General features: G+C 39.8%; 1 protein-coding gene across 1 annotated transcript; it reads right to left on the bottom strand.

The window, feature by feature from the left end:
- Positions 1–24351: 24351 nt before the first annotated feature.
- Positions 24352–52236, bottom strand: LOC102234802 (fidgetin-like). Its single transcript, XM_023329177.1, has 2 exons — positions 52173–52236; positions 24352–30861 (listed from the first exon to the last, which is right to left on the bottom strand). The coding sequence occupies exon 2, from the start codon at positions 30851–30853 to the stop codon at positions 28583–28585; it is 2271 nt and encodes a 756-aa protein (XP_023184945.1). The 5' UTR covers positions 30854–30861; positions 52173–52236; the 3' UTR covers positions 24352–28582.
- Between the last annotated feature and the right edge of the window lie 19853 nt (positions 52237–72089).

The following is a 72089-nucleotide window of genomic DNA, read 5'->3' as shown; positions in this document are numbered from 1 at the left end:
AAGTCAATTTGGAAGTATAAAACATTAGCCATGTATATATTTGAATCTAGCTTGTGAAAGCCATGTTCAATAGTGGACAAATTCTAGCATTTAAACTGAAATTCAACAAAATTTGTTGGTATCATTAAGGGTTAGTTATTCTCTTATGTTTGTGGTGTCTACCAGAGAACAGTAAGATTAATACATTTACATGCAATGTATTTTGCATGAATATATTTATTAAAAGTTAAGAACTACTATGAGGCTTGTGGTTGTGAAAGAGTCTGCGTTGGAAGAAACATTTTTGAGAAGTCCAGCTTTAGCTAGGTTAGCTACAGCGCTAATGCTAAGGTACAGTTACTAGCGAGAAAGGCTTCTACTTAACCTTGAGGTAGTTGTTGCTAATAAACAGAGGACCTTACATTTGAGCTTGACCCCGGATCTTATATTGTCCAACACATAGATCTAATTTGTTGTCTTTTTGGATGCTTTTCCTCATCACTTGACCGGTTTCATCTGCTCCACTAAGGGCTTAAAGGAAAGACCGATCGTAAACAGGAATACCCGTTCAGAAAGAAATTGTACTACTAGTGAGATTAACTATTCAAACTATTCAAAATCAAGAACAGGCTTTGACACAGTCTTACTTTAGCTGAAGACGTTTACGATCACTTTATATCTTCTTCTGTATTGGTTATTACAGCTGCATCTGTGGTTCTTTATTTTCCTAAATAGTTGGTCACATGACCTCTGTCTTTGCTGATTCAGCATCAGAGATAATCTAAACTATTTGCAATATTGTCTCTCTAAGTTGCATCATCTCTTTTTTTGCTCTTGCCTCCATCTCCGTTTTTGGATAGTTTTCATTTCTACAAAACTCAGTTTTTAGAAGGTCCTTTGTGCTATAGAGGACTAATCTTGCCAAAATTGGAAAAACAGAGAAATAAATAAATGGCTTGGTAAATTTTCCAACTTAGAGTTTCGATTTGATGCTGACTGAAATCCTGTGGCCCCCTTTGTCACCTTACCTCCTACAAAGAGTGAGAAGGAACAACACTACCTTAAAAAAGAATGGAATGGATGTGTTTCATTTAGGTTTCACACATTCAATATTTATACATTCTTGGCTCTAAAATACAGTATATCACCTTTAAATTCTACTCAAACCAAAATAAATTCATATGGTTAAGCCTATTATCTTGGTTAAATTGTACCATTTTATCAGTGAAACATTCTTGGACTTAACCTTTGGTTGTTAACAGAAATGTTAGAAAGTTCATGGTTAAAGCTAAAAGGAGAAAGACTACCACTTGTCTAATGCAATATTGCATCTAATGGGTCCAAGTTGTGGCTGCTAAAGCTGTCTCGTTGCATTTGAGGTGTTGCAGCATCCCTTGTCCTGACACATGCTATAACAACTAATTAAATGTGATGGCTGATATTATTCAATTCGGAAACAGTCGTACCTCAAAGAGCAAAGAAAATTACAAAATTGATTTGATGACAGCTAAATTGCAAGAGAAGGCCTTGATTTAACCAGCCAATGTAAATGAGTCCAATTTAGAATCGTGTAATGCGGGCCGGGAGAACGCGGCGGAAAATGATCAGGCCGGGCCAGTCACAGATATTAAAATGAATTATATCTAATCGGAATTTTAGTCACGCTACATTAACTAATAGAAAGTTATTAACATTTCAAGAGCGCATGGAAGCGAGGGGGGGAAAAAAAAGCTTTTGCCTGCAAAATTAACAGTGGCTGGGCTGACCCACGGGCCTGTAGATGTGAACACTGTAATGACAGCATAATGACATATTTACATTTAAAACCTCACTGACTAATATTCAGATCCAGAATTAGACATTAAGTCAAGGAATATTTGGTTTACCCCCTCAGCCTCACTGTCTAACTTCAATCGTACAAACTTTTAATCCTCTGAAAAAACAAACTGTTATAATTTAACCGAACGTAACCGTTTGGATCCATTTGCTGAGGATGTTAAACTATTTATAGAGAACTATTTTAGTTCTTACTCCAAAAGCATAATTGAATTTGCTCTACTCAAAACGTGACAAAATCCAACTAATCCATTTGCTCATAAGGTATGTCCTCCCACATTGAAAAGCAAAAAAATAAACAATAGTAAATGTGTAATAGAGATTAACCAGGTTTAGAATCAACTCCATGATCACCAACAGTTAAAAAAAAAAAAAAAAAACACACTAGCTAAAAAATTGAACTAAATAATCAACATAAAGCCCTGATACCAATTACTCCAAATAGTTGTTCTAAAAAGGGACATAAATATCTAAATTGTTAATACCTAATAATTTTTAAGTGATTGTTTGATTTTCTGAAACTTGAAGGAAGGGTTTAATGCTTAGTTTTAGTTTCATTATTTAACTTCAAGACTAAATATTAAGATTTTTTTTTTTTTTTTACAAAATTGGACAAAAGTCTGGTGCTGACTCAACCAGAAATGTTGACGTGGGTCTGCTTGGTCAATCCATCCAAGGGTTTGGAAGATCCATTTGATAGTTTGGTTTGGATTCAAAGGATTTTCTGAATGGTCCTCATCAAGTAAGGAACTAAACCTCTTTCTCACATGAAAGTGATGGACTAACCTATTCTAACAAGAAGACATGCAGACCTTTTCCCTGACAGCCACATCTACAATGTGTGGTACATTGACACAAGCTACCTCATGGTTAAAAAGCGAGTTTAACCTTAGCAGTAGTGCTATCATGAAATTAGCCAAAACTCTACACAAATTCTTTACGTTTATTTTCACAAATACTTTGTTGTTTAACTATTAAGTTTCGTTCTATGACATTGTCTCAGGCTTAAGAAGCTAAGCGTGCTAGCAAATTTGACTTAGGGCTGTCACTAAACTAGCTAGGAAAAGATCACGGCCCTGACTCCAACGTCTCCCTGCCCAGTTTTCTAACCTCACGGCCAGACAAAGATTTAAAGAGGAGCAACAAAAACACATTAACAGTGCCCGCTAACAACTGACAGTGTCATCCAGAACATTGTTACTGTGAATTATCATCTCTACTGTCTGGATATTTAACTGTTCATGTCATGAGACTGTCATACAGCAACAGTGTCTTCTTTATAGAGAGTTATAGCGACATTTAATTTCCTTTTCTTGAATTGAACTGAACTGCCTCAAGTCTTGTAGCAGTATATATAATCATTAAAAACAACTCAGGTAAGCATATCGGCTTAACTGTTCTCTACTGGACCAATGAGAGCAACAGCTGACTGAACAAACACACCCAACTAAATTTGAATTAAAAATGTTTAAGCTAAATTGTCTACAAAAAAAGTAGTCAAATGATGATGAAATTTAACCGTGACAGAATATCGCGAAGTAACTATTCAGATGTAAAATAATTTTATTGACTAATATTTAATTCCTTTTTACAGTGTTTCATTCACTATATCTACTTCATCCCTTTGTTTCAGTGCTCCCGCCACTTGTCTCTGCTGTCTTGGGTTTAGTTATACTACATCTTTTATCTACTGTGTTACGGTAGAGTACCATCTCTCTCTTGTTGTCTTTCATCCTCTTATAAAGTGCATCTATAGAAATATTTGCCATCTTTGTGGTTTTCTCTCTTGCAATGAGCCCAGCCTGTCATTAGGCTACAGGGCCATCCCTGACAGCTTTCTGTACCCCTGGCAACTGAGTTTTGTATTTTAAGCGTTTTACTTTTATATTAATTTACTTTTCTCATCAATATCACTTAAGCGTCTTGTAAGTCTTCAGTCTGCAGGGGGTGTTTTTATGTTCAAGGGCTACAAAGAACACAGGCGAGTGCTTAAAGACACAGCTTTTGAGGCTGTTGATACCTGGCAGGTTTTACTAATTTTCAAAGCAAAGCGAATCTCCATAATGGAGCGGCACCCACCAGTCAGCCAAGGACAACGCAGGCATTCAAAGGCGTTTCATCACTTATCACACACACTGCCCACCAAGCCATTAGTATTCACAACACATAAGAAGTTTCATGGACATCACACGAGACAGCTCAGAAGAACTCAAAGAGTAGTGGGTCTTTAATAAAGGCATCAAAATCTCTCAGTGTTCATAAAGTTTGTTTTTTATGACCAGGGGAGGTGGGGGGGGGTATTTAAATCCCAGTGTTTTTCAATGAAATTTACAGGCACACATGTAGTATACGTTTGTGTGAGTGTGTGTTATTGTTTCTAGGTTTCACCCGACTTGGGCTGACCTCTGGCTCAACACGTTCAACGCCAGACATCAGCGCTCCCCTGCTCTCCTCATTTCCACTCCTCCGCTTGTCTGCAGCCGCTCTGTTCAGCCACAGCGAGAGATGAAATTTTTACGCTGGGCAGACTGCCTTTTTTTTATAATTTAAAGCACAGCGTGAGGAGGAATGGGAGAGCTGAAAGGTGTAGAGCTGTGTGGTGTGGTGGTGGTTGGTGTATGCTTAATGTTTGATTTATAAAACAAATAAAAAACAGAATTACGAGTTAGGTTTTTTTTCTTATTTCGTCGCCGCATTTTGGAAAAGTAAGGGTTCTGCTGTGTGCGTGTGTGTTTGCACCGCAGGGAGACGTACAAGGAGAGACAACATCCGAGGTTTCTGAGCTTTAGGGTCGGACTATGAAATGTTCCCTTTGCAAAATGTACAATGGTATTTGAGAAAAACGTGAAGCCTTGCTTCACCGTGTCCTTTTCAGTTGACACTTTTAGCTTTTGACATTCATGTGCTCCGCCTGTGTGTGTGTGTGTGTGTGTGTGTGCGGGTGTGTGTGTGTGTGTGTGTGTGTGTTTAGTTTGTGCAAGTGGTGGTCTGATGAATTAAAAAAGAAAAAGCAACAAAGAGTGTCTTGGCTCTGACGTCCAGCCAGCAGACCTTCTCCTCAGCCCACCATCTGCTCCCCGGGTCAACAGACTCCCCCTCCCAGCCGGTATACTGCCAGAAAGCCTGGTAGCTGCCTTCAATATGCCTGAAGACAAAAACCAGGCCTGGATTTTCTGACAACAGCAGCTTCCTCTGACAGTCTTTACTCTCTCATCCTAATATAGAGTCATAAACTGGAAGAGAATGGATGACTTTAGGAAATCTGACAAATAAAAATGTTGGGTTGTATCAAGAGATGGCTTCATAGTGCCGGCTGTGACAGAAAATATTGATAAAACCCATTAACAAATTGCAAAAATATTAAACGGCTGACTAGTCATTCGATGGCTACTTCTTAAGATTAAATGTTGAACATCTTTTTGCATTGATGTAATTAGGTAGAATATTCAGATAAAACTACTTTGATTTAATAGATGAAATGCTATCTATATGGACTTAAAAAAATGTAGCAATATTTTTTGTTAAGACTTAGAACGGTCAACATTATAATGAAAAACTATTACTTACTCTTTAGGTCCCTATATGGCTGTGACTGTATGACAGCATTCACACCATCACAAACAAATACTGTTCTTGAAAAATATTCCCTTTTCAAACAGGCTTCCTCAGGACGCCACTTATATAAGAAGTGAGATTTATATCACTAAGTTGCACATAGCAACTGTTAGAGGTTATAGGACAATTGAGACTGGGTCAGAGGTTCTATTGCAGCATAACGACCCAAAACACACAGACAGAGAAAGTTTATATCACACCTTAATAATGTTTTGAATGGACCAATCAAAGTCCAGACCTGAATTTGACTGAAAATCTGCAGGATAATATAAAAATTCATTTTCAGAGACGCTTTACATTATTTTGTAAGCTGGGCAAAAACGTCAGCGTCTAGATATGGAAAGATGGAAGAGACAAACCTCTAAAAAAAAAACTGGATGGTTGGGGCTGAATACAAATGCATGCCACACTTTTCAGATTTTTTATTTGTTAAAATCTAAGAAATCATGCAATATGATTGTGCTAATCTTCATGTTAAATCCCAATAACATGCATTGATGTTCACGGTTAACCTAATTCTTAATGCTAAAACAATACAAGTGTGTTTCCAGGCCAAACAACATGAAATAAATTGAACAAATACATGTTGTGGTAAAATCAGTGTTAGTGTGACTTCATTTGTGGGCAAAAAAAGGTCAAAGCAGCACAAGGCCTGAGGTGGCTGTATTTATAGAGTGAGAAACAAAGAACCCAGATGCTCAAAGTCACCCCAACTTGCCCAGCCAATTTGAAGCCATAAGAACACAAGGGCAGAAAAACTGAGCTGCATATGGCACCTATAGACCATCACCTGAAGAGACATTACATGTGGACTTTTTAATATTCAGAAAAAAAGTAGAAACAAAACTTTAAATTTAAGCTAGTAATTATTCGGTTTGATGTTCTGAGCTAAACTGTGGTAAATCTGTTGTCTCCATTCTGCTTTCTTCCATATTTTAACTTCTATATGCGTATTTTATTCTCTAACATATACTGTATGTAAATAAGAACACATTCTCTATAACCGTGCGCTCTCACTTTATTGAAAAAAGACACAAAAAAAGTTGAAATTGAGATCAAAAATCAGATTTGAATCACAATACTCAACCAGAAGCCTATCGTGAATAATAAGTTTGATTCTCTATTCACCGATGCAAATCAAAGACAAGATATGCGCTGCTAGCTTAATGAAGTATTTATTTATGACTGTTTTGCTGTAGATGTTCTGTAAACTGTGAGCTGCTGCAAGGATTATCTTGCAAAAGAGATTATTAATAAAAACAAAAATAATAACCATTTAATATCCTATTAAACTGAATGGACTTTGCTTCATAATCCTCTGAGAGCTGCTGTTATCCCTCTTGTTTCACCATTCTTTCTCACTGGTTTTTCCTTCCACTCAACCTTCCTCTAACATGTTGGGAAGCAGCATTCAGTGAATGGTCAGCTTTTTACCAGTGATATATTGCTGGACAACTGTCAAGTCCACAGTCTTCCCATGAATGAATGCCACAATTTACTGTAATCTTTTTCCGAGAGGCTGAATTGTTTTTTGTTTTTATTTGCTGTTCAACAGAATCATCAAGTAGAAACAAACACTTGAAATATGCCAGTCTGTTTGCAATGGCAATGTATGTACTCAATTATGAGATAAATGACGTTTTCAGTGATTTTCTAAATGAATGTAGATGCTGGGTAGCAGAAAATGTCGGTTTCAGGCAGAAATAAAATATTCTTCTTATAATAAAATATCAAGTGTGACTAAACCAACAGACAGCTTAGAGTTACTTAAAGTAAATAAGCTTTGGGAGATTGGTGCATCCTCATTCTCTAAGGCACCACCAGCTCTTTAATGCTCATTTTCCTGATACTCACTCATTCTGCCTGCAATGTGGACTTTACATACTAATAATTTTCTTTTACTGCCTTGCAGAGCTCGTTTGACGTACGCAGCGTGCCGGATTGTGGGTACTCCACGTAATTAAACTCTCTGGAGGAGAAAGAGAAAAAAAGAAAGAAAGAAAAAAAAACAGGTACATTCCCATCACCAAGGTGAGAGTGAGAGCATTTATGCCGTGTGTTTTCGTGAGAGAGCAAAAAGGTGTCTGCATCCAGGCCCGTTAGCACCCCGTGGAAAATAAATAAATAAATAAATAAAAACGTTTTTCTCCCCTTACCACTTTACAAATGAAATCAGCGCTGTGAGGCGGTGGATTAATATCATAAGGAAGGCCAGAGTGGGCCATTAGAGCGGTGTAATGTTGCTCCGGGGCCTTGTGATGGATGGCCGTCGGCGCTGCGGCCCTATTTGCACACAGTCACCTCTGTGGTGGCCGCCATTAGCAGGACATGGGAGGTAAGGGCTGAGGGATGGCGTTGATGCGGCTGGACCGCGGTTTTATTACCACTGAGGTGTGTTTGTATCTCCCCGTATATGCTGGCTTTAGTATTCGTGTGTTTTTTCATTACTGTGTTACTGTTATGAAGGCGTGTGTGTGTGTGTGTCTCCTCAGCAGACAGATGTTACGCTCCCCGCCCTCCACTCTATCTAACGTGTCTGTCTGTCTCAATGGACGGCGGTAGCAGGCAGCAAGCACACTCAGTGTAATTAAGACAAATTAGCCTGGATGGCAGCTTGCAATAACAGCAGCATATGTTGGGAGGCTGGAGTACAGAAGCAAACAATCAAAATCATCATTAGCAAATTACTTATTGTAAACAGAAGGACGTTTTCCACCTTGGAGCGCTCGGAGATGAAAACGACGACTGGATTGGTTTGGAATGGATTTATCTGAAGCCGTTTATTTTCCCTACCCACTTGAAACGAATTAGCATTTTTGAATCTTTAAACTCACTCCTCTAAAAGTGCCTTTTTTCACTTATATTCAAGCTAAATCTCATGCGTCTCGACAAGTGATGACATTTCTTGCCAAAAGATCTCAGGATATTATAACGGCAATTTATTTATTGTGAATTTTTTTTTTAAGAAGTCTGTTAAACTTTGCCACCATATTGTGTCTATGTTTTAGACTCTTAATTTAAAATAAAAAGGGAGTTTTGAGTTGCTTCATTGCATTAACTGAGTCAAAATGTTAGGGTTTTCTGTCATACCACTCAAAAAGCATCAGAATGAAAGTGGCGATTTCTCCAGTTGTGTGTAATAAAACCAAAACAACAACAAAAAAATCATTGCCCCTCCATATTCTATTGCTGCAAACTCTTGGTATGCTAGAAAAATTTCCAGCCAGAAAACATGAGAATAATGTGGAAACGAAGACCAAGTTGGTTGTGAATAACTTTTTCCCCTTAATAAATAAAAGCATTTTTTATTTACACTTTCCTTCTTTAGAAATGTGGGCTGTGCAAGTCAATATTAGCATTTGGGACATATGTGCTGCTGCTACACGTTTAGCATTGAGAAGCTATGTTAGGCTTGCATAGCTTCCGTTATATGCTAACTTCTTTTAGCATAACAAATATCTTTTCCAGCATCCAATCAAACAAAAGTTCACCCCCACTGGGCCAAATGAAGCTGCTTTGTCGTCCATCAATGTGTGCAGATGTCGCTTGTCCGTCACATTTACCGGTAGCACCAGAAACGTGCAAATAGAAAAGGTTCCGGCGGGAAGCTTTGTATGCAAAAAAAAAAAAAAAAAAATTGTAATTACTAATTGCATTAAAATTTAGACAATTAATCATTTGAAATGAATATTTGAAATGGCCTGATGAAATCTTTGCTGTGCGTACAGGCAGCTGTAATGTTTTACTTTGGAATTTAAGGATGTATTTATTGTTTTACACCCATCGATCCCCCTCCCTTCTCCTTCTCCTCGCCTCCCCGGCGCCTGTTGTATCCTCTCCTTTCTTCACCACGTCTTTGTCTTGCTCTATCGCTCTCCGTGTCACTCCTCTTCTCCACACTTCACTCTCCACCTCCCTCAGCATTTCAAAAGAAGGAATTACTTTTTGGGGGCTGTCATTTGGCCCTGGCCAAAAATTCATTTCTGTGGGTCAAGTGTTTCAAACTGTCATTTTTGACAGGAACCATCTCATACAATAACTATATGGAGGGACCTTGACTTGGGAGTGCTTTAGTTTTTTCTTTTCTTGCTTTCTCCACTTCTTTTTTTTCCCTCTCTCCTCTCTTCATATGCATGCTAAAAAGATTTCAGCTACTGTAGGCACGGATGGAAGAAGATGGAGGCAGAGATCAATACTCGATTAAGAGAATAAACTCGACCACGCACAAAGTTATGTGACGGATAAAAAAAAGAAACAAGATGTTCAGCAAAGAAACCGTCCAGCTGGACTACAAAGGCAGCTAGCCGGCTTTGCAGAAAGCGAGACTCTGCATGTGTGGAATAAAAGTGAGGAGAATATAAACCTCTGCATGTGTTTGCTGGGGACAACCGCTTTCTGTGGCATTGGACTTGAGCAGACAATCTATTTACAGTGAGCTCAGGGGAGCCTATAAACAAATGTTGAGTAATTTCAGCCAGGAGTAATTACCCTTGCCGCTGACAAGGAGAGTGTGTTAGCGCTCCCCTTCACCCTCGGCCCTGTCCAGAAGGCTTCGAGCTGCTGCGCGAATGCTCCAACACCCGCCCGGACATGCACAGATGTACATTCACACAGGAGGAACTCCTCGCATACACATGGCGTCAGTCCAGCTGTCGATAGTGCCGACTCCGACCGAGGCTCTGACGAAACTCACTCGCCTGCTATCGCCTGTTATCTTCCCCCGCTGTGAAAGGCCTGGATATTTCAAGGCGAGGAACTTTCCTCCTCCTCCTCTCCTCCCCCCCATTTTTGGAGCTTTATCAGGGTTAGGCTTAAAAACAAGTGCGTGCAGCTCTGGCTGCTTTCAGTGACCTTCAAGTCATGGATTCACAAGGAGGAGCTGCTTCTCATCTGCTGAGAAGTAAACTCACATTCAAATGATTTTTTTCTGGTTTCTCTAAAATACTAAGAGTTCCTACTGTAAAACTTCATGATGGCAGCATCATGCTGTGGGGTATTTTCTTTCTAGGAGCTCAAACGTGACTCCAGGATGACAACCCAGAACAAACGCAAGCTTTTCAAAGACATAAATTCAATTGAAAGTCTGCGACAAGAGGCAGATTTTCTGGAGTTATTTTGCACAGAAAACTGGGCATAAATGTGCATTGTTTCAATTCATTACAAAAATAAAATACATTTTTTTTCCCAATTGATAATTATGCATTAACCTCTGTTGACAATGACATAAAACCCCAATAAAAACACGGACATTTCCAGTTGTAAAGACAGAAAAAAAGAAAAAGATCAAGGTCTGTGCACACTTTAGTAAGGCACAGCAAATTAGGTACCCAGCATAAAAAGGAAATACTATCAGAAATTTAATTATAAATGATGATCATGAATTTTTGCAAAAACAAAATTTACTAGATTTCTAAAAAAGACAAAACAGTGACTCCAGGAGAAAAAGAAAACAACATTTCAAGTGAAACAGATAAAATCGACATGCGAAATTTGAATAAAAAGCGGTTCTATTAAACAATTAAGTTAGCATCTTACCTGCACAAGACAACTCTCATGATGTCTTCAACAGATTAGTTGAACCCCGATGTCATGAGATGCTGCTGTGTCTGAGCTAAACACAAACAGGTGGATGAAGAAGGAATGACTTATCACAAGCAAATACAGGGAAAAACAAGAGGGTAGTTTAGCACATGAGTGACTATAAATACAAGACCATACGTGACTCAGGTGTAACGAGGAAACAAATGGAGCAAAGAACATAACCACAGTCAACGCATGAGCCAAAAACTAAAACCAAAAGTCCTACAGGATCATGACAATGGAGGATGAAGCTGACTTGGAATGTCTTATGCTCACTTTAAACATTGAAAACAACATTCAATTTGGATTTGATGGTTATTTTCACAAAGGGAATGATTACTCGCACCATTACGAAAGTAGTTTTGGCCTCGGCTTCTCTTTTTAAGTTGCTTTTTAAGATTTTAATGGAACCTTAGTTCAGGAAGTATAAAATATCCATTAAATGCACTTTTTATTTTATTTTAACATCGTTAAGAACCTCAAAATCCAGCAACAAAAAATGTTACTTAGCTAGTCTTGATTTTTTAAGTAAGATTCTGCTAAAAAGTTAGCAGAAAATTTGTTACCTGCAGTAAATAAAGTTCTTGGCATTTCCACTTGGAGTATGCTATGCCAATGTAAGCATAATTAATATTATGGAAAGACAGTCACAAAATATGATAGCGCTTATCATACATTGTGACCACACTGTAACTTGCAGTAAAATACTAAATATTTTAAACAAGCTGTTTCTGCTGATTCTCTCCTTCCTTTCTGACCGCTAATATTATGGCTGTTATAGGTGTATAAACAGTGACAATGTATGATAAGCATTATCATGCTTTCCATGACCGGCTATATTTCCATAAAATTAATTAAGCTTATGGTTTTGGGGTGGCATATTCTTCTTAAAGGCCAAGGTACATGGGAAAGTATGGTCTAAAAATGTAACCGTGCCTCGTACGTCACGGAAAAAGATGTAACACCTGCCCTGACGTCACCGCTTCAGCACACCTGGCTCCAATGTCGGTTCATTAGCAGAGCTGGACTGCATAGTAGTGAAGTTTAGCCACTTAATTTAAGTGTGTAGAAGCAGGGAAATGTCTAAAAGTTTCATGACATTTTCTCTCAAGTATTAGAGTTTGAAACCACTGCACATAAGTCGCAGGTTTTTATCGAATGACAATTAAAAGAAAGGCGAAATGGAGCTACAGCCTGCAGCATGTTTTACTGTGAAAGGATGCGCGTGATTATTATTTCCAAAGTGGAATATAGGATGTTAATGGCTCATAACAAAGTGTTAATGTTAGATTTAGCTTTATAATAATGACCATATGAATGACCGACTGAATATTGTATTCAATTATTTAGGGTAATTTCGGTTCAACCAAAAAAACGTAACGTACCTCTGTTATTCTCTCTCTGCTGAGCTAGCTGCGTTGTTTCAAAACCACTTCTGGATACAGCAAGCATATCAAAATAAAAGCACTTCCTGTTCTGTTCCGAATATTCTCATTTGCTACCACATTTTGTTACTTTAATTTTAGTTTATGCAGTATATTTTAAATGTGTATCTAGAAAATCGTTTTCGATTTGTAATTACAAAAAAAGAGACAACATTAAGTTAATTTGACAAAGACACCGTTTAATTCATTCAAAGATTAGAATTGAACAAGTCCAATAGGGTAATTTTTACATTTTATCAAGATGACAAAATCAGCCTTTAGCAGAACTTTACATACTGAATTACTTCATATGACTGACTTTAAAAATGAGTTGTCTGCGTCCAGGTAAGACAGGTATCCTTCTGCTGAACGTAATTACAAAAATTCAGATGTATCCCATTAAACTTCATTCAAACAAATTTGCTTGAATGGATAAAAGTACTGAAACCAAGCCAGACAGCTGGAGAAGCTGAAAGTTACTTTTAATTAGCATTCTGGACGTACAGTCATCAAGCTAACAAATCATGTTATTGAGTAAAAACAAAACAAACGAAAAGCATGCAATCAAAGTCACATTGAGTGCGCCATTGTTTTACATTTTAATCATTTGGAAGACTTAATTACAGGATTGAAACGAACGTAGCAAACAAGCAAATTAATTTTCACCTTAACCTCCGAGAGCCGAGCAGCCAAGATACAGACTTTATCCCATCGGATCGATTATGATCTCCCCGCTTGAATGGAATGGATTCCCATGCAAATTTGGCCCGATCGATGGGCGTTCCTGTGGAATCAATGTGGCAGCTTTTCTAGGGCTGCTAGATACCACTGTATGAGGAGAGGATGAGAAAATAACAACACACTACTATCATACTGAATAAAACGTCAAAATATAATCTCTGTAAAAACAAAACAAAACAAAAAAACTGTATCTATAATCAGTTTTGGGCATAGCGCTGGAGAGTTATAAAAGAACAAGCATTTTACAATACAAAGCTACAGAGATAGCCTTTTCTTACCCCAACCCACTATCTCTTCTGATGTAGCTTTGAATACTGAGCAGGGGAGAGATGTGGCTGCTTAGCCTTATAGTTTCTGGTCACAACTGGGAGTCACTCATATTCTGCTGCTTGAACTACTGAACAGCAGGTGAGAAGGATGTGAAAAGGATGAGCAAAGTTCCAGTTGGTAACAGAGGTTTCAAACTTTAAAGTATCGCTACAGCAGTCACGTTGATCTTTGGATCATTTCAAACTGTTTTGTAGCCAAATTATTAAGACAGCTGAATGGAAAGGTACATTCATGGTAAGAGTTTTTAGATATTTTTGGCATCCATGTGTAGTTTTTCCACACACACACACACACAACCTCAGTATTTTGGCTACATCTCTGTTTCATAAACAAGTGTGAGGAAAGTTAAATAATTGTAGGATGGATTACAACTTTGATCGTTTATGTTTTGGGAGATTGAGACACTTCTTACCGGTTGAGTATTTCCAAAAAGCCAAAAGAAATGTGAAAGAGGTCAAAGTGCATGGATACATTTGTCAGAAATGGACCACAAAAGAAAAGCGTTAGTGGAACTTTATGTACACAATCATCTAAATGAGTGTAATTTCACATTTTATATTTGCTAGAATGAGTTTGACAATGTTCTCCAATAAAAAGCTAATCAGCTGGGAATAAACTAAGCTTACTGAAGGTAAAGGCACAGTTTCACACCACACTTTACAGTTTCAATGTCACATCTCTGCTGTGTGGTCCATATTACATCACATCTTTCACTGTCCACTTAGGAGGCACAGCATTAGCATTTTAGCGCCGCTCACACACTGAGCAGGAATGAGTGTGTGTTTCCTCCAGTAGCCTGTCCATTTCTGTGACCCACACTGAGATTTCCATTGAATTTCATTCAGAAACTACAAAAAGCTCAGATTTATATCCCCTGATCATAATTTTATTAATGAAACCAAATATTTAATTATAGTTTGTGCACAATCAAAAGGGGAACATTAGTTTTAGGGTCTCAGACTAGTTTAGATAAGGTGAGAATTTTGATTTCCACCACAATGACCTTTACATTCAATGGTGTCATAAAATCAATAGATGTTTTAATTTAATCTAAGGTTTAAAATATAGCATACACAGTATAGATTAGTGCGGAGGCCGCTCCACAAGCAGGAAGTGGACTGTAGTGCAGGGCATTCTGGGTAAAAGCAACCAAAACAAATGCGCTAGTCTAGCGCTATAAAGATAAATGGCTCGAGGTCTTTTTCTCTTTTGTCCAAAGACAAAAGAGAAACCCTACAGCGGCTAAAACCTGACACCATTCCATTTTTGCTTACGTTTTGTGAAGAAGGAAGTTGCGCTCATGTCTTATTCTGAGATTATTATTTTTTTGTCGTTTCCTTCAGTGGTTCTTGGTGCAGCGCCCCCACAGTCGAGGGAGTAAACAGGATTTTCTAAAGGTTTGGACTGTTTGACAGAATGCAGTGTGAAAGGAAACCGCAGCAGCTAAAAATGTAAATGTAACAAATGTTGCAAGTTTGGTCCTCAGGTGTGAAACTAAGACACTAGAACACCTCTAGTGTCTTAAAATCAGACTGAAACAATGGCACCAAAAGAAAAAGTCTCAGGAGGACAGAAGGTTCCCTGCAGGCGAAGAGGATCCAAGATCCTGTTACTAATTGAAATTATTTCAATTAACAGAGCTAATCAAGGCCATCTATGAAGCATCATGGCGGGGTCACGCAGTCGCAGTGTTCCATGTTCTCCCGGTCTTCTGTTTTTGACCCCACACCTCAGAGTTTTGACAGTCTTGACCTCTTCAATACACAAAGCAACAATTCATCCTGAGGAGAAGAACAAGTAGAAGGGGTGGGGGGGGAGGGTAAAAAAAAAAAGAAGAAGAAGCTTAGAGCGGGGCCGATCGATAAACAGAGTCGGAGCTGTGATTTATTTACCGCTGTGTGTTATGTAGAGGCGAGAGCAGGGAGAAGAAAAGCCTTCTGATATGGCCACAGGCAGCCGACATAATGGGGCCCTCTCAATCTTCTGTGAGTGGCTTGTTGGATTGTCAGGCGGGTTTCCGCCAGTGTTCAGAAGCGCTAGCCGATCAAGCCCCTGAGACGCGGGCGACCAGACAGATGATTACTCACTGTAAACGATCCAGGAGGGGGGGAAAAGGAGAAATAACTACAGCGGATATTGATGACTCAATAGACTCTGTGACAGAGGATTCCATTTGTGTCTAGATAAAGTGTTGACTGTCTTGGATCAATCATAATACAGACCCCTTATTGAGCATAAAAACCATGTTTAATCTCATTAAACCCAGATCAAGCTCCTATCTCTCCTCCTCTTGTCTCTTTCCTAGGAGCTTACACATACCTGGCAGTCTGTCCTTCACTGTACAGCCATGTGAGCATGAGGCAAAAAGACAGTGGGGGATGGGTGGGGATATTAGTTGTGTTGGTGGTGGTGAAGGGGTGGAGGGCGAGGGGTGCAAGAGGAGGAAAGGCATGGGTGAACAAGAGAAGATGGGGAAGGATAAAGAAACCTGTGAGGCAATCATTTCTGGCAGAGTGGTGGCAGTCAGTTCAGGCGGTTGTGTGTGTGTTTTTTTATTTTTATTTTTTTTGTAATTTCAGACAGTTTGGACGCAGACGAAGCTCAGCTTTGGCCAATGACAGTTTACGGACTGCTGATGTCATCACATTTTGACAAACTTCTCAATCCGCAGTGACCTTGGTGGTGTGCAAACACACTCGCCCATCTCTCCGCACATCTACTCTGCTCTGCTCTGCCCGTCACTGAGCAGAAGTCAACAGCAGTGGGAGCCGGTTAAGTTTTACTGTGGGATGGCAGGAGCTGTAAGACAGAGTTTGGCTCATAAAAATGGTTATGGGGCTGACATTTTAAACCGTGTTTTAGCATCTTCATTTTACAGTTAGCATGGTTAGCATAGCTAGCCAAGCCAAAACCACAGTTAACATGTGATTGGCCTAAAGAATATACACATTTACCTTGACAGTTTGTTCAATAATAAGTGGAGGATGAAACTAACTTAGCTATTTTCTGTTCAGCCTTCCTGTTATCTGGTTGAGTCTGCTCTCTCTCTCACTTTCTAGGTGCAAATGTCTAGATTTCATGAATTATGGTGGTTCATAGTCATAAAAAACAACTCTGTTATATGTTTTAGTTGTTTTGCTGCTGATACACACCCAACTTAAATGAATGGATGATTAAGAGGTTTCTCAGGTATTTGTTGACAGTGCAGAGGTAATGCAAAGGTAACAAAATGGCCTTGCATTGGCACAAAATGAGGGGACAATCTGGTAAAGAGGCAAAGTGGCCAGCAGTCACCACTATGCTTACAGTAAGACAACTATTAAGATGAAATGTTTGATGGTAGTGTTAGCTTCATAGTAAAACATTATGCTAATGGTAAGAGAACCTCAAGACCTCAAATATGGAACTCATCACAAAATATAAACTGAGGTTACAGTATAGGACTAGGTTAAAAATAACATTTGATTAGCCAATTTTGCATGAAATGGCAATTTTGTTTCAAAATGTTAAAAACTTTTTTACATTGTTGTCTCATTTTAAGAGCTATACATCTCAATTTATATCAAAAACACAAACGTCTATGTAGAATGAAAAACTATTTTAAATCGAAATTCAGGGTTATGAATAATTTTAGCCTTAATCATATGTCTGGTGCTGGTCGTCAAATTGACTTTGAGTGATGAGAGGGAAAAAAAAGATCAATCACAGGTTTTCAAAGGGTTGAACAAAGATCAGATTTGGATCCAAATAGAGATTTTGAATTTTAGAATAATCAGTGAAACAAGTTATTTAAAGCATTTAAAGTTTGAAATGTAGGCGAGCGTCAGTAGCCTGAATGATCCGGGGAGATGAGGCTGTGGTGGAACTCAGCTGACACTCACCTCATCAGTCAGGCCTCTCCTCCCCCCAACCTCGCTCCGTGCTGGAGGCCTTGGCCCTGAAACCCAGCTGACTGACAGCTGTTGATTTGGATCTCTCCATCACACGCCAGATAAAAGAGAGATTCAGGACTCACCCCTTTCCCTCCCCTCCAGCCCTTCTTGAAGCCCCCTCCCGCAAACGCAATTCCCAGGCACCAGACTTTCCACAGGCCCTCCTAATGAAGTCATTCTCAGTACACATGATCGAGGAAAATTGCCACAGCACCAACACCAGTGCTTCAGCATCTCCCCCCACCCACCACCACCACCCATCACCTCTCAGTGTACTCATGTGGAAACAGCAAGTGGCTGTGTGCGTTTCCTGCGTGCGTCCCTTCCCTCCCCGGACGTGAACGCGGGTGTGTAGGTGTGTGTTTTCTAACACTGACTGCTACTAATTGGATGTCTCCATCCGCAGTTATACACGATGTGGCTTCATGGAGGAGAGAGAAATCACTCCAACACTGTGGAGGAAACACGGTGTTGATGGAATCTGCTGGCAGTAAAGGAAATGATCAGATCATGAGGTTTGATAACACAAAAAAAAACAGTCAGAAGACAGAGACAGAGTGATTTGTACCTCTGGATACACAGTAGCCTTTGATGGGTTATGAAGCTAATGAATCTCTGAAGACATCACACAGTGAAAAATATGCGCGTGGAGGTCCGATGCACCGCCTAATGCGCATCAGAGTCCCTGATAGTTCACTAAGCGACACGTACTCTGGAGAAATCCTCCAGAGAGGCTGTCAGTCGGTCCGTCTGCCACTCACCAACAACACGACAGCCAGTCCCCGAGTGGCTGCAAACACTCTGCAAGCTTCGCCGATCTGACAACGACAACAACAAAAAGTGGGGGAGGAAAAGTGTTACCGAAGGTACCATCAAGTGACATCCAAAAAGACTCTTTTTACGGTTTTATTCGTCTGCAAGGGGGAGGTGGGCAGTGGAGGGAGGGTAAGTCATGTCAGTAGAGGGGTTGAGTGATCAAATAGACCCGATTCGATCTGAATGGTGACTCAGAAGCTAACAGATTCTGTGCTTTTTTCTCTAATACCCCCTAAAAAATGAAATTCAACTACCTTTAGAAAGTTGCAGAGGTTTGGTGGAGAACATTAGTGGATAAACAACCTCATGAAGAACAAAGGAGACAGCAGACAGGAAAGAGATGACTGAGTTGTTTGGAAGGTGTGGTGGAGCTAATTACAAGTCAATTTGAGGTTCACCTTCCAGTAGGATTATGACTCTGAACATACAGCCAGAGATACAATAAAATAATTTAGATCCAAGCATATTCATGTATGGGTAAGGCCCAATCAAAGTCCAGACCTAAATCCAAATGAGAATCTGTGGCAAGACATGGAAACTGATCTTTACAAATGCTCTCCTGTCTACCTTGAAGTTTGTTTTTCATGTGAAGAGGTTCAAGGAGTTGGAATACTCTGTAACTGTAAAGCTTAAAGAACATCTGAGGTCTTGAATCAACAGCACCATTAGATTAAGAAAGCCAGGTCAACATAAAAGATTTCATAAAATCTGAATGAACATTAGCATTTCATTTAAAAGACGCAGCCCACTGATACTTTCCTCCTGAATTAAAACTCATTTCTTTTTCTGATTCCAACTGTTGTTTATTAAACTTCTAATTTGTGATTTCCATAACAATAAATGCAAAGTATTATCAATACGCCAACACCATGCATTATTAAAGGTGAACGCCATTAGCATAATAATAAATTAGCATAATCAAGACCACTATTTGCAAGGGAGATGTTGCGGTAAGCCATGCAGGATATCCATACTTCAGCAGAAGGTGAACCGGTTTTACTTTTTTCCTTCAGAAGGTTTTCAGAAACCTCAAACTCATCAACAGTCTTCATCAAATATGATGCATCTCATCAGATTGTGTGACCCCATCGGCTGTTTTAGTGGGCTGTATAGAAACCTACCAGCCTTCAGTTCCCCACTCATCAGTAAGTGGTGCATTGAGTCATGCCGGTTTTCTTCAGGCTAGGTTGGCTAGATTAGCCATTTTGGAGGCATGAGTGATTGATTCGAATTTGCGTAAGTCAATCAGATGCAGCATAAAGGGTTAGGGTTGGTTGTTTAGTCAAAAGATTTGACCTCAAGCGAAAAGTTACCTTGTTGGTTTGCTTCCTTTAAGTAGAATATTTGAAGATAGAAGTATTTAAATGTAGGCATGTGTTTGTGGGAACCAAACATGCAGTCTAATGTGTCTATAAGGGATCCTCTATGTCTGGCACTGTTGTAGTCAAGACTACCTAATCTGACACCGAGTCAAAGCAAGACTTCTTGGATTGTTTCTGTGACGAACAATTTTAAGATCTACAGTTTCTGAATAAAGTTTTGGTGGACTTTCACTTGGGCATTCGAACAAAGGAATAAATATGTTTTGATTAAAGCATTGCATAGCAACTCTGGCTGTAGGTTTAGGGTTTGTTTTCTGGCTGGAAAGTAAATCTCTACCATAGTCTAGAGTCTTTTGCGACCTATGACGTAGTTTCTTCAAATCCACTCAAATCAGCTTTCCAGTTCCCACTGCAGAAAAACATCCCTACAACATGACGCCGCCACCACCATGCTGTAATATAAGGATGGAGTGAGTACAGGCCAGAAAGTTGAATTTTGGTCTCATCTGCCCACACAGATGACTTCTGAACACAGTTGTATCCTTTAGGTGAAATGGGTCTAAATATAAATGCATGGCAAGTTGTTCAGATTTACATTTATAGAATATGAAACAAACTATCCTTCTATTTCCCTTGGTCTAAGGGTCTATTTTGTATGTTTCCTTCCTAATACACACTAAAATATGCAATATCTCTCTGGTAATCATTAAATTATGCTATGAGTTCTTGAGGTATAGCCAAAGTGAGGCAGCTTGCCCCTGATAAAACAAAGCAAAGGCACTTAGCATGCTTTGTCCTAGTTAAGATTCCCTCTCTCCAGTAATACCATGTTTCCAAGTGTCTGCTGGAAAACAAGTGGAAGGTCAAGATCACGAACAATAGATGTTGATTCCAATTATGTGTAAAGCATTGAACAAGATGCGCTAATGATGGCGTTGTCTAGAGAAAAAAGGTGTTTATGTGCTAGTCTTCCAAAGCCTGTGAAACAGTTTATTAAGCAAGGGCTTTATTTCCATAAAGGCTGATAAGACTTCAAATGATTCACTGAAAAACAGTCCTGGCATCGGCACAGCAGAGCAGCGTGTGTATTTATCTTTCTCGACGCTGCGAGACAATCAAGACAAAGATGATAGCATGGTTTGAAATGCAGCACAGCGGCGTAATGAGATTGCAGCTACTTCAGGAACAAAACCAGACAAAATGCTTTTTTCTCCTAAATGGCTCCTTGTTTTATTCACACGCACCAAAAAAAGGCCATCGTTTTCAATTAATGAAGCAGGGAATTGAGTCTGAGGTCCGGCGGGATATGGATTAACCATGATGGCTTGAGGGCCCAATCTCACACCGAGTCTCTGCTGCAGTCTGCATGGAGGAATTTCTCATTCAAGGCCTTGGCTGCCTTCAACAGCCCCCTCCCTCCTTCCCGCTGCCTCCTACCTCCAGCTCATCCACCCATTCCTCATGCTAAGGTGAGCTGCTTCAGTGCAGACCGCTATTAGTGGCGGGGGGAGATAAAACTGTAAGTGTTGCTCCCAATTAGTGCATCAGTGACCGCTCCGTGCCTCCTCCACGGCGAGGCCTGCGAGGTATGGGAAAAGGATGGGAAATGAGGGGAGGATGGGCAGCGGAGAGATGTGAGGGAAGTGGCGGCGGGAAGAAGAGTGAACGGCGCGAAGATGGTGGCATGAAAGACGGGAGTGGGTGAGAAAGGCAGCGAGATAAAGAGGGGGCAGGAGATGAAGCAGAATCGGGGGGTGGGGGTGAAGTGAATGGTGTAGAGGCGGTGGGAAGGGTGGGGGGAGCAGCAGAGTGACTAAAAAATGGCTTAAGCATTCGTTTTGAGTGGCGAGACAGGTCCTATTAACATTTAACAGCATTTGCGCAACTTGGTGTGGAGGTTAGGATGCAAATGAGGAGGAATTAAAACTGGCCAGGGGTTTGTCATTGATGGATTGCAGTCTGGTGCTTCTCGCCACTTCCTAGTGTCCATCACGGACGATTACTGTATAATTAAACCTTATTTCTGGACTCTCCGTCTGCATAATTACTTGTGTGGGAATGTAACCATCATCTAAAAGCTCCGGCAAAATGCTTTAGCATTTAGTCTGGCGGGCTGCAGTCATTTCACCAAGCCGCTAGACAGATAGAGCCGTCTGATGGTTGGGAAAAGAACAGTCACTTTTAATAAGAGGTAGGGGAAAAAATATTAGGCGACAGTCTGCTGATTATAGGAAAATTAGGCTTTCAAGTGGTAAAGCCCTTTGTGTTATTTGCATAATTTATTCCAGCTTTACCCCCTGTTTTACCACCTCTGTATTTTTTTTCTTCTTCTCGAGCTGTGGGCAATTTCCTCTCATATTTGAATGGATTGCACATTTAAGACTACTTAAGGAAAACGATCACTTAGCATATTTTAATTGTTGTGCAAAAGAGCAGAGGGTGCGAGGCGAAGCTTTCGACGTGTGGACCCTTTAAGGCGAAGAGGATGCAACGGTGTCTGGAAGATAACCTGAAAACTGAGGGGGAAAAAATATGAAAGATTTAAGATGAAAGTGGGACTGTTGCATGACACTTTGGGGGTAAACTTCTAGGGATTGTTGGATGATGATGTCATTTCCCCTGCTGGGGTAAGCCGAGACTTCCATCCACCTATTGTCTTCAGCTTATTCGAGATTGTTCTACAGAGATAACAGGTTCAGGCAAAGAAGCCTAGCATCTGTCTCATCAGAGACACTCTCCAGTTCAGTCTGGTGAATAGCCCAGAAGGAACATTTAGGCTGGTACTCTTGAACATGTTGGTGCGATGTTACTTGACACCCAATTTACTGGCATTCCCAAGGAGCAACATTAATTTTCCTTCGTATGATTGGCTGTACCCCAAGAGCCAAGATAAGGAAGATCATGGTTGTTAACTTCTGTGGTAGTGTCAGAAATGCTGCATGACTTAAAAGCACATATAACGTATATTATGTGTTAGCAGCCGTAGGGGAAGTCTTGAGTATTTGTGGATTTTAGCTACAGTTCTTAACCCCTGCTAAATAATAGGGATCTACTGTGCAGAGGAAGTTCGTTTCAGCAGCTTGAATTTGGGATCTCGTATTTTGAGCCAAAACGTTGGTCACTTCTCATGACCGTTTGGATGCTGATGTAGACAGAGAAGTAAATCAAGAAGTAACCCTTACTCAACAGTCTCCTTTTGGAGCAGCAGCTCTAGTCTGAGTCCCCTTGAAGGAAGACACTGCTTCTTAACTCTTCCTAAGGCAGAACCCTGGAACCCTACGGAGGGAGATCAGTTCAGCTGTCTGTATTTTTCAGCTTGCAGTTTTGGTCATGAGCGAGGAGGATCAGAAGATAGATGGGCAAATCAAGAAGTCCAAGCTCCCACTCGATGACGGAACCTCTTCCCTCATCTTCAAGATCAGTTACCCAATGATGAAGACTCATTTCAGTCAATGGTATTCAGGATATCTAACTTCCTGCCATAATTTGTTATACCAAGGTGAGGGTTTGGCAAAGAATATAGATAGATCTTTAATTTAAAAACCTTACTTTTAGGTTGAGTTTCTTCTTTTCTGTGACAGACAAACTCAACAAACTTAAATTTAGATGAAACTGGAAATCGTCTATTATTCTGATCAGTCCTTCCATCATTTGTAAAAAAGACCCAAAATACTTGAACTCCTTTGTTTGAGAAAGCCGGTAAACCAGTCAATTTGAAAACCTTGCCTCTTGGATGTGAAAACAACTTGGAGCAACTCTTTCTTCACTGCAGACAAAAACTCAAATAAGTCCATCTTCTGCTACATCTTGCATTCACTCGTGAACGAGATACCAAGACACTTCAGCTCCTTTGCTCAAAAAAGTAGATAAAGCAGGAAACTGAGATCTTTGCCCTTTGGCTAATCTAACTTACTATGACAGACTTGCACTTCCTCACTTCAGACAAAACCCCAGTTGGTTTCCACATCATCCTGCCAATGGTTTTTCTAGAAAAACACCAAGATATAAAGACTCTCTCACAACTTAAAATGAGCATTTCTCCTCTTCCCCATTTTAGAACCATTGTCTCTTAAGTCTTAAAAATGCAAGTCCATGTTATTAGCCCCCTTAAGAGTTTGGTGCGATAAGAAATATACAAATGACCTTTTGGGTGTTCCCAGTCTGGCTTATTTTCTTTGCAGAAAATGATCTTTATTTTTGCCATGGATATGGGAAACAAAGAGTTTGATTTCTGATGGCTATAGCATATTTCTAAGTGGGAAACTAAAGAAAACAGCAGCTCTTGGTGAACTTTAACCTCTTGTGAAGCATTTGGAGTTTTCACAGATAATTACAGAGGCTATACAGCAGCTTCCCACACCTCACCGGCAGCTATATAATGATACATTGGAAATGGAGCGGGCAAATGCACATCATTTTCATTAAGAGCGCTTGCATAATCCAAATTCGTCGTGTGCGAGAAATATAATTAATGCTTTAATGTTTTGGTCTTGCCACTCTTAGCACGGCGAGAGAAATGAATTGTTACATTTTAATGAGAGAAGCGACAGCGCCGGCTTCCTGCGCAACACGGATGGGTTTCTAATTGCACACAAGGGTGACTAACTCAAGGCTCATTAAGGCGATTTATCAGCTTGGCTATTTTTTTGGCAGGACAATACATTTATTTATCCACTGTACTGATAAATACATTCTGTTATTAATCTTCCTTACCCCGGTTCATCCCTTAGAGTATCATTGTTACGGAGAAAAAGAAAACAAGATACAATCTCCCAAGAAAACGTCTTTAATGAATCGTTTGTTGCTGTTTGTACCTCAGATTACATGAAAATACATTTAAGTTGACTGCAAGTATGGCAACATATTCACACATATAAACAAGTGGTGCATTTGTATTGTATGTATAGGTATGTACAACAGAAACACGTTACACTCTGTTTTAAAGTTGTGCAAGTGTGTTATATATACTAACGATTTATAAAATTCCACACACTAAATGAAAATTTTTTAAAAAAGGAGTGTGCCTACGTATATACACATTCACACGCGCACAACCACAGTAGTTCACAAAGGATTAAAGCAAATGTATTGGATTATACATTTCCAGGTCACCTTTAAGTTGACCCCCAACTCCTCACAAATTGCTTGCGAGGTTATTTTTTCCATTTTTTTTTTCACGTCTGCATCGTCTTGAGAGCGTGTGTGTGTGTGTGTGTGTGTGTGTGTGTGTGTGTGTGCTGCAAATAGCTCGGATGGGACAAACGGTGACACACATACGTGCGTACAGTCTAGGCTATGCTGCAGCCTGCGGTTGCACCATCAGCTAAATGTTTTTTTTTAAGTACAGTCATCTGAGGTAGACTGCGCAAACTTTACGGTGGTACTCTCTCCTGTTCTCCGTCTGTTTTTTGTTTTTTTTGTCGTTTTCTCTGAAATGTCGACGTTTGGAAACACGCAGATCAAAAAGCACAAGTGTTCTGCAGCTATGAGGTAGAAACGCTTAAAGTAACAATTTAAAAGGCAGGAGGAGAAAAAAAACACACACAACAACCTAGGTTTGCACGGCGTGGAGGGAAAATAAGACTAAAAGCGAGAAGGATCACAGCGCGTGTTAGAAGCGAAGCGTAGCATTGACCGCCGCGTTTCAAGTCGTTTGTTGGTCTGCTGTAGAGAACAAGGGGAGAAAGGGAACGCCTGCGCTGCTGTTGTGCGCTCTGAAGTGCATTAGTGGGTTTTTTTTTCCTGTCCAAAGAGACTCTTTCTCCAGAGGATTTGCTGACAGAAGGAATTCTCGCACAGATTGTTTTGAGGGTGGTTTTTCTGACGGACTACTTTGCTTTCCCCCTTGTGCTGCTGCCACGCCGCCTGCCTATCTCTCTCCTCGCCGTTGGTTTTGCTGATGCTCAGCAGAACTCTCCTACCCTCTACGTCAGGTGCTGCACCGGCGGTGCTCGTGAAAGCGGGGCCGATCATACACTACAGATAACGGCGATTCAGTAAATGTTTGGTTAAACTTAAAAAAAAAAAGGAAAAATGACGTCAGGATAACTGCACACAAAAATACGGTCTCCCAGTGGAGTTGGCAAGGAGAGGACACACACTCCTAATGGAATACAGTGAATAACGGAGGACTCACTGTTGTAAAGGACCTTGAAGATTTGTGCTAGTTTCTCTTTGTCTTCATCTGAAAAATATGAACAAATCCAACTGACAATGCAGCTATGCAGAAAGAAAAAAGTGACAGCGTCTTGCGTGAACTTCCTCATATTTAGTCAAATTTCGGTGTTTTTTTGTTGGGATTGTATGTGATGGACCAACACAAAGTAGTGCAAAGTTGGGAATTGTAAGTCTAGATGTATTTAAATTTTATTTTGTAAATATAAATCTAAAAAGTGTGACATACAGTTGAAGTCAGCCTCTTGTGAGTCAATGTATGAAAAAGCTTAAAGTCCTTTTATTGTAGCCGCAGATGGAAACCATTCCCACAGAATGATGCTGCCACCCCCATGTTTCACTGTTTGTATGGCGGGTTTAATTTTGGATCCCATTTAATGCTTTGCATGCGAACCAAATAGGTGAATTTCCATCTAATACAACAAGATGACCAGTTTACCTGTTTGAATTGTCTCCCAAATAACTTCGTAAGGATGTCATAAAGAACCAAACTGCAGTAATCAGGACTGTCGCTTTTCAGATGCTTGTTTGTAAAAACATTCTGGAAACATGGACATTTTCTTCCACTTCACAAGTACTAGTTGCACTACTTTTGTGTTGTTCCATCACATGAAAAAAGCTCAAGAAGTATGAAAATTTTTAGGAAGACAGTAACTTAAAAACCGGGGTAATTTATTTGTGGTGGTCAAACATTTGTGAGTATAAGATTGTTTATTATACATACAACCTAAATAATCTTCCATAAGACTTGGTCAAAATGGGTTTAATGGCATATTGGAACTTCAAACAGACCCACATTATGGTTTTCTTACAGTCCTACATGAAAATAATCCTGTTTTAGTTTAAGAACAGAAAGCCAAACTTATGGACAACTTTTGTTTCCTCACTGTACTCCTTTTTCTACTGTTGGTATTGTTTAAAATTATTTACCCACGGCAAAACAAGTCAACCTAACCAGCTAATACAATTTAGTTGACCTTTTTATGGGCATAAATGAGCAGGTGTTTTAACGTTACTGTTTTAAAATTCAGTAACATTTCCAGAGAAAAGATTAGAAACAGCGAATCAGCTGCCGAATATCAACTTCCTGGATGATAACAGATGAGGTCAAAAACCCATACAGGGAGTCATTTTTGATATTGTAATGATAGTAACTTTCCACTTTAAGACATGAACAGTGTCTTGCGAAAAAAAATGCTCAACTATAGAACTCATTAAAGTTTGTTGTGTAACGTATTTCACTGAAATAGACTGACAAAGAATAGCGCATAAATGGGAGATGGGTGGAAAAATGTTTTCAAATGTTTTACATGTAAAATTCTAAAAAGTGCAGCGTCCATTTATATCTTCCCCACGCTTTGAATGGTATCTCTTTGCATGTAAACATGCTACCTCCATTCTCTATCAGATCAGGGTAGTTTCCCTGTCCTTCCTGAAGACCTGGCTCTCTACAGCATGATACTGCCACCACTGTGTTTCACAGAACAGCTGCACTTACAATGGGATTAAATGGGTTTAATGACGTATTGGAAAACTCTTTAATGATTCTAAAATAAAATCAACCTTCAAAAGTCACCTAAAGAGTTGTGAAATACAAATGCACGCCATACTTTTCAGTTTTTTGGGGTGTTTTTTGGTCAAAAGTATTTATTATAATGTGACAAATTGTGAAAAAGTTCATATACTTTAGAAAGATTGTGGAATTAATTTTATATTAAAAATTGGGTGATAAGATCTCATATATGGCTGTAGTTAGCCATTAAGCTAACATGTATATTTTCTAATTGAAATTTTTCATAATGCTTTTCTACAATCTTACAAGTAGAATCACAAAAACAAAACAGAGAAATAAATAAATGCCTGATAAACTGATGGAGCTTCCAAGCAGCATGATCAAACAGCCTAGAGTGTGTTATATGAACAATGGTGATGTACAACACCTACCAGCCTCAACACACCTGCCTGTTTTTAAAGTCTCAAACTCAGCTAGGCAGCAGAACAGTGTTTGTAGAATGAAGGAAATACATTTCAGGATTGGTCAAGAAGATGCAGGCAACTAAAGAGACTGCTCTGATGGGAAAATAAAGACGCAATGCTTTACTCTCAATGTAGATCATGTTCCACCAATCAGAACACATCTAATACATTCATTGTCACCACTTTGTGATTTTTATCCCAGCCCCTTGAGGTCCACCTAAATGTGAAAGATTCTCTTCTCAAATCTTAGTGCTTTTTTGTCGAGATTTCCAGAGGTACTGTACAATTTACAAATGCTTTCCTGAGTGTTATTTGCTTGTTTCTTACGTTTGTTTGTTTTGCAGACACGCGTCGTAGGGCCCAGACGTCCGCCACCGAAATGGATTGCCGCAACAAAAGACTATAAAGGATGAATAACCACCCCCGCCGCTAACTGTCAATCTGTTTTTCAGACTCTCTGCTGAAGGCTTAAAGCTCTAATAATCATCAGCTCATGCCATGAATTTCGATTGTGAGGCAAATTAAGAGAACTCAGAAAGCACCACTTCAGGCACTTGGAAAGCCAACTAAATCTGAAGAAACAACGACATACAATATATGTACACGGACACCAGGGCGTCTCACACAAAGCTGACTTGTTTGAAATGTGTAAACGGCGCCTGGCTTGTCAAGCGTTTGGATTGAAAATTGTCTCATTAACAGCAAAACTGCTTGTTGTTGAATCAAACCAGGTCTCTGTGAGGACACCGCGGGCTCGCGTCGGCCTTCTGTCGGCTTTTCCCTCTAGCACAACGCTTAAGCCCTGAGGGGAGGAATTGTGGAAGCCTCTTTTTCTCAAGGGCAGTGCCTATTTTGATCACTGGCTGCAGCCGAACATTTTGTTCCATTCGGTGTAAGTGTCGATCTCTTTCTGCGATATACTTGCTTGGAATTTACAACAGACACCTTCAATGTCCTGGTAGGTGAGGGGCCTGATCTGCCCCCGGGGCATCATGCCCGTCATGTCCATGCCTTGTGCTGAGACATGTAAGAGACCTACAAGGGCCTCCTGGCAGAGTCTGGCCAAGTCCAGTCCAGAGAAACCCTCGGTGTGCTGCACCAGCAGTGCCAGCTCCTCCTCGCTTAAGCAGAACTTGTGCTGGGATTGGGCCAGAACCTGGTTCATAATCTGGTGTCGGGCTGCGCTGTCCGGTAGGGGCACTAGTACCCTCCGAGTAAAGTACCTCCGGAGGCCTTCATCCATATCTTGAGGTCTGCTTGTGGAGCAAATGACTAGGACTTGGTTGCCTCCGTCTTCACCTGAGCTCATAAGGAGAGAGTCAAGCTGGGTGAGTAGTTCCCCCTTCAGTCGGGTGATTGGACTCTCTTCACTGACGTGAGCTGACAGGAGCATGTCCACCTCGCTAATGAAGAGCACCGATGGCTGTCGGCAACGGGCCACCAGGAATGACGCACGGATAATTTCCTCTCCATCCGCCAGCCACTTGGTGGCCAGAGTAGAGCCGCTGAGCTGCAGAAATGTCGCTCCCAGCTGACTGGCAAGGCAGCGGCCTAGCAACGTCCTGCCGCTGCCCCTCGGGCCAAACAGCAACATGCAGCGAGGTGCCGGCCCTAAACTACTGAACATGTCTGGACGCAGAATGGGCCACAGGACCTCTTCCTTCAACATAACTTTGGCCAGTTCTAGACCTGCGATGTCACTCCAGTCCACAGGAGGGCCCTGCTGAATGATTTCTGAGGTCACAAGGTCCAGGAGGTGAGGGTCGCAGGTTTTTAATTGCTCCTCGGCAGGGCGGGATGAAGCGGAAGAGGAGGAGGAGGTAGGCCCTGGTGCTGAGTGGGAAAGGTGGAGGCGGTGATCATCAGCACCTTGCTCACTAAGGGAGGGGGAGGTGAAGCTGGCAAGAGAGTCTGCTGACCGTGAGCCCCCCAGGCTTGAGGAGACGTAGGCTGGTGGGGTAAGTGGCCCACCTGTTGCCTGGCTGCCGTACTTTCTCTGCTGCTGCTCTGATGGCATTGCGGACTGTTTCTGAGGATTAAATGGCAAGGATGACTTCTCCGGATTCCTGTCGAAGCCACCCCCGCCCCCACTGTTAGAGCCCCCGTTTGCACTGCTGCTGTCTGCCACCCTGTACATGGGACTCTCTGTTGAGCTCCGTGCCTGGGGATACCCAAAATTCCCGTAAGACGTGTCCATCTCTCCTTGGCCTGTCATATAGAAGGCCTTCCTTTTCAACGTGTTGGAGGAACTGCTGTTGAGGGGAGTGGGGGCAATTGGGGTCAGATTGTGGCTCTGGTATGGGTATCCAGGTAAAGCAGAAGAAGGGGGGAGAGGAGTAGGGGCGGCGATGCCTGAGGGGAGGTACGAGGAAGGAGGGGGTGCTCCTCCAGGGCTGTATCCCGGTCCAACTGGGCTCTGAGCTGGGTAGCCAGCTGGGGGGTAATTATAACTAGACAAGTTGGGGGAGCCTCCATTGTAAGCTGGAACAATGGTGGGGTGGGAAGGAGGTGGAGGGGGCTGTAAAAGCCCAGAGTTGTGCAGTGGGGAGGGAAGGGCAGCGGCGGGGGCGGACTGGGAGCTGTAACTACTGTGCAGGTAGGAGCCGCTGTACGTGGCGCCGTATTCCTGAGACGTCATGGAGGAGGAGTGGAGCGCCGTGGCTGAGTGGCTCCCACAGCTGCTGCTGGAGTAGCTGGGCTCGCTGAGGGTGCTGGAAGCCAGGCCTGGGGAGCTGCAGATCCCAGAGACCACTTCAGACGCAGCGGCAACACCTCCCTTTCTGACAGAAACTCCCTCTGGGATACAGCTCATGGGGTAGACGCCATCTTGCCAGGGCTCTGACTCGCCTTTCCGGCCATTCATCACCCCAGGGACCCCAGGCACCTCAGAGTAAGAGGCGGGCATCTCAAGGATCCCAGAGTACTTTTCAGCATACTTCTTGAGCAGGTTGGAGGCAGTGAGGGCAGAAATGTCGTCGTTGGCCCAGGCGTACTGGTAGGTGGCGGACCGTTGCAGATGGCCTGACACCGCCCTGTAGGCCTCAGCCTTGTGGGCTGGGGAGCGGGTGGTAGAGGAGATGTCGAAATGCTGTTCGGCCCACTGGCTGTGCTCGGGGGTCCACTGCATCTTCAAGCCTGAAAAAGGAAACAGAGATATTACCACACAGTCATAACAAGACAATGTGGAAATCAATTAAAAACACCATCCACTTGTCTGAAACAAATCAGAAATCCTACATTGAAGTGGAGACTGTACTCCTCACTAATTTACCTCTTTTCCTATTTTGTCCCTTTACAACCACAATCTAATCTATATTATTTGGATTTTACGCTGTAGACCCACACAATGTAGGATATAAATGTGAAGTGAAAGAAAAAAAGAGTTATTATTTTGTAAATATAAATTTTTAGTCTTTTCGACCGTCTTTGACTACAATTGCAGCTGCCAGTCTTGGGAGCATGTCTAAACTCCAAAGACTTGTTCCCATTTTTCTTTGCAAAGTAGCTGATGCTCTCTCCTAGATTTATGTCTGGACTTTGACTGGGCCACTATTAACAAGGCTGGTAACTATGAACATACAAATCCACAGTTAATCAAATCTGCCATCATAAAAATTTATGATTTGGCTTATTACAAAATAATGCAAATAATGGTTTGAGCAAAATTAAGTTTACTGCCAGTTGGAGTGCAAAGATTTTTAACATTATATGAATCTAAATATGATTTGCGGTGTGTTTGTAGACTTACAAAACAACAAACTAAAGAAAGAGAGAAAAAGGTGTTGGAAGTAAATTTCCCAGTCCCTGAAGAAAAGCTTGTCCTCAGCATGATGCTGCCATCACCAACTTCAAGCTAGATTACTTGTAACTTTCGCTCAGCAATGCATTTCCTCACCACTTCTCCATAAACGTCAGATTTGCAGAGTGAGTAACTGTTTTTATTGCTTATGACAGAATACCTTAAAGCTTGAAGTTGTAGCATGGCAGAATATGGGAAAGTTCACAGGGTGTGAATACTTTTGCAGGGCTCAGTGTATTGCGGCAGGGAAGGACAGTGGGATGGCTGCTACTGGCAGCCTAATGCACCACAGCCAGACCAATAAGACAGAGGCATTGAGGGTCACTCTATAATCCCCAGCTCATCTGAGGTGGCTGGAGATGGGTTTGAAAATGTGCCTCGCACTACAACTACACAACACACACAGACACACACACACCCCCGCACGCCCACACACCGATTTGCTCATAGTGCTTTCATTCAACACACACAAACCTGTGCTCATACACACTGACACTTAAAAAAAAGCCCTATGCCTTCACTCGAGCGTGCAGTGGTGCACACACACACGCGCACGCACGCATGCATCCACTGACCCAGACGGACAAACACAGGCACGCACACAGCAGCTGTGGCGAGCTATGAATTACAACACATTGTGTCTCAAGCTTAGTTCCTGTCTGCACGGCTCCACCTTGACCTCCTCTTCTCCGTCTACCTCTCTTCTTCGTACCTCCCCGTTGCCTTGTCTTCCCTCACTCCTGCTTCCATCTTTGCTTTTTTCCTTCTCTCCCCACCACTCTCTTTATTTCTCTTCACCTTCTTTTATTCTGACTCAATCTATTTCGATATATATCTCCCTGCTTTCATTCCCTTTTCTGTGCATCCGCCCCTCCTCTTATTTACTCCGCCTGTGCTCGCGTCGCTGCCCTCCCTTCCTCTCTGCCTCCCCTCCTTCCTTGCTCCATCTCATCTCAGACACGCTCACCTGGCTCTCCCCTTTATTGCCTCGGGAGGCTGGAGAGCCACTGTTTCCTTTAATCCTAGCCAATGCCATCTGCAAACACTGACAGTCACACAGCGACTCCATCGTTGTCTCGCTATCAAAGCCTTGATGCTATCAAAGGCTGGACGGGGCGTAATCACAGCAGCCGCGCGGCAGATTGAACCCTGTTTGATTTGACTTAGTGCACACAAATAAAGGATAATATCGGTGTCATTTAGGCTGCTTCCTGCGACTTATTGACTGGCGGCAGTTGCATGCGGAGAGACCCACAGCTGGGGGTCCGCTGAGCAATGCCCGGCTCTGGAATTGGTTTGCCATGCGTCTATTTGCGAGAGTAAATCAGGCACGCCAAATAAAATCTATTCCCTTCCTGCCATCCGTTTATGCTTCTGCAGACACAGACATGGGAGGAAAAGCCGACACATTAACACTCTTTTGCTGCCTTCTCCGAGGCTCTGTGTTTGTTTGGTAACAATGCGGGCAGGGAGTGAATAAGGGGGGATCCCGTCCCCAGACTCTTATTTCCTCTCTCATTCTCCTCTCTTAACCATCCCTCTGCAGACGCCAGCGGCTAATTAGCAGAATGGCGATCTGCTAATTGTGTTAATTTACAACATTTTAGCCGAGGGGAGTCTTACGGGGGGGGGCTAGCGAGCCCATCACCCTCTCAGAGTAGCAAGGAAGCAAGAGCAGATCCGAAGTTTTCTATTAGCTGCTGAGCTTCTTTATTACTTTATTAAGGGGCAGCATTTCAGGAGTGTTTACATTTATTAACAGGAAACCCCCCCCCCGAAAAAGATTGCTTCAATCTTAATAGAATTAAAATTTCACCATCAGGATTTGATTTTAAGTTAAACTATTCATCAGTTATATTTTTGCTAACTGCAGACTTGAAATAAATTATCTTGGCTGCGGCATATTCTTTTAATAGCAGGTATGTTGCCATGGTGAACTTATGTAAAACAGCAAAAAAAGTCTTCCAAGGGGTTAATAGCCTGGAATGCTTTGAAGCATATATTCAACATGCTTAATTTAAAAAGGAAGTATTATGTAAAATTGATGTTTTTGAGCTTTAAATGATGTTATAATGTTATTCCCTCATCAGAAACATACCCGGAGTGTTGCCTTGATTCGTTCATAAATGTTGGAGAAATACATTACTCTCTTGTAAAACATTTAGCCATTGGGGTGCCTAAATGTTTGGAGCTGCACTTTCCAGCCGAGATTCTGCCTCACAAAGTGCCCCTCGCCCGCACAGTTCCTACAGACTAGCGGCAGCAGCAATTAGCAACTATGAGTCTGCTGGGCTTATCATAGGAACTATTTCTCAGTCCGATGCTACAAAGAACATTTGTAAACAGCTTAACTGAAAAACGACATTATCTTGTCGTTTTTAAGCAGCAGACCATTTCGTTTTCTGTTTGTTTACAGAAAACATATTGATAGAAACTCAAATTATTTAGACGTGAGGAAGTGTCAGAGAGAGTAGGAGTTTCTTAAAGAGACAGAGGTCAATTTCAAGCCGTCAAATTGTGAAGTCAATTTTCTTTTATGTTTGATATACACAGAAATTGAAGGTAATGTAGTTACTTGATTGCGCTATAAAATGGTACTATGTAACCCAGTAAAGGGGTCTGAACACAAATGTATGCTACACTTCTCAAATGTATATTTGCAAGAGCATTTGAGAAACCGCGTAATAACTTTTGTTCCACTTCATAATTTAGGTTTGCGTCACATTTTTCATTACAGTTGCTATTTTTTCAAATATCCACATGAAATAATTGACATTAAAGTCCACTGAGCTGTTTCTAAATGAATACTTTCACATTAAATTAGGGGAAAAAAAGCATTTGTGGTCAAACACTAAGCTATTTTTCTGGGAATTAGCTGAAAAGTCCTAAAAGTGTATTCTTTCAATGGGGTTTTCATTTAGGCAGATTTAAGTTTTAACTTACTTTCACGTATGATCTTAAAGTAAACACTGGCATTTCTCATAGGGTAGATTTTTTTAGAGTAGCCATGTATGTTTTAAAGGCCAGTAATTTATTCACACAGAGCATGAACAGCGAGGTTTTATTAAACCTCACCGAGTGGTTTAATAAAAAATAAAAAACACACACACAAAAGTAGACTTAATTTTCCAATGAGACAATAATTTCGGCCAAATGATACAACTCCTCTGTGAGCAAGTGATTTAAAGTTGTTTTCTGTGTTCTCGTACCGTCTGATCTGTAGCCAAAAGCTACATGTGGGTTTGGCTGCAACTCTCTGTAACTTTCACATTACCTTTTCAGCACCACTAAATAATATATAGCTGTAGATAGCAAGGATAACATTCATGAGGTAATGCTCTCGGCAAGTTTCAGCCTCGTCCTCTGCATCAGTAAACACACACGCTCTCTAACAAACTAAGTGTGTATTCCCCGTCTGGCTCAGGAGCTTTAATAACCGCATGTGTTCTCACAGCAGCTCTCCTCTCTGCAGATAAACAGGCCGGCTATGAAGCGCCTTCCCTTGATTCCATGTCAATCTGCAGTAATGCTTCTGCAGAAACATCCATCTTTATGTCATTTTACGCTAGCAAAAATCTGGATATTGGCCCCAGATTGATCAGGGAATCATGCACTTTACCTCTGCCTATAAAATACTTCAGTAAGTTTTTATGGAGCAGTTTTTACGTCAACACAAATGTTTATTTCATGTTTTAAGATGTTACATTTTTCTAATTTTTCCTTAAATGTACAGGTCAAAGAGTGAATTATAGCTATATGTATATTCAAATATCTACTTTTAAATATATCTTAAGCAGCAGACCATTACGTTTTCTGTTTGCTGTAAACAAACAGAAAACGTAATGATAGAAGCTCAAATTATTTCGTTTTTTCTCAGTTTAGTTTCCTCAGTGTCCAACTTTACACACAATAGGGTGACGATAACATCTGATCGCACAACAGGAAGTTACAGCATCTGGAAACAGTTTACTGTATGCAGCACCAGAAACAGAATAATCAGAAAAGGTCAACAACAAATCCAAATTACAATCCAATAATTATGAATCAGAAAGAGATTATCTGAGGTAAAATCTTCTTTTAGCTATTAATCATAGAGCCAATGCATCTCTCACATCGCTTTGAAGGAGTTTTGACTCACTCTTCTTTCCAGGATTGTTTACTTCAGCCATATTGAAGAGTTTTCACATCAATACATCTGTTATTAAATTTCTTTAGATCGGTGGAATTGTGTGCTGCTTTTTGAGATCTTTTGGCCTACTTTCATGTTGTTAGTCAGGTCCTATTGAAACATTTCTTGATTTTACAGGTTTGGCAGTTAAATTGATATCAGCTTTGAAAAAAGATGTGGTTATTCACATGTTATCTTGGTCTGTTATTGTATTATCTAAAACATTTAAGAAATGAAAAAAAAAAACAGGAGAAATCTGTAAAAAGACACAATTTGGTATGGAACTTGTTGCTGAGGAAAGAACACAGGATTTCCAGATTCTTTGTGATGAAGCAATTAAAAAAGGAAACTATTTTCTCCAGAGTTAGGTCAGCTGTACATTAACATTGCTGCTAGAATATGAAGAATTATGCTACTTCATCATGTTACCCCTTTGGTAGTTTGTTTTCTATTGTGATGAAGTCGTCTAACACAGGACATCAATCTGTAGCCACCAAAGGGGAATTTTGTGGAATTGCAGAAAACTTGAATCAACCAGAAACCGACTTCCAGGAAGGCAAAATAAAGCAAAATAAAGCACAATTACAGTACTTTATTATGCTGTAATGCAATGCTACTGTATTGTTAAAACTAATGTAAGATGCCTGAGCACAGGCATCTTACATTAGTATCTATATCATTATAACTTTGCTTTTATATTAGTAAACTCTGTAATTTAGAGTTGTAAAAGTGCTAACCTTCCTTTAGCTAGCTAGGTAGTAAAAATGACCAGCACATTTTGATCTGTTGAGACAAATTTCTATCACTTTTGAAGAACTACAGTTCAAAATATTAACTAGCCTTACAGCAAAATGTGGCTTTTATAAAATTCTGAAATGAGGCGTTTACACTCTAAACTGTTTAGCATCTTACATTTGTAATTAGCATCGTTAGCATTACTGAAACAAAACTTGGTATTTTACTTGGTGAATAAACATTCTTATGTTAGCATAGTCGACATTTCCAAATCCAGCATGTTCTACAACAAAGGCTGAAAATAAAAACAAACAACTTTGAAATACTCCATTCAGCCTTCCTGTTATCTCCTTTACATTTCCCTTTACCTTACTGTCTTGCAGCCTCAGTAAATTGCAGTCGTCCTAACACGTTGTGAAAAATAGCTTTACAACTTCTATAATCTGCACACTTCCTTTTAATTCTGTTTAATTAGCTAATTTATACTGAAAAAAGGAAACCAAGTTGTCTTTTCTCAGTAACAACTTCCACAATGAAGAGTGTTGTTTCCAGAATGATTGGGTAGCCCAGTCTGCCACGTTGACTAATCAGAAACACATTTTTTTATTTCAGTCCAGGCACCAGTACGACATAGTCAAGCTGAAAACTGTTCAGCTTAAGTCAGTAGATAATTTCTCAGAGCATCTATATTCAGACAAGAAGGAAATAAGAGAAGCAAAGTCTAAATAAGATGAAGGAAGTGTCACAATCACAAGGAAGAACCAGAAACACAAGCTGTCCAAGTCTTTTGTCTGCTCAGTGCGACAAGAAAAACTCAATTTCCAGCATATTTCAAGAAACTCGGATGTTTCTAATACCGTCATTAATAAAGATAATGTATATAAAAGAGTGTCAGGCTCCATCAAGGCTTTCATCTCGTCTTTAATGAGGTTAATGCAGAGACGCTGTGATTACCCCAGCAATGCAAATGAAGGCCAAATGATAACTTGCACTATTTAAATAAGGTAATAGCGATTACTCTACGTTATTCAAATGAGGACAGGCGCTTTGAACGGAGCCACTTTGAACTCGCTGCTCCTTCTCCAAAACATATGGCAGAGAGGATTGACTTAGGGATCGTTCAGGGGTTCAACCTCTAATTTAATGTGATGTAAACCAGGGGCAACGAGCGAGCAATGTCACTTATTGTGACCGTGAAGGCTTGGGTGTGGGGACTTACTGCACCCCTTTACTTTCCTTCTGCATCCTTGAAAGTCGCTGAAAAAGAAAAAAAAAAAAGGCTTGAATTCAATGTCAAAAGATTCAAAGACATGGAACAAAAATCAGCCTCTAGGAAGGAATGTTTTTTTTTATGTTATTATTTCTGAAACTATAAAGGCCCTGGGCTTATTTAAAAAAAGAAAAAACACTATGAAATTTGTTACTTTTGGAGCAAATCTGGGTTTTATTAACAATTATTGCCTTCCATGCAGATAAGAATTTAGAGATGTCATTCCAGTCGTCATATTTATTTTCTGATTACTCCTTGAAAAGTAAGAGGTCCCGGTGGGTAATTTCAATGCGTTTGCATTTAATAATTTCCCTTTTCTTCAAAGCGACTTTACAAGTGGACACATGCAGAAACGTGTGTGTGTGTGTGTGTGCCTCCAGAAAAAAAAAAAAAAAAAGCACAGCATCAGTGTGCTGCAGAGAAAAGGAGGAGAAAAAGGGGGAGGGAGTGAGATGGTGCACTCAGCTGAAACAACATCCAACAGAAAAATCTTTTCCACCTTCTGAAGCCTGCCAGCGTTTTTCTCATCCTCCTCCAGGCCTCCGCATAGAGAAGCCTAATCATTCTCATTATGCTCGGCGTCCATCTGCATCAACAGAGCTGCCCATTACTGTGCGTGTGTGTATATGCAGTAAACAGCTCTTTAGAGAGAGCTAATGAGCTCTTTTAAGTCTGTCTGCTGTGTGATTCTGCAAGCGGGGTGTCGGAGCAAACTGCCCATTTTGGTAACGTCATAATTAAGCCGTATGTGTTAGGAGGAAGAAACGCACGCGCGCACACCCATACATGGAGAGATAAATGTGTGCCCTTCTTTGTCTTTTTAACATAAACACACACAGGAGACCTTGAAAAACAAATTATCATGTAGGACTTTTTATTTATTTATTTGTACGTGGGGCCGTTGGAGGAGGAGGAGCTGCGTGACAAGCGATAACTTCATCAAGACAGACCCGCTTTCACACACCACCTGGGAAATCTAAGCAGCCAGTTATTCAAATCTTTATCAAATACACCAGAGGGCATCTTTTAACCTCTCAATCACTACACCTCAACACGCGCCGTACAGTACGCGGCTTTTGTTTAATGACTTGTTCGTACGTATGTGTGTTCAACAACCTTGTTAATGAGTCCGGTACACTGTGACTAAGCTACAGGCAACACGGTGCTGGAACACAACCTGCCGTAGTGAGTCAAATAATGTGATTAGGTCCTCCAAAAGGCAATTAATTATCAAATTAGTCATGAGCTTATGTGACTCGCTTGACACACACAAGAATCCGAACTGGGTTCATCCGTCCCCTCAGAATCACCACTAATAAGCTTTGTTTGTTATGAGCACAACAAATACAATTATGCTTCCTTTCTTAGTGGCAGCCAACAAACAGCAAACTGATTAAAACCGTGTTGTTTTTTTTTTTGGGGGGGGGGGGGGGGGGGGGGGGGGGTGAGGCAAACGTATGGTGGGTCTGGCTGCTCCTCAGTGTCAGGTCAGACTTGTTCCACAAAGAATAAAAGATATTCTTTGCATGATTAGATAATATACATCACTGAGGCAGAACACTTTTAAACAATTGTACAACCCCTATCAGTAAAATGAAAGCTTTAAATGAATTTTGTGAAAACACAATTAAGAAGAAGCCACTAAAGAACCATTCAATTGTGTTGAATCAAATTAACATCTCAAACATGCAGGACACCGGCCCTCTAAAGCACAACAAAGCTTTAATAAGCATTAGCTCCACTGACACTAAATAACTGCATCAAAACAGTGTGTAGTGGAAGCTAACGGTAAAGTGCTAACTTCAAATCAAACATATCTGTCCTTGATAGTTTGCAACCCTTGAGCACCAGTTTAATTTCAACATCATTTACATGTTCTATAATGCCTTGACATATTTTATGTTCATATCTTGTTCTCTACTGTACATGTTTTATTTTGTTCCTGTACATTTCTTGTTTGAAATAAAGTTACTGAGGAAAAAAAGAGAGAAAACACGAGGAAAGGAAACAGAACTGCAAACAGTCTTTACCCACTTCAAAATAAAAGCATAAATATAAATATTTAGCTACTTAGAGTTTTAAGAGTCGATAAACTTTATTCAAATGAAGGTTTACAAAAAACTTAAATTGGCACTTTAGAATTTATCCAGAAAAAATTATTTATGGGAGGCTAAGTATGCTAAGCATTTTCAAACTAAGCAAAAATGGCGCTAAATAAACAAACAAAAAAAAGTTCTGCTACATTATACAAATTTCTGCTACATTAGCAGGCGTATGTCTACCCCTGCCAAATGGTATATTTCGCACAAACACAGCACCCAAAACACACACAACTACAGTGAAACACGGTGGTGGTAAGATTATGCTCTGGGGTTCCTTTTCTTCAGATGTTACTAGACCTTTTGTTAAGGTGGATGAAATCATGAACAGTGCTAAAATGCAGTCAGTTTTGACCCAAAGTCTTTAGTAGTCTGCTAGAAACATGGAAATGAAGAAGAATCTTAATTCTTTTGAGAATCAAAGTCCAAACGTTCTCTAGAGAGAACATTTTACATTTTGAAATGGTCTACTCAGCATTCAGAACTACATCTAAGTGACACTCTGTGGGGTCATCTGGACATGGCAGAGGACCAGAAATATCCTCATAATCTGATCTGTTTAAGATGGGACACACACATGCAGTCAGCCGTAGAATATTGTAGATATTTCCAAACACCCAAATCTGTCTTTTTTGAGCAATCAAAAAGTAGAAGCTTTTTTTAACCAACAGAAACAGGTGGGGGACAGGCAGAGAAACATTTAACTCCATAGGAGTTTCTCTACCACTTAAAGTGAAGGGACATAAAACCACAGGTACAATATTGTGGGAAATCTTAGTCGTTTAGAATCTGCCATGTTTAGCAACATTTGTACATCTTAATATTGGCTCGTGCAAAGTTACTAGCTTATTGAGGTTCATGGATCTAAGGGTCTGCTAATACCTGCCTGGGTAATAAAAATAATCACTATTATGCCTGTGCACAAAGCTTCTAGAAGTAGAAATACACCACCCAGACTTTTTCTTGCTTTCCTTTAAGTCTGACCTGCTGATTCAGATTGTAATTCCATTCTTATTTTCTAATGACCATGACATAGAAAAAGAAAAAAAGAACTGTAGGTTCTTTAATAAAGGTTCTTAATAGAAAGTGAAGGAATCACTGGAATGTTCCAGTGTATACATTGAAGTATTTGTGAGTGAGTTTTTTATTCATTTTCTAAGTTTTTCAGTATTTGCTTTGCCAATTAAGGAAACATTGTCCAATTTTCACCTCTTGTCAATTAATAAAGCCATCAGGAGTCAGGAGCCTTACTACAGAAAATCAGCTGAGACACAACTTCCTTCAAACCTTCACAATAATAGACTTGAAAGTTAATACTTTTCTCTGCTGTTTGTAAAAACAACAGTGTAAGTGCTGTTGTGTTCACATAAGATAAAGGGCAATTGTCAAATTTATTTAACTCTGTGTGAACACCAAAAATAAGAAGTCGCCTTCATTTTGGTTTTTATTTAATGTACAGGATTCCTTGGAAAACAATATCTTGTGCTCAAATCTGCTTTGTGGCCAAACTTTTTATTTTCCTGGAATTAGCACCACCTTAAAGAAAAGTAGCAATGCTGACAAAGCAAATCTAGAATATATTCTCTTGTTCAAGAGAATATGCATTTGTTTTAACTCTAAGCAAGAATTTTCACTTACACCCAAAATGTTCAGATTAAATTGAACTGACTACAATTTATTTCATACATATGTTTTGTTTAAGGTTGTGTGAAGAAGATAAATAAATACATTTTCACATTACTATTGTTTTTAATCTTTATTACTGTGCTGCGCTTTATAAATAAAATGTATCATGATTTTCTTATTATTTGTGCAACAACTTCAGCTTGTAATACTTTTTTTTTACACATTTTGCCAAAAATCTTCAAACAATGCTAAAATATTTAACAAAATTTTCATACTATTTCATTACGGTCCAACTGTTCTATTCAAGTGAAGCTGCAAAGCGCTACAGCAACTAGCAACAACAACAACAAGAGAAAAGGGAGGGAGCTGAGGGAGTTCAAAGTCTCGGCAGCGAGCAGTGACCAGGAGAGATGAGCTGTCACTAACTCAAAGACAGTAAACGGAGGGAGGGGCTGGGGGAACGGGTGCGGGGTGGGTGGGGGTGTTCGGATGCTGCAGAGATGACAGCTCCGAGCTACGATATAAGAGTATTTGACAAATGACAGCAGCTTTATAGAAGAAAATCAAATATTCATTGTAATCGGTGATCTTTGACCGTCTGATAAGTTTGCACAGCTTTGACCAGAAAACTTTGAAATGTCTGTGGAGCTACGATTGAGCCTCACAGCTGTATAGAAAGAAAGAAGGATATAATGGAAGAAAGAAAAAAAAAACAGTATATATAAAGATGGATCTAAATTTAAAGAAATCTGGCTTTAGCACAATAAATCTGTAACTTAATTCCAGCGTGGTATCATCGGTGCCCCTGACTGCGGGTATCAGATCTTCTTTAGAGCTGTATAAATTGACACAGTCTAAATTTCCTTTTACAAGACAGACTATTGAATGGGTGGGTTAAATGGGTAGGGCGCAGTTAAACAAATGCTCCGGATCAAGGAAATTGTGCGTGGCTTCTTTTGTCATTCAGAAAGGAAATTGAGAGATATTCGGCGGGGGCCCCGAGCCACTAACGCATGGCATTCATCTATAATGCACTCGGCCTGTCCGTCAGATACTCCATTTCCTGTGACTAGCGCAGCGTGCCTAATCACCCGCCACCACACAGAGATTCGTTCCTCAAAGACACACACACATGCATACACACACACACACACACACACACAGGAGAGAATGGAGACAGACACAGAAGCATCAGGCCCGCTGAGGCAAACGGAGTATTCTTATCTGGCAGACAAAACATCTGTAACGACTAGCACCACAACTGTGCTCTAACAGTGTCACGACCCCGACAGCATCTCCACAGCTACGTTTCATCAGTCAGAAAAGCAAAGCGGCAAAAAAACCCACCAACACATCATCAGGAAGGGAGAAAAATAAAATAAAAATACACTCATGTGACTTAAACTGGCTGCTATGTTGGCACAATTTTCCCTTTTTTCATCCACTAAAAAAAAAAAGAAATCCAAATAAACAGCAAAAAAAACTTTATGTAAATTTTGTCTAAACAGAAACCAGTCAGATCGAAACTTGTCCTATGACCTCAAGCTTGCTGTTGATCTGTAAAGCTTTCACTGAATTATTTATAGAGTTAAAATATAGAAAACAACTTTTAAAACTTAAGTTATCACTTTTAAAAGCTTGACAGGGAAACTGCTTATAAAGTAACTAAAATCATACTGTTAAACTACTTTAAGACTATAATGAACTCCACAGAAGAGACATCAACACTTAACTTACTGCAGTATTTGATTCAGCAAAACAAAATATTGAGTTAAAACTTGCTAAATATTCAGATCACGCTAATAAATGTTTAATTTAACGCGAAAAATATGTCAATTTAGCTATAAACACTTTATAAATCATTAAGTACTTATAAAGAACAAGAGAAAATGCTGCTCCAGCTATGACCTAAGATAAGACCTATGACCTTTATAAATCCTTTATTAAAATAGATTAAAAAAAAAAAAAAGTGGAGACGAAATTATTTGTAATAAGTTAAACAGTAAATCAAGGCTTGGTTACACATTAAGAGCATCTTGCTTCGTTTTTCTGTGAGGATTATGAACCAACAAGTATTCATACGCAATTCAGTAGCAGTTATAAACTTAATTAGAGAGGCATTAAATGAAGGATTGTTGACTATTTTGTATTTTAGTACAGCTCTGAACAGGTACTGTATATTTTGCTGACATATTATAGATTGAGAATTACAGTTAACAGCAGATAGCGAAAATGTCAGGGTTTTTCTTGTCTTGCCAAAGATTCATCTGCTTTCTCTAAACTGTTTTAGCATGAAATAGTAACATATTTGTCTTTTTTACATGGCGATGATAATCTTTTTTTGAGCATTCCACTGACTTTTATTTAGGACTACTAGAGTAAATGCAGCTGAAACCAGATGCAGACTTTACTTTTTGTATTTTTATCTGTAAAAAACTAAAAAACCCATAATTTTATTTCCATTTATTCATAGACTCCAAACTGGCAAAAGCTTTTTTTTGGGCTTTGAGCAGAAATTAATTTTGGGTCCTCTTCCTGCTGAGAACATCACCACCACTAACAGCATACAAGCAAACAAGTTCGATTGGTTACTTAAGATAGGAGATGTATTTATGACCAAACCAAGCTCAAATACAATGAAAATATTTCAAGTGTTGCATCAGATTTTTACTGCATGAACATAATCAGACAATGATGACTGAAGATGCAGTAAACTCGTTAATTACTTTACAGTTTCAGCTAAAATAATAATTATGTTCATTTATCTATACTGAAACCCTCAAATCTTGTGGTCAAACTCTTAAATATTTTTTATTGAGTTAATTGCAGCGTCTATAATAGGCAAAATAGGCTACATCTTCAATTCAAAACAACCTTTTTGCTGCTTTAATTATGAAATAGATACATATCAATACAATGTCAATATCAAAGACATCGTATTGATTGCTCTTAATCTGTTAATTAGGTTATGGGTACCCATTCAGGTTTTAAAGTATTTCAAGAAGTTCTCATCATTCATTGGATGTTTTTAGAAATACTTTGGTTTTTGAAATATGAACTGTGGACACTGACATTAGCGTTAGAGACGTCTGCTTACTATAATCAATCCCGAGTGGGTCAAGAAATGCGGCTTTGTCGTCCATCACTGTTGTTTGCGTATGCTGCTTGTGTGTCCGTTTTACCATAAACATATTTAAAAAGTTCTGATTCGGGTCTTTTGTATGTAAAAAAAACAAACAAAAAAAAAACACATTGGTTGTGTTAAAATCTATGTAAATAATTAATCAAAATTAAGGCGTTAAAACATCCTGGCCCAAGTCTATCAGATTTAATAGTAGAATCAAAAATTTAGCTTACTTATCTGTTGGGCCGGCCCTACATATACATGTGCAACATCTCTTCATCTTGAAGAGGTTTCAAGAAACAGCTACTAATCCTACAGTTTCCTCTTTCCTGCGAGCAACACCAGCTCTGGTGTCAGATAACCCCCTTCCCTCGCGTCCGCAGAGTTTTTTTGGTGACAGCAGAAACGTTTCTACATCTACGTCGGTATTCCCCACTAAAAGTCCTCCGCTTCGTTCACTCAAGGTGGAACAAGCAGGATCTTTCACAGCAGCTCGGAGGTTAACATGGGGCCACACACTATCAATACCCCGCTGACGTTTGAATCCATACCAGCGAACCAACACTACTTTGTTTACCTGTGTGTTCAGTAATTAAAATAGATTTCTGAGAGGAGGTCTAATCCTTTTAGAAATTGCATTGATCCGACATCCAATTGAAGAGAGCCAGGGTGTAATTTTGTCATCTCTACTCCCTCCTTCCTCCTGTGTGGAAACTTTGGAAAGTCCTCGACATGAAGGGCGTCATTTAGTGGCAGGAGGGGGGAGGATTCGAAGGGGACGCAGGTGGAGATAATAGAGAGGAAGCCTCTAACCTCGTCTAAAGCTGTCTGTCTTCGTAAATAAAATGAGATAATTATTGAGCGAACAACATTATACGCCGACGACATACTCTTTCTTCTACCCCCCTCCAGCCGGTGCAGTTGTAAATCTCAACAAACACGGTGCTTTTGGACATTAAGTGCTCACTAAGCACAGTGGATGCATCATATTTCAAGAGCAGGCGTTGTGTGGGTGAGGAGCTGGGGGAAAATGGAGTGTAATGGTTATCCATTATCTTATACAGCAACGGCGGCAATGATCATTTTCAAGTGACTCATTTCTGGAAGTACCTGTCTATTGGCCACTTCGAGAGAAGACTTTGATGGCTAATCCAAAACAACTATTCAGAGGTCACTTGCAGCGGCTGCGCTGAGACACTCCGCACAAGAGAAACGCTCCAGCCTCCCTCATTATTCAAATACAATCCTCAGAAAAGATCCACATCACAAACAGTCGGCGCGGCGGCCCCGGAGTGGGCGATTACCTGCGCAGCACGCTCTGAACCAGAGAGGAGGCATTAACAATGCATCAACAAATGAATATATCACAATCCAAGTTAGGGTTTGAAAGAGATATTTGTCACTGGGATGAAATGGTGACACTAGAGATGTATTAACATATTAATGATCACTTATGGAAGAAGAAGAAGCAGTAGGCAGCACAAACACAAGTCTGGCGAGTGGGAAAACGTTCACTTTATTCAATCTCACGGTGTTGTGAAAAAAGTAATCACCATGCAGATTTCTTCTGTTTTGCTTTTTAGTCACACTTATGTGTCTCAGATCAAACGAATTTGGATTACTGGCAAGAGTTTGTGATACTTGTAAGTCTTTCCATCATGGTGGAGCAATTTTGGCAACCCGTTTGTGGGGGAATTTGAGGATTTTTGAGCTTATTTAAGGTCCTGGTGTAGCATCATAATTGGATTTAGGTCCATACTTTGAGTCAATACCAAACCTTTCAATTTATTTTCCTATTCACCCAGTTCTGAAACAGAAAATCAACACCAGACCATCATAATGTTATGAAGCTATGTCAATATGATGATATGTTTCTGAAACGTTGTGCTAGTTTTATTTGTAAAAATACTTCTTGGAAATTATGAAGGAGGCAGGCCTTTGTGTTATTCTGTTCAGCAGTGGTGTTGGACTTATTACTCTCCCACAGAGACCATTGTTGATCACGTCTTTTGTATTTTTGAATCAAGGATATTAACTATAACTGAGGCAAGTGCAATCTCCTGAGCTTTAGATAGGATTCTGGATTCTTTAGCGACCTCCTGGATGAGTTAGGTAAGTAATTTTCCATGTTTTCTCTATTTATGGATACTGATTCTCACTGTGGCTTACAGTCCAAAAGCCTTACAAATAGGCTTTCCAACTTATTCCAATCTTTTAGATGACTTTGTTTCTCATCTGTTCTTCACTCTCATTGCTTTAATGTGTTTTGTTTTTCCTAAGGTGATATTAATGGTTTGGAGTGAGTTCCTACATACAACATAATCAATTAGTTTGAAGGAGGCCTTTCAACGCCAAAGATTTGCATATCATCAGCATAAATCATCACCAAAATAACCTGGCCATTAGTTACAAGAAGAGTTTCACTGCTGTAATGCCAGTAAACATTTTTCCACTGGCTATGGAGGAGGGTAATAATGATTTTTGACATGACTGTTTAAAAAACATGATTAAATTTTTTTTTCCAGACAATCCTTCTTTTTTATTATTTTACTATCCTTTGACAGAAGCCTGTCTTATTTACTAACAGGAATCAAACTTCTTGCTTGAATCTAAATAATTTTGAATCTGGCAAGAGTATGAATATTATCTGGCTTTTCCCAAAAACGTGGTTGACAACTTATTCACACAAAGCTAGGTTGAGTTGGATAGATTTTTTTGCCCTAATACATTAAAATATTTGAAAACTGCTTGTGGTATTTACTCAGTTTATCTAGATATGATTTCAAGTGGTGTTTGATGAACTGAACCACTCAAGCGTGACAAAAAAGCAAAAGCAGAAGTAATCTGCGAGGGTGTAAATACTTTCCGCAGCCTGTATATAACGCTACTCTAGAGGAAGGTGGATGTATTTTTAGAAGTGTAGGTGCCATGTTTGTTTGTGTGTGGTCTCGGCTCCACATGAACGGTTACTTAACACCACACTGATTTCCCCTCAGCAGTTAGAGAAAAACCCGCCGATGCTCAATGATGCATCACTGTGTTTGTGGCCGCCAGGCATCTGCAAGCGTGCGTGTGTGTGTGTGTGTGCGTTATCATCGCTGGCACGTAGACAGACAGTCCAGGAGTGACTGCCGGAGAGCCACCATCTGTGGATTCATTTATGTCTGTCTGCAGTGGGCTTATTTGTGTGTGTTTGTGTGTACCATGGTGGTGGCAGAGATATGAGATGGAACACACACACATACACACGCGTGCGCGCCCCAACATGCAGACAGGGGGTTCCTACACAGTCTGGAAAAGTCTGGAATTTTTTTTATGTTTTCCAGGTCTGGGTAAGCTGTAAATATTTTGAAATGTTTGTATATAAATGTTTGTTTCTCTGGTGTCTAACGGTGAGCTGCAGCCCTCTGTTTATCTACCTTTCCAATAGTGGTGCGTCAATAAATTGGCCAAGATTTTTTTTTATTTTGGGAGATTGCTGATTGGCTGATACTTAAATGGGAAGCTGATCTTAACCACCAATCTTATCTGCCTCGCTAAAAAGCATCCACCCATCAACCCATCCTCTGCCCACCAGGTCATGTCTACACGTTTGCAGTTAACAATAGTCATTCCACTGTTGCCAACTCGGCCTCTTTCTAATTATAAATTTAGAAACACTTCAGACTAAAAAACTCACTATAGGCCAAAATCAGAATTGGCAGGTCAGTTTTTTAAAGATCAGTGATTGGTCAGAAAACTGTAATCGGTGCATGCCTACTATCCACTAATCATTCTGGTCATCCTTTCATATACTAATGCCTCCCTTCCTTCTTCCATTAATCCGTCCTTCCTCCTTTTTCTTTCCTACTTTACTTGTCCCTTCTTTTTTTGCTTTCCTTCTTACATTGTTCCTTCATCATTCATTTTTATACCTTCCTTATTTTAACTTTTTCATTCCCTTAATCCCTCCTTCCATCCTTTCCTCTGTCCTTCCTGCATTCTTTTGTTATTTCTTTCCCTTTCTTCTTTCCATTCTCCCATCACCGGTTCTTGGTTGATAACTCTATAGAAATACATCAGAGATAAATTCAGATTGATTTCTCATGTTTGTTCCTTAAAATTTGTCAAGACAAAGGTCAAATCGGAGACATTAAAACAGCGTAGCAACCCCAGCAGACTGGATGACAGCCCAGTCAGTGCTCTGACTCTTTAGACCTCTCAAACCCTCGCTGCTCTGCTCACATTTACACACGTTTTTAAGCTCTAGTCAAAGCAGGAGAAGTCCAACTTTATTTTGGTCATATATATATATATATATATATATATATATATATATATATATATATATATATATATATATATAAAAACACTGCTTCAACTCATTAAGATGGATTTTGCAGCCAATTAAACACCTGGCAAGGAAGGCAGATTAGAGATCCGCAGCAGTTGGAGGAGATTAACGCCCCGGCCGAGCGGTGCACATGTGAGGCTGCACGTCTGTGTGCGTGTTCGTGCGGGCGTAGTGTGTGAATTACCGAGGAGGGCCTGCAGGGATAACCTCCACCCCCAGCCTGTGAACTTGCAGGATCCCTCATGCACATGCGTGTTTCAAGTATCAAATAAAGCACACTTCTGACAAGAGCTACTGACAACGCAATGTGTGATGCAGTTTCAGGTTTGACCAGTGAAAACTGGAGAAATTAGCTCCCTCTTTCTCAAATAAAAAAAAAACACAGCTGTAAGCACTGAGCCTTTAACTGCTAAGCCTACAGTTGAGCATAATTAATTAGACCTGAAATAAAAACATCAGACAAACATAAAAATATCAAACTTAAATGTAAAACTTGGTCTAACTGCTTTTATTTGAAATATTAAAGAAGGTATTCGTACTGCTGCTGAAACTGTCAGATATTAGCTGCTTAATTGGAGTATATCTGCTAAATTAACTAGCCTGCAATCGGCTGGTTAACAGTCATGTCGCTTGGCGCTTCCAAACTAGCTTTAAATAAGCTTGAGCTCCTAAGTGGCTTCCCCACAGCATGATGCCGCCACTACATTGATGACTCAGCAAACAGTAAAATTTCCAAACAGTTATCAAGTAAGAGAATGGGTGAGCTTAGCTTGATAACGATTACTCTTAATGATTTTGATGATGGTATTTGACAAATTGTAATGTTTGTTGATTTCTATTCCCAATATAATTAGTTACTATCTTAGGCCTTCATCATGTAAATCACTTAGAACTGCCTAGTTGTTGAAATGTGTGATACAAATAAACTTGACTTAACTTACAGGCTTTCTAAGGCAACACAACATATTACGTAGTAGATATAAGAACAATACATGTTCTTATATCCACTAGTTCCCAAAAAATAAGAGTTGAGAACTTACAGGCATTGGAGATCAAAAATATACCACAAAACACTGATCAATGTTTAATGAAAAAGATGAATACATTTAGCAGATGTTTACTTCCTGTTATTGCTTAAAAATGTGGATAAAAATAAACGTTGCATCTGATTCTAAAATTATATTCATTAACAGATCATGTTATATGTTCAATCATAGTGTTTTTACTCAGGGGTATATAACACTGCCTAATCAATTACTTTTGTTTGCTATTATTTATGATATTGGCCAGAGAAGGATGAATGCCACTTGCTATCGCAAATATTTTTATGCATAATTTTTATGCATGTAATCTGTTGGATGTTTTCTATAAATTATACTTTTTTCTCTCTTATTTTTAAGGGAACTGAATGCATGTTATGTGAGATTTGCTACAGTGTGATCAATCAGTGTGAGATATTTGTGGCATCACAACTTTCAGTAAAAATAATCTAATTTTAAAGTATATTATTCTAATACTTAAACTTGATTTTACTGCTTTTTTCAAGTACTGCAATAATACAACAAGCTGACAGTAAAGGTTATACCTAATGATCTTAAAGATTGAAGATTAGTTTGAAGTTATTTTGCATTCGTTAGACATACCACTCGCAATTTATTTTCTTTCTCTTTCATCAGAATCACATTAACCATGGGCATGCAGGGCGGTCAGTCTTTCCAACAGAATAAATATATTACTGACATCCAGGAAATGACACATCAACATCCGAATCGGAAACATTTTCAGATCCTCTTTCTTCAGCCTGCTGACCGGCAGTGTGCAGCAGCAGGTTCAAAGAGGAATGCAGCTTGACTACTATAAGGGCATGACACTTAAAACCAAAATAGTGCATCACATGCGGACATGAGCCAGCGGAGTCTGCACATGCATCTTTAAATCCACTGTGGCTTTGCAATATGTTGGAATTCACACAGGTTGTCTAAACAGTCAAACAGCGGATCAATACGACCGATCGATCGGTGGCATTGAGACTGAACTGGTCGTGTCGAGGGGCCAAGAGATTCTCACTAGAGCGCTCTGCAGCAGCCTGCTGGAGAACTCTCACACACACACACACACACACGGTGCAGACTGATGAACATCTATCTCACATTTGAGGACTGGAAACATATTTACAGACTCTTCTGCCTTGGAAGACGACGCCTGGTTTTACCTCCACACAGACGACGGCCCTCATCTCATACCAGCAGATTCGGGTCCTGTCTGTAGGAGTCCGAGCAGACTGCCGGCAGTTTGTCTCAAAGTGAGGGCATCCAGTCAGCTTCGGCGGCAGAATACAAAGCTGGCTGCCGGCCGCGTCTCCTCGCGCTCGACTGACACAGTCAATAGCTCTGCATTATTCATGGGGGGGGACGTATGAGATGGCCTCTCGCTGAGGGCTGGGTTTCAGCCGTCCCAAACTTTAGCGAACAGAGGAAGGTGAGGGGGGGTGGGGACGCCTGACACCTTCAACGACTGCTTATCGTCAGCGAAAACGACACGAGAGGGAGCCAAGTTTAGACGTCCAGACGTTCCTGTCGCAGCTGATGAAACATGGCAGAACGTGACGACTTTCTTGTCAGCGCCTCTTTGTTTGCAATCAAGGCATTTAACGAGGATCACAAAGTTAACATGAAAACCTCGGGCGGATTTTTGCCGCGACTGAAAACAAATAATTTGTAACGTGGTTGATTTCCATTACGCAGACCAAAAGACGTCAATTAGCTAAGCCGGAGCTTCTTAAAACGACGACAAGAAAGGAAACAGACGGTTATTTAGGAAAAAAAAAAATCAAACGGAGCGAAAAGACAATAAAGAACTTCGTGCTGCTTCTTGATATCAGATCTCGGAGGAGAAATTTGATGGGCACCGATGAGCAGAAGGCGTCTCGGGAGAATTGGATGAGGGAGAGATTTAATGTGATCATAGGGGACGCTCATCTTTCAGGGAACGGGGTAATAATGAGCAATCAATAACGTCCTTAACAGAGTTAGAGCGAGTTGGCTGACAGCAGATGTAACAGACTACGTCTGATCTCACATTACCGCGCAGGATCTAGGTTTAACATGCGCACACACACCCCGACACACACACACACACCGGGAGGTGGACGGTGTGAGCACCCACACACATATCAGCATATGGAGTGACACACACTAACATATGGGCTCGAATGCACTGCCCTCTCCGTTTCTGGGCCGTCCACACACACACACACACGCACACACGCACACACACACTCCCGCCCTCTTACTTTAGGTGACATCCAGCAGCATCGTGTCATTCTGTATCGATCAGGAGCTGTAATCACATTCCGGGGAGGGGGGAAAAAGGCGACGGGGCGCATACGCATGGTTCTCGGTTTATCGTCCCCCCACCCTGGTTTTTACGGGCGGAAGCAACAGTGAGGAAATGAAAGAACGTACAGAGTTTCTCTTTGGTAAATAAAAGCTCTCAGTCCTGCCGTGGGCTCGGCCACCGTGGATGAAATCAAACTCTTGGGAATGACTTGTCACATTGTGGCTAATGAAAACAGTAGAGCTAATGTAACTATGCATGGGCTGAGATGAGGCTCTTAGGGAGGGAGTATTTGGTTAAATACTACAAGCAACCGTATTAAATTGAACATCTCTGCTAAATTATCATCTATAAAAAAATTTAGGATGAAAGAGACTAAAACAGTACAGAAAGTTTTTAAAAAACTGCCAATTTTAGTAGTTTATTGCTCTGATGTAACCAATAATTTGAAAATCCATTATAGAAGTTTTAAAAGTGACTGATCTGTTATAGGGAACCTATGAAGACTGGTGAAAACATATCATTTTTGTTCCCAACCAGCTTCCCAGTCCCAAATCTCTCCCAGATGGTTGAGTCCTCGCGCAGCACTCACTTCCCAGCTGGAGCTAGATGGGCTCCCTCCATGTCCAGACTGCAAACCCATTGCACAGGTGCAAACCTTCTACTGGACAATCCCCCCTCACAGTTAGCGTCAGGAAGGACATTAAAAATCATATTTATTTTGTCCTATGCAACTTGTAGGTTTCTAAGTGGACCATAGTTCAAGAACACAACCAAGGAGATATCAGCAAAAATTTCCATCCTTCAAAGCAATTCACTGTCTTTCAAGTTCTATGAAGACATTGTTGTTCCAAACTTAATTAAATGTTTCAAATAACTGGTGTTATAATTTTTGTCAACATCAACCAGCCTAATAGTATTCTACAATTTCCTTGAAAGTAAGGATGTACCGATCCATTTTTTCCACTTCTGATATTGATACTGATATCTGAAGTTTAATATCGACTGATACTGATTCGATACAAAAGTACAGTGCTAACTTGACTTGAAACTTTGCAACTATGAGTATAACAGATAATGTAAGGCAAATAAGAAAGAAACTGGACAAACCGAAATTGCAAAGGTATGACTCGAGCAAAGTGGTAAATGAGCGATAGTAGCAGGAGAGTTCAGCGAACAAAAAAATAAATAAAAATGGAGTCATTTTACTTGTTTTGGAAAATTCAGATCTAAAGGCAGATGTGAATTGAAAACACAGGATTTCCACCTCAGTGGTGTCTGCATCTCTTACCAACACAACAAAACTACGCAGTCAAGTAAAATTTAAACACATTTGATCTTTTACCTGAGGATTCGCCGTAATATGTGTTGATATTTATTCCATTAATAATAAAAGTGAATATCTACAAACACAAATACTGCTCTCAAAAACAATAAACCACATAAAAACACTAACTTCATAAAAAAAAACTCCTTCAGGACACCAGCTAACTTAAGTAGTGCAATGTTACCCCAACAACTGCATTTAATTATTAAAAATATCTATATTTATTTGCTGCTCTTACGTAACCAACGGTGGATGTGGGTTAGTAAACTTCCTCATAATTATCATAAAATAAAAAAATCTAAATTCTTACACTATTGCCCAGCCCTTCTGTGACAAAGTGATTAGAATTCATAGAAAATACTTTGTCAAAATTGTAAAACACATGTAAATAAACTTTTATTAGCAGCACTGAAATGTTAGCAAATGTTGTTGGTGATTGTTTTTTTTAACTTTATTTTACAATTGATAATTCACTTCAGAATTCAGAATTGAGAGTTTTTCATATATTTTGACATTGCAAAGGCTGAAATCTTAAAATTTAGCATTTTGTTTTCCAGAAATTGCTAAACTTTATTGTTTATTTCATTGAATAGATCATTTGTCAGTCAATTTTAGAAAAGATTTTAAAGTAATTGAAATTTTGGACATTTTTGAATAATTGTGATTTCAAATTCAAAAATACTTGATTGATCTCAAAGTAAAATTAAATGTTGTAATTCATATTCAGAGTTCTTCAAATAGTTATTTTAGATACTGATGGTAGGCAGGAAGGATCTCCTGTAGCAGTCTGTATTACAGCAAACATAAAGAAGCCTCTGACTGAAGGCACTCTGTTTCTGTAGAACAGTCTTGTGAAAAGAAGGCTCAGAGCTGTTCATAATTTTAATGAAAAATAAAAAAAGTTTCCCACAATTGAGCACCCCCAGTTTTACTTTACCTAGAAACAGCATCACTGACATGTGGCCAGTTGGATGGATTTTCAATTTATCTGACAAACATCTAAAGACCAACAATCTAAGAGGGATGTGAAGATCAGTATTTTTAACTGAATTGAATAGAAACCAAAATAGTGAGAATTAACCTAGGTTAATGAAATAATATTGTCATTGTCATATTCTGCAATATCATGCATCCCTAATCTCATCTGAATCTTATAGCAGAGAAAGCTCATACATTATATTTTACTTTTTTATATAACTTCAGACAATGTTATAGCTTTTAAAAGTTTAATCCTCACATTTATTCAAGTTTCTAAATATATTCCTTGCTAAAATAACAGCTTTGTGTGTCAATAGGGTAAAGGGCAGCAGCCGAGCCAGACCCATTATAGACCATAACAGCAACAGATCCTTTCAGGAGAGAAGCACTTCTCAACACAGAAGCAACAGAAAATCTGATTTTAATACTACTTTGCATTCTCCCTTAGGTCCCAAGACCCTAGTAACAGTGTAGATGTGTACAGCCAAATGTTGTACATTGTAGTGTGTTTATTTAAGCTGACTGGTACCTTCTGTAAGGCGTTTTTCCCTCTTACTGAACTCTGACTCCTAATGGGCAAACTGTGCACTAGAAAGAAGATCGGAATATCATTGGGTAGTAAGGTAGAGGGAAAAAATGTATATTTATTAAAGAGATGAGTTAGGATGCAAGAAAACGAGCGACTGTGCTGGCCTATTCGGAAATGAACGTCGTTCCACAGCAGAGGTCCCAGAGGGAAGATGAGTCAAGGCTGAAGAACTAAGAACTGACAGAAATTCAAGCTCAGATGTTTATATTCTGAAGAGTTCAAATCTTTTTTCTGCTACATAAAAAAATAAACTTGTACCAATTGCAATTATTTCTTCTAAAAAACCTCATATTTACTTGCCTTTTACACACCATCCCTAACTACCGACATGCATTCAGTGACAGCAAATGGATTGACATTCAGTCTATAAACAGTTTCATTTTGTAAACAATATCTAGCTGCTGCAGATGCCCCGACTGTTGTCAACAACTTGTGTTAACAGCTGACCAGATGTGTCCAAGGGTTGCAGCGTCTCCTAGCAACTGGGAAACGTTTTGGCAAAGCTGAAGCCTCAACGCGCCTTTCAATGCTGTAATTTGTTGGACTTTACTGGCCAGCAGAACTTCAGATGATGCCGACGCTCGGGCCAGCCTGTATTGTTAGGGCTAGACTAACCGATTATGCACAGGAATGAGGTTAATAACTGTGCAAGAAATTCATACAAATACTTAAAAGAAACAACGAACAACATGAGCTGCAGTTACTAAAAAACAAATATTCCAACTGCAGATAAAATAATGCATCGATCCTTTCTGTTTCAATAATGTTACATGCCCATTACTTTGAAACACAGTAGTAATACTGTGTTTCTGTGCTAAGGAAACTTAGCATTTGTTAGGACGAGCAGAGCAGAACATTGATGAATTTGTACGCTGCCATTTTTAAGTTATTAGTACTCCATTTTTTGCTGAACAGTAAACAAACAAATATAACTAACTTATTTGAATGTACAGCATTGATCACAAGCCACAAAACATATATCTAAATTATTTAAAGGTGGAAGTTAACAGTGAACAAGCAAACACTTTAGGAGTTGATGACAATCAGCAACAGGAACACACTATTGAACCAACTGTGTTTTTATGACATTTCATGTCTAAGGCTCTTCTTGTGAAGGTTCCAAGAAAGCTGTGAGCGCGGACATTTTGTCACCCAACAAAGCAGGTTTGCCTTCGCTGGCTAACCAGTGAGGGAAAACCTGCTTCGCTTCTGTTCTGGTCAAGAAAAATGTGAGGTCATTGTAATCAAAGTCAACTTTGCAGGATTCAGCAAAAGTACCGCAATTACATATTATCTTGACATGGTGCACATCAGGTTGTTAGTCCCTTCAAGGTATCTCATTGCTCAGCCCGTGACTACACAGCAAATATGACCAACAAATCCAATCCTGCCTTATGCATCTCTGTAAAACAACACACTCGTTCAAGCACACTGTTGCAGATCAGCTGGAAATAGAACCCACAGCAAACTAGTGAAGAGCTTAAATTGACCAGCTGACATTGAACAAGCCAAGTCATTAGTCCTCGTCATAGAGGGAAAACCAACAACAGACAACAGGACAAAGATGTTATTTTATTTGGTGTAGCTGGGCAGCTTAAACTTCTTGTAGCCCAAACCTAAATTAGCCTTTTCCAGTCATGGGTGTGTTTGTGTTTGATGGAGCCCCCTTTTGCGTTACTTTACTTATTTTCCCTCCCTGTCTGGAGCTAGAAAGAAAAACACAATGGTAGGAAATGTATAAAGAGAAGAGAAATAGAGACAGAGACAGAATGCCAAGCAGATATACGGAGAGAAACAAAGACTCGGACAAACACATACAGTGATAGGGAGATGGAGACACAGAAGGAGAGATAGGGAGGGATGCTGGATGTGTGTTCTGCATCCCAAGGGATCACTTACTCAGTATAGACACAGTACTGGAGGACAGAGCACAACAAGGGTTCATTGGCCAAAATCTTTCCTCTTTACACGCACATACACTCACACAATCCCTCCAAGCAATATTCCTGTAAGCACTCGTCCACTGAGAATAACCGCATTGACTGAAGTGGAGAGGAGGAAGGAGTCTAAGAGGATGATAGAATGAGGGGTGGAAAGAGGAAAGCAAAGCAAAGGGATCAGGAGGAAGCGGGAGGAGTGTCCACCTGGCCTGTGTCCAGGGGAATTAAACAGGCTGCTTACTGCTCTCAGCGCCTCAGCAGCACCATGTTAGCCTAATGGTACGGACATGAAGCCAATTGATTTGTGGACCAATAGACCTGTCCCACAGCACAAGCAGATTACCTAGATCACTGGCTCTGCATCGAGTAGACATCGCTTCTCGTTCGCGCCCCACGGGCAACAGAATGTGGACAGGGTTTGTAATGTGTAGCTCTGTGTGGGTCAGCTTGTGTATTTCTAGATATGTTTGGATAAGACTGAGGTTAATTCTTTCTGCAGTCTGGCTAGAGTTGTTCAGGGTCATTTCTTAGTTTTTGTACATGCAAAATGATTCTGTACCCAGAAAAGTCCACATTGACAAACAGAAATATTGATTAAAGTAGCACATCTAAAGCCACAAAATCAGTAGTTATAACTAACACTGTACGCATTGAGCTTTTGTACAGTTTGCACTCTACAACAACAATGTCCAATGTAATTTATTGGACTTTTATGGGACAAATGAGAAAAAAAAATACATGGCTATGAAATTTTTGGAAAACCATTTTCCAAAAATTTCTTTAGATGTTTTCTTTCATAAAAATTGTAAATCTCCCTGTTGCAGATTCAAGTCTTTGTCAGCTTTTTATATATAAACTGAGACATTTTCTCCTCCTTCTTCAAAAAACCCCAACTCCAAAACAGTGATATTGGATGAAGGTTGTCATTGAACTCCACATTTCATACAATGCTACAGATTTCCGATTGGATTCAGCTCTTGACTTTAACTGGAGGATTCTAATATAGAAATTTGCTTTGATCTGATCCTTTCCCTAATAAGTGTGGCTGCATTTGTTGGGTTGTTCGCCACTCTTCTATTGGAGATCAGATTTTTGATTGTCCTGTCAAAGTTACCATGAGCCTCTTTGCTGCTTTTCTGATTAATGCTCTCTTTCAAAAATAGTAACTCCATTTTCCTTGAAATGCTGCTTTGTAAGCTAACCCTGTTTAAGTTCTCCACAGAGTTATCCCAGACCTGACTCTTGGTCTTCATGATGCTGTTTGTTCTACTGATGTTCTTTCACAAACCTCGGAGGCCTTCACACAGCAGCTGGATTCATGCCAGGATGAAATTCCACCCACTTTTCTAATGAAGTAACTTGGAAATAGATTGGCTTTCCCTAGATTAAAATCTTTTCAATATCTGACTAGTGAAAATTTTTTATTCATGTGTCACTTTTGTTGGTTTATCATTTAAAATCTTGCTAAATACATTGGAGTTTGTGGTTGTGACAAGCCAATGTAAAGAAAAGTTCAAAGGATATAAATATTGTTTCAAGGCTTGGTTGTTTGCAATAAGCAATTTATGACAAAAAGAACGCTGCAGAACAGGTTTATGTTTTGTGTTCTGTAATTTTTAGTTAATCAGCAGAGTGTAGTCTGATAATTCATAGCAAATGTTATTCTTGGTTGTTGGGTTCATGATACTCTTAATTTATCCTCTCTAATATTTTGGGTCTTGTACAGTTTTTGTGTATATATATCAATCCTGAGAAAATTTTATACTTGTCTTTTAACTGCTTTCTCAAAAACCATAGTAAAAAACAAACAATGTGTGTATGTAAAATGTGACGTTCCTGATTATGTGTTTGTGCGAAAATTGTCCTACTTTCCTCACAAGCAAATGGATGAGATTATTGCGGTAGATCTAAAAGAAGCCGACATGTTTCCATGACAGACAGCAGTGCTGATGTCAGCGTTCCCTGATTCAACAACTGAATTAAGTCTGGTTCATGTTTTTGTTCCTATTGTTTGATTGGTGATTATGTTACTGTTTTCTTAAAAAAAAACAAAAAACTATTTGATTTTGCCATGTCCAGAACTCCTATTGAAAATAAAAATAGTCAGAATATAATTTATTATCTTTTGTTCCATTTCCGTCAGCATCAAAGCAAAGGAGGATTATTATTAGGACGTTTGTTTCATTAAAGCCAGCTTAATTTACTGAATAAAGCTATTTTCTAAATCAACCACTTTTACTTCTTGTTTTAAAGGAATCAGTCTACCGTAAATTCACAGAATTGATACATGAGCCTATACTAAATTAACCTGGACAAGATCAGATCAAACTGTAGTTATTTTATCTAAAGTTCACACTTTTATTGTTTTATTAATAAGTATTATAGTATAAGTATACAGGTATAAATACTATACACTAGTACAATATTTCATTGTCTTAGTAAGAATATTACATTTCACTTTAAAAAGAATATTTTGCCTGAATAAAGTGACTTTTACAACATTATAGCTGACAACGACAGAAAAAGTTAATAATAACGTCTTGAACAATTCACATTGGTTTCTCAAAAGGTTCCTAAAATTAAGCAACTTTATCTCATTTCACAACATTTTACAGTTTCCAACGTAAGTTATTGACATAAATTACCACAGAGTTTCATCTGTTAGACTGCAGTTGTCTTAATTCGCTGAACGTTTCTAGATTGTTTATGTCACAGGCTTTCTGTTGCCATTGCTGAGCAGCTGGTGATGAAAGTAAGGAAATTAGGAATAATACATATGTGCATTGTAAAAATGACGCAATCATTTTAATTGTACTATAAGAAGGTAATTATTCAATTCATTAGAGCCAATTATTGTTATAAGGAAAAGTGACGTCACTGTATTTAAATATCAAACACCCCTAATTAAAGTATTCTATGGTAAAATGAGCTTGAAAACAAATCTAAACCAGCCCACTTTAGTTTAACAAACTAATTATCTGGTCTCTGACTCGCTAATTAGTTCTTGGTTTTCATTTGGAAATTAAAACAGTGGGTGTTAGATGTTTATATTCTTTGATATTATGTCATACTTTCTCAGATTTAATTAAACTGTTCACTAAATTCATCACTGTCGTCTATCGTCTTGTTTGCTTTATTTACTTTTGCTTCCTACACAATGACACTTAAGAAATACAAGCTCCCCATAGAAATCAAAAAACGATGTGTGCCTTACAGCTGATGTTTCGTGATGCATGTTTGCTGCATTAACAGCGTGTGATTTTTAGCAGCCAGAGCAAAACAAAAAAACTTGCTCCGAGACAAAAAGGAGACCACACACTCTTGATGCTCCGGCTGACCGTGTGTACGAGCGAACAGAGAGAATAATCCCACATTCTCCACAGTTTTCACTCATGTTACTGTCCCGCTTGAGAAGCATGAAAATCCATTTATCTACAAAGCGACTGTATGGTCTGTGTCGGACAATGTCTCTTTCATGGTCCCTGGTGGGGCCCTTTTTTTTTCTTTGGTCCACAAAGCCACCCAACTGACTCCGCCACGTCTGTAATAGGCCACGTTCATTTGATATAGGCACATCAAGGGAGATGTTGCAGTGGTTTCAGCGTGCATCAAGAAAAGTGGAGCTGGTTCACAGAGGAAGAGAGATGCTCTGAACATAAAAGAACAATGGATGCAAGGCTGATGCAGTTATGCAAAAAAAAACAACAACTAAAAAACAGAAAGTGAGCACCATGCATAGGCCTGTCAAACGGTAATATTGTCATTTTCAACTGATATAATAATAATGGCATATCAACGCAAGTACAGCCACTGAAAGAGAAGGAAAAAAAACATTCTAAAGAATATTTATCACTGGAATGGGAAAACATTTTAAACATCCAAAATTAAACAAGACAATGATAATTAAAATAAGGATTATTAAGCCTCTGTAACCAAAATTGTATTTCAAAAGATAATCGCTTCGACAGGGAAAACAGGCACTAGTGGCAGGTAGCGCCGACTAACTACATCATACTGTTTCTCAAAATGGCGGCTTTTCAACAATATTCAAGGGCAGAATCTCTTTGACGATGGTTGTGGATATGGAAATTATCGTGCTCAATCTAATTGATTGTGTGACTAATTGTTTTATTGCTTTCAGTGACAGGCTTAACCATGCAGACCTGAATTTTAGCAAATACACAAATGAAAGAAAGCGAAGGGAAACTCAAGATCACTGCCTGTTGTCATCACTCTTATGAGTATTGAGACTGAAAGTTGAGCCGGAGAACAGAGATCTGAAATTAGGCTTATGGGGAGAGAGAGGAGGAGGAGCAGTCAGATTATAGATTAGAGGGAGGGGAAGTGGTGGGATTAAACATGCGGACTAGAAGGCAGCCCGACTAATACAGCTCACAGCTCAGCTAAAGGGCATTGTCGCATTTAGACCCGTGGATTACACTGTAGTTACTGAAGTGACAAACCTCTACTGATGGCTCAGTTTAAAAGAAATGACTCCAGGAAATTATTTACTCTCTTTCCAGACGTTATCACTCATTTGATCTGATCTAGATTTCCCTAAATGAGCTGGAGAGAGAGAGAAAGAGCGCACGTTGCAGCACAAGGCAGACGTCAGTATTAACGGTGATGCTGCGTATTAACCACCCTTTGGCTAATGCAACTAATGAATGAGGGAGCTAGCAGGCTAGCGGCTCTAATTCTCCTTCACAGCCTATCGTGTTGCAGCCCGGAGACAGATCAATACCATTTGCTCAACACACTGGAGGCCTGGGAATCTATAAAAGGGCTTTTATTGAGTAATTAAACACCCATTACTGTCCCGTGCAGCCAAACAATAAATTTGATCAGCCTCTCAGGCGCAGAACCAGCCGTGATTAATACCTGGTGCATGCAAGACATAAAGGAACATAATGACATTTTGCTAAGATCGCTACAATGGTTCGGGGACAATATTGTGGCTACTTTAGAGCCTCAAGAAAACACTGTAAACTTTATATTCTCCAGACTTGCCGACTTGGGTGTGAAATGTCGCTGGTACTTCTGTTTACCTCAAAGGCCACAAAGGTTGCCGGCACGCCCTCCATTTTATTGTTTCACGTGAAGAAAGTCTTTAACAGCTCAATATTATGACTAAATATTGAAACTGGAAAATAAGATATGAACTAGAATGACATTCTCAGTTATGTTTCCACAAATTTGGAACATTAAGGTACAACATGAAGGTGTGAATAGTGACATTCCATTCTTTAGGCAATTCTAGAAAACTCACTTTCTCTGATATGTTATACAAAGTGACTGTAGGAACTGAATCACAGAAAGTTTATATCCATCCATCCAAAAAAGTTAACATAAATGTTAATATCCTTTAAGGAAGTGTGTACATTTGACTCAGTTCCGCAGTTATTTTATTTTATTATAATTGCTTATTTTCACTGTGCTTCACAGTATCATTTGCCTGCTAATATATTGTTGAATTTTGTCTTTATTTGAAAGGATCATTTTATACTAAAAATGAATTGTTTCAAAAACAAACAAACATGGATCTGGAGCAAACAAAACCATTTTCACAGTACAAACAAACATCTGGTCCATGCAGATGTATGAGCACCTGCCATGTATAATTTCTGTCTTTCTGGCAATTTTGCAAGACATTTTCTTTAGAAGATCAATGTTGGAAATTGTTTATGTACTCATACCACAGTAGAACGGAGCGTTCTAGGATTCAGAACTGGGAAGCGCATCTTTACGAGCGATCTCAAACTGACAGTTTGGGCTACCCGTGAAGCTAATGCTAAACCAGATAGTGTTAGTTAAGTTGACTGGGAGGTTCACTATTTCACTGCTACAGATACAAGAACTTTAACTTCTTAAGCTGCTCTCAAACATGAGTGTCAATACATTAGCTTGTAGCATTAGCATAGTTAGCATGATGCATCCTTCAGCATTTCCAGTCCGTCTTCCTCACAGAGAAAGTCCAACCAAAGCACGCTGTTTGCCAGCTAAAGAGGGCAGTTGACTTTTTTTCTTTTGTTGGAGCCAACTGAGTTTAAAACGTTCAGCAGCTCTTAGCTTTGATCAGGTGAAGGAAAAGGTTGATTGCTATTACATTCCTCCTGTTGGCAGAAGTGCAACAATTTGGGCAAATGTGAATGGGTCAGTTTGCATTGATTTTGATGCAAATGAATAATTCATTCCTCTAGTATCGATTACATCGAGAAATGGATTATTTTGACAACATTCCTGCCTATTCTTTGACGTGGGCAGGTACGTGGTACCAGAGTTTCAGAATGTTTTATAAAGTAAAAGCTTCACAATGACTAAAATATTGTATTCCCTCTCATTCCTGCAGTTGAAAATACATTTAAGTGACAGAGAAATCAGATTTTTCTCCTACTTGTTGCTTCGTCTATGTACCAGGATCAAAATAAATGTTTCTGATAACATAATTCAGTCATTTTTTATTTAAATTTCCTGTTTGTACTATGTTTTTAATCGATGTAATCCCACCATGAGAATCTCATACTTTACTACCCCTACCTCTTAAACAAATTTATTGCACAAAAAGCTTTCTCCCACTACTGGAACACAACTGCACACAAAAAAAGCTCTCTGTTTTACTTTTTCTGACAGAGGTCCTCTCAGTTCCTCCCCCATCATCCATCCAACCTTTTTCCACAATTTCACAATTCAGAAACCTGTTACAATCCAATCCTTGTTGGAGAATATTTAGCGTTGTTGAGCCAACAATATGGTATCTGGGTGATTCTCCTAAATATGAATGGCCCATTCACGAGGCTCAATGCCGTCGCTTGGCAGTGGCCCTCCTCCCCCCAGTACTCAAAACAATATTCAGCGCAGCAGTCTTGGCACTTTTCCCCGAAAGCAACAAAAGAGGAACTCGAAACTGTCCCTGAAACCCTCACAGCATTAAGCCTCTGTGAGATGCAAGTACTTGGCACAAGCAAAGCGATTTAGCGACAATGGGCAAATCATACAGTGCTTTGTGAGATTTAGGGGATACAATAGCACTCGGTTTCCAAAGCACACATTAGTAGGCATGTCATTGGGACCCCCTGGGGGATTTGAGCAGCCTAGAGGATTGTGTAGTGAAGAGGATAAATATATGTTACTGGGTAAGAAGATGGAGCGCTGCCAGCGCCTTCCCCTCCTTCACACAACATATTGTGGATTACAGTGCGAGGAATACATTAATAGCATAATCTTCCGACCACACAGACTAACCCGCAAACTGAACCCATTTGGCTTGTTAAGTGTACACATTGCATCGCATCCAAAATCAATTTACAACCATTTAACAGAGCTCAGGAGGTGTGGATGAGGAGAGAAAGAGAGAAAAGGGAGGAAATAAAATGCATAAACAAAACCAGAAAACACCACCGAAATAAATAAATAAATAACTTGTTATAAATGTGCGGCGCTTGCAGCCATGCTGACCTCCGAGTGCTAAACAAAACCCAACAATGGACAAGCAGACACCCACTCAAAAGTCAATACCATGCGTGCCTCCTCTTCCTCTGGTATGGTTAATGCATGATGCCAGGTAGTGGAGACAGACGGAGAGTAGGATCTCATTATGCGCGGCGTGCTATCATTAGCTATGTACCACATGTGTCCGTCCTGCCAGCGGAGCCATACAAGAAACATCCTAATGCTCTCGTCTGCTTCCTGTGGGGAATCTTGCCCAACACACACATACTCACACACACATGCACACGCAACAACAACATAATCACATGTATGAATACAAACACCTTCCTTTCCCAAAAGGAGTGGCTTCAGTATTATAAACCATTTGAAAGCTGTTTTTCTCCCTTTTCAAAATAGTTACAAATTTCTAATTTTTGGGGGAGGCAAAATGTAAAAAATGACAAGCTTTATTGTTTTGTTGTAGCCTGGAATTAAAACACAAAGCAGGACATTACGGAGCCTACATGTAGGCCTGTCACAATAACAAATTTGTCTGGACAACAAATTGTCCCAGAAATTTTAATATTGTCATTTTGAAACCATTTTGTCAACTAGTAATTATAATAACAATGACATCATAATGCGAATACACCTACTCAAAGATTCAATCTCTGAAGAACATTTAACACTGGAGCCAGAAGCATTTTAAATATCCAAAATAAAAGAAAACAACAATTAAAATGGATTATGAAGTGTCTGTGACCAAAATTGTATTTTGAAAAACAATAATCATTCAGCTTTGACAGGAAAACAGGCATAAGCGACAGGTAGTGCAAACTAACTAAACACTGGTGTCAAATGTTTGCAGCATTTCTCAAAATGGCGGCTTTCCAATAATATCTCTGACGATTGTTGGGAATTATCGCACTCATTTTAATTTATCATGCAATTAATTGATTTATTGCTTATTGTGGCATGTAGGTTGGGTTATGGTGTTAAAGTATGCTAAGATTTGAAAACGTTTAAGGGTCAGAACTGTAAAATTTTAACAATCACGCCGGTTGATTCCTTTCAGTGAGTCAGAAAGAGCAGCGATTACTAGATTTTTTTCCCTCCAACTACATGGAGCATAGTGCAATAAAACAGAGCCCCTCTCCCAACTTGTTTCTGCCGGTCATCAGGTGGAAAGACAGCAAACAGGCAAGGCAAACTCAGCAACATTTTACATTTTTTCACGTGTAAAAAAGAAAAAGAAAAAAAAAAGGACAGTGAAGGTGGTGAAATTAAAAGCAGCTGGTAGAGGCAGCATCATGTTGAACTCTAGGAAAAGATTAGCACCTTTTTAAACTATTGCTTAGCATAAAAAAATCATAGGTAGTGTTATTAGAATAACAGTGGATTATTCTAAAGTAGTTTGGCTGGTTGCAGATGTTTTGTTTCTTCCTTGTTTGCCTTGTATTAAGATATTTTTACACAATGTTATACTGAGAATTTCTTTGGTTGTGACGGGTGAGATGTGCACCAATAAGAGACGGATGTTAGGTTTTATAAAAAGAAAAAAAAAGTAGTTTTAAAGTAGTTAAACAAGTCACATTTAAACATTGTTTGATGTTGCGGTCAGAAAATTCAATAAAATTGACAATGCTTCAAATGACCTTTGACCTGAAAAAAATCTAGGTGCAATTGCATAGAAAAAAAAAAGTTGCCTTTGCACTCTAAATGTAGTGGAGAAGTGGAAGGTGAAAGGCAGATATACTCATAATGTAGGAAAGACAAATTGATTCTAATGTGCAGAAAACATAGAATCAAGAAGTCTATTGCTGGATAACAAACTAATTTCAAAACTACATTTTTATTTTTGGAGAACACCACAACAACTGGCCTATCTGAAGCAGCAATTCAGCCTCAATCCAGCAAATTCACAATAAAAAAAACATCGTTCATGAACAAAAAACAAGAGATTACACTCATTTCTTTTCTCGCTTTCTTTCTTTTTCTGTCTTTTCCTGTGGGTCTTCCTTTAAAAAGAAAAAAAAAGGAAGAGAGACTCGACGGCCTCTTCCGTCGTCGGGCCAAATGACTGGCGAGCGTCTACGCATATCAATGCACAATTTAACTTAAGACTTGCATGGCAATAACCTAATTAGAAACGGCACCTTCTCATTTGAAGCCACAATGTAAAGGATAAAGCTCTTTGCCGCCATGTCTATTGAGGACTAATGGCATGAAATATTCCGTTTTTCTTTCTCTTTTTTTTTGCCTTTTTTAATAAGTCCTTAGCATATTTAACACTTTCACCAGCCGAATGTTTTAATATCTACCAGAGAATCCGGGCCATGGGTGGTGAAGATTGCTGCTGAAGAGTAAAAGGGAGGTGCGCCGGGGTCTGCTTAAAATTCAGGGAAAAAAAAAAAAGGCCAGCTCTTCGCAAAAGAAGGTAGGAGGGAGAAAAAAATATATATAAAATATTATCCGGCGCTTTGATTTGATTAAAACCCGACGAAATTTACACGTTGCTTAAAACGGGGGGACTTCAAAACCTTCCGGAAGGAATCGGGAGTTCAAAGAGAGGCCGATAATGCTGGAAATTAACACGGGAATAAATTTGGGTGGGATGGAGGAAAAATGTGGGGATCCGGTGATCTTAGATTGCTCAATGGGAATTAAGGAAACTGACCTTAATGTTTTTTGTACAACTTAGACGGAATTGTGCACAAAAAGAAAAAAAAAGAAACAACCCGATTTCTCAAGTTTTAAAGCGTTGTCGTGGCACCAATCGTCAGAGGTTACACGTAGCTCTGAGGTAAGCCGACAGCATTATTTTATCCTGGACTCAGACTGGTGCAGATACCCTGAGCTTTAAGTACAGCCATCAGATTTTGACCTGTCAGCACTAAAAGAGAGAGAGAGAGGAAGAGAGAGAGAGGTTGTAAGAGTAATGAATTGAAATCAGAGAGGAGTGTGTGGAAATGGTTTAAAAAGAAGGGAGAAAACAAAAAGAGAGAAACAGAGACAGTCATGACAAAACAGCAAACTACATAAAATACAGTGAGAGGGAAGCAGAGAGGATCACGGTGTCAAGGATTTTTAGGAATTGCCGTTCGCTCAGCTACGAAGAAAGAAGTGAAGGCAGCAGTGTTACCGACAGCTGCTTGCCATCTCTGGGAAGGAGAACTTAGATCGGTGAGGAGAGGGAGGCGAGGGGGTAGAGGGGAGGGCTAACGGCAAGCCTCGCTACAGTTAGCTGACACAAAGCCCAGGCTCTGTCTTCTGGGATGGAGAGAAGGGGAAATAAGTGGACAAAGAGGGAAACAGTGAGGAGACAAGACAGGCTGACGCACTGTCGAGCAAACATGGAGAGAGAAGGAAAAGAAAGAAAAAGAAGAGATGGGGGCAGCGAGGAGGGAGACGGAGGAGAGTGAAACAGACAGACAGCTCCGAGAGGGATTTGTTCTATTTGCATGCGCCGGGCTCCCATGGGGGTCCGTGCTCAGCTCGGCAAGCCGAGAGCACAAAAGATAACACTTAACATATTTGCTAAAAGATGACAACCCTGCCTGGATCTCGTTTGAAGGGGCCCCTTTGTCAGGATGCTGATACGGACACGGCCGAGGTTTTCCTTCCATCGGCGTGCGTGTGTGTGTGTGTGTGTGTGTGTAAAAAAATAAAATAAAACACAATATTTCCCCACGACCGCCACAAGTCCCGCGGGGGGCCGGCGACACGTCGTGCGCCGATGGCTCCGGGACGGTGAAACGGCTTTTTAAAGGTAAACATTACGGAGTGATAGAAAGTGTCAGGATAATTTATTTATACGGCCCCTCTGGGAGACGCCGAGGCACCCTCTCTCTCTCTCTCTCTCTCTCTCTCTTTCTGTGTGTTCGTTTGAGGGTCCACATTTAGATAAATAAAGGCGGCACTTTTTCCTCACTCCCTATTATCCCTCTGTCCCTATTAACTGTACTGGAGGTCCGCCAGAGATGTGAGGCAATACGTTATGTGTATAATGAGGGGGATTATTGCTACTGTCACTGCTACACTCGCACGCAGCAGATGTAAGATCTGAAGCTACGGAAGGTCAGAGTTAAAGGAACAAACTCAAATCGGATTATTCACGTAAAAAAAAAACAGTCCGCTCTACCACTTCTATCACACTAGGTGATTCTCATAATGTCAAATAAAAACAGTCGGCCAGTAATTTAGAAAAATAAGAAATCTGGAACACCATCTGACCACTGTCCTTTTCCACACAGCAACTAGTTGAAGACATTTAATAAATGAACATTAGGGGTGGGCATTTATTGTATCGTTTATCATTTATCATCATAAATGAATTTCAATTTATTGTTGTCTTGATAAATTCCAATTAATGATTTTTAAAACCCCCCCAACAAATGTCCGCAAAGTCGAAATTGCTAGCTTTAATATTTCCGCCGCCGTTTGTTCTATGAAAGTATCAATAAATTTGAGAATATGATTAAATTCAGTTACTGTGTGCAGTTTAGTGATACAAATTGCACTTCTTAATGTGACTGGTGTCCTAAAGAGGCGCATGAAAAAAGAGTTTGTTTTTGAAGAGCAGCATTTGTTTTTGTAGGACTATAAATGCTGCTTCATGCAGTTAGAGTCATATAGTTACCTAAAAAATAAATAAAATAGTTACTATCATCATTTGTTATCACAATAACACCACAAAATATCATGAAACTTTAAGTACATATCACCTAAATCTAGTTCTAATATGAAACAAAAATAAAGAATGAACATCGGCTATTTAGATATGCTGTTACTTTAAGCCCCACAGCATGATGCTGCCACTTCCATGCTTTTAGCTAATGCTCATCTTTCTTTGACATATCTAGAGCCAAACTTTTCTCCCTTCTAAGTAAGCTGAACGTGATTTTAGCCAGCTGACCTGCAGTGCACAGAAGTCACCTTCTCAGTAAAAGGGCTGCAAAAAAATATAAACTATTCACTCTTTTAAAATTCTGCATCACTCCGCCACAGTCTTCCCAATAAATGTCCACAAGTCAAAGCTGCAGGCGCAGTTTTAATCCTTCACCATTAACCTGTTGCTCTCTCAAACCCGGAAGATTGTGCTACAGTTTACGCTTAAAAGGAGGAAAAGAAAATAATAATAATAATAATAACAATAATAATAATATGCAACACCTTTTCGGCGTATGATAAAAAGCAGGAGGGTGACCATACAATGCGGGGAAAAAGTGCTGCTGCGTTGGTTGCAACATACAAACCGGAGCGCAGCAGCAGGTGAGAGCTCGTGTCAAGAAGCGAATAAATATGTTTGTGCGGGAGGAGAAAGTGAGATCAAAGGTGAGAGGTCGAGTCTTGGCTAATAGCCGCTGCAAACCAAAAAGTACAGCCGTCTCGCTACCAGCAGGGCGCTGTGGACGGATGGAACGTGCACCAAGCAGCGTCTCTTTTTAAACGCACACACACAAAATACCTGCCGTTTAGAATTATACAGATTTCTGCAGCGGCGATTTTGTTCGCAAACGTTACTACTGAGTCTTTGGTCGTTCGCATGAGGATGTTTGAAGTGATAAGTGAGCAATGGTTTAGTGAAATAAAACAGATTAATTTTAAATTCTTTGCAGCAGCCAAGGCCTCATTCAAAGCAACCCACCTGCTAGTGGAAATGTGGATGGTTTAATAACATAAAAGAAGAAAAATATCCCTCTTTAGATCCAGGTCTGACGATTTCTTTAAAAACTGTCCAATTTCCTGAGAGATTTTGTTGCTTTATAAAAATCTAATAGGATTACAGCAAACTGGACCACACATACTGTAGTCACTGATTATTAATTCCAAGTTGGTATGTACAACACATATTTGAGCACAATGCATTTTTTATGTATGAGTGAAAAGGAACTATTTTTTCCAGCAAGGTCGCACTTTTGTTTTTAATTATTTTTTTTATCTACACGAGTGAAAAGGTAAATGATCACTTACCATAGACGCTGCTGCTGCTGATCATGTCGTGCTGTAAAAAAAAGGGAGAAAACTTTGATACATTTCAAGACAAAACAACAAAGCACGTTATAGTAAAATATATATATATATTTTTTTTTTTCCAAAAAACTGCATTTTATTACTGTTTCCAGCTGCAGCAGTATGTGATGTAAAAGGTGGGCCCTTGCAACTCTAACCTACATGCAAATGATTACAAAGTGGAACCCGGCGTGACAGGTAGCGGCGAAGCAAAGCGGAGCAGGAAAAATAAATCAACTGGTGCGGCGCAGGTTGGAGTTAAATCTCCCCATGACGCCCTCAAAATGTCCAGGCTTGATGCGAGGAGAGCGGGGCAACTTGTTGTGACCGCGCCGCAGCAGCTGCAGCCCTCCTGGACGCTGCTCTATCCACGGTGTAGCCAAACCACAACTTGGGGATATTTTCTCCGTCTTTTACCACAGTGGGAGAGAGCTGCGCAGCCGACACACACACAGAGAATACGGCCAGTGAGTCTAGACGTGTCTGTCCTCTAATTTAGCCGCGGCGCAGGTGGACCAGTAAAAAAAATAAAATAAAATAACTGAAGGAAAAAATAGAAATATAAACCTTTAGCGCACCTGAGGCTAGTGGAAACTTCTTAAATAGCTAACCGCGTGCGCATTATTCCGAATTAAGCCGCGTGCGCACACCGCTTCCAGCTTTTCTATAGACGCGCGCGCTCGCTTGGCTATTCTAATTGCAGCCGCAGCGGATGCCCAGCCGGACCGTCCTCCCTTACCTGTGTGTTTTCCTCCTTTTTTATAAATATTTTTTTCTTATTCAGCGACAGGTTGACCCCTCACGCAGGGGTGAGTTGAGGTCGCATCGATCCCGAGGAGGGGCTTCTGCCGGGTGTCGAGGTTAAGCCGGGCTGCGCTCGAGCTGAAACCATCCCAAGTTAACGCAGGAAACACTGACCACAGCCACTGCCATGTTGGAATTTCACCAGCCCCGAACAGCTGCTTCTCACACTGACCAGTGCGCTGCCCAGTGCGCATGCGCTTACGCCAGTAAGAGGAGAGAGAGAGTGAGAGAGATATGAAGAGAGAGGGGAGCAACTAATAATCTTTAGCTGTCAAACCGAAACCAAAAGCCATAACAGAGTAACAGGGATCTTATTAGGCAAAATGGATCGGAAATGCATAGATAGCATTACTGAAATTCAATTTTTAAGATGAGAAAAAAAAAAGTATTGTGAAACCTTTAGCGTGACACATCCTATGCAATTGAACAAGAACTTAAACTGTAAAAAAAAAAAAAGGGAATAAGTAGCTTAACCTGGTTGCAGACGTCTGGACATCGTTAAACTTAGATTTAGCTGATACGTCTCTTCATTCACATTTCAGCAATCATTCTTCCTCAGTTTATATACATTCCTAACATTTTCCCACATCTATAATCTCTTGTGCAGATTCTTTTGGGGAAGTTTGTGCATTGTACCATGTTAGGCAGTTCCTCAACTAATGTAGAAAACTGAATTTTCCATTCTTCTACAACCGTCTAGAAGACACCTGAAAGTTTTGGGTCAGAACTGATTGGCTGTTATGAATGATTTCATTCACCCCTGATCAAAACAAGTAAAAATAAAAAAATAAAAAA

Source organism: Xiphophorus maculatus, chromosome 24, assembly GCF_002775205.1.
Source record: "Xiphophorus maculatus strain JP 163 A chromosome 24, X_maculatus-5.0-male, whole genome shotgun sequence".
Classification (NCBI taxonomy): Eukaryota; Metazoa; Chordata; class Actinopteri; order Cyprinodontiformes; family Poeciliidae; genus Xiphophorus; species Xiphophorus maculatus.
This window is presented reverse-complemented; position numbering and strand designations above follow the sequence as displayed.

What these genes read in the sequence shown, in the direction of transcription:
- LOC102234802 (XM_023329177.1), bottom strand. Translation starts at nt 30,853, where the DNA reads ATGCAGTGGACCCCCGAGCACAGCCAGTGGGCCGAACAGCATTTCGAC.